Below are 72,089 nucleotides of genomic sequence, written 5' to 3'. Positions count from 1 at the left end.
TGATGGACATTTTTTCAATCCAACCTGCATTTTATTCTGAAAGTCCTGTACTAGAATGTAAATGGATTACCAGTTTGTTTAATGTATTTTGTTAACTGAGATCATCAGAGTTACAAAAGTCAGAACTCATGAACTTAGTCTACTCTGCTGCCAGTGACAAACATCATAGGGTGCAGTGGGTATTTTTCTCTGAATCATTCCTAACTTTGCACAGAATGATGTGAAATACAGTAGGATCATATTATAGAATAAGGACATGAGTTTAAAATCATATGCATAAGGAAAGGACTTGAAGCAGAAAAAGCTGCTGATATTTCTCATTTTAGATTTGGTTTTGGCTCTGTCCCCAGCTGTCTGCAAAGAGTCAGCCTCTGTGTGGCTACGGTAACATCCTGACCCTCTCTAGTGCCGGGGGTTGCTGTGGGGAGCCCTTGGAGAGTTGTTGCTCTCCAAGTCTTTCATATCCAGCCATGATCCTCTCTCTTTGGATGCAGGTGTCAATAAAATGCCTGAATCTAGAAGGGCTCTGGAGAATCAGCTGACCTGTGCATTAAGGGGGGGATTTGTGGGTGCCCATCAGCCAGCTCTTTATCTGGGGAATGATATCACACGATCATGCTGATGAGCAAGATCCCCTTCCCCTCTTCTCTGTGAATCAGACAACTGAATAGCTTGAAACACAGCAGTCCCTTTTCTGTCCTCTCTGCTCAAGGGATTCACCTTGTTTTTCCCCCATCACATGCTGTAAGTCCTTCAACTAACCAGTAAATTTAGTAGAGATACTGCCTTCTTTCATCCTGGGGTGAGGGGTTCCATGCCTATGGAGAGTGAGCTGTCATGCACAGCCCCTCTGCAAGTCTTTGCTGAATGCAGCCCCAGCACATACCCAGTACCAGTAGGGCTGTACAGGTCATATTCTGACTGCTTTAGCAGTGTGATCAGCAACAGCTTGGTGCAAGGTGCAGGGGGATGTGCATTAGCTTACAGTTAATACTGTAAAATCCCAAAAGATCCAAAAAGATAAGGCTGATGTCATTGATCAAACAGAATTTAATATGTGACTATGGATGAATTGCATGTGGTTTGTATCTATGAGGCTTTTGTGTGAGTCCAACAGCCTCTGTGTCAAAGTGTCTCCAATTAGTGTCAACGCCTGGTCAGTTGTGTCCAGGATGTGCCGTTTAAACTAATTTGGAGCAAATAATATTCTATTTATAGGTATTTCTTCAATTAAATATTGTCTTTTTTTCAAATATTATGGTTGTGGCATATCTCTTTCTTCTTCTATAGAGAGATGATATAGAAAACAATTGAAGTAAATAAATATGAATCTGAAATTACACATGGAAAACCATAATGAAAATGCATGTCCAACAAGAGCTGAATTAAATTAAAAATATCTTCCAGAGAATTATAACAAATATTCTTTCACTCATTATTTTTCCAGGAAATTAGCTTTATACACAAACTCTATACTACAGTTAAAAGGACTTTATTAAAGCTGGGATAGATTGTGTTTTTCATTTGGAGATAAAAGGTGTAAACTAAAAATACTGATTTTTCAAGCAAGAATCAAATAACATATTCAAACCCAAGACACAAAATGTTTTGCTTAGTTTAGATTTTTCATATGAATATATAGTATACTTATTTTCTAATTTTATTCTATGAGATGAAAGTCAAATGAAAATATTCTCAAAACAAGGGCTCAACATTTTATACTTGACAAGAATATTAAATTCTCCACAGTATTTTTCTAAAATAATACTGTTCGTATATTGTTGCATATTTTTACTTCACAAAATTCATATACAAGTTAATTTAGTTACAAAAGACAAAATTTTTGTTTGAGAAAATTCCTGACCCACCTGAACTCCTGTGAGCTCTGGAATGAGACATTACTTAGGCAAGTGTCTTAGCTGCCACTAAGTTGAGCTGATTGGCAATGAGGATTGTTTTGTGTTTTGTTTTTTTGGTTTGGGTTTTTTTGTTTGTTTTTTTGTTTGTCTGTTTGTTTTTTCTCTTTTCTGAACTTCTGGAATCACATCCTGTAAATTACCAGGATATCTTTAACAAAACACTTTTTCCATAGTAAAATATTTCAGGAGGAAGTGCCCTCAGCTTGATAAGCTTAAGAAAGAAAACAATTTGGAGAGCCAGGATTGATGATGTGCTGAATTCCTGATATGCTGGATTCCCAAACTCATCAGGAATAAGGCAGGGCTTTCTCACTTAGAGAAGATAGAGATTTCAACATGAGCCCCTACATTCTAGATGAACATATTGGCCACTTGGTTATTTGGATAGTTCTCATTTATGTTGTTTAATTTTAAAAATTTGAAAGCTCAAGGTTGTGGGTTGTTTCTTTTTCCCCAATGTAGAATGACGGCCAAATGCTTGAAATCATTTGCAAAACAGAATTCTTGTTTTACAGCCAATCTCACAGCTGACTTCACTGGAGCTATTTACGTGAATAGAGGAAGCAGATTTTGACCACAGTAGCTGTGTCTAGACTAGTAGATTTAAAAGAGCCAGGGAAATGCTTCCAGGCACTGGAATTTGATTGTCTACACTGTTAAATTGTTAGAAGAGTCCCTGACACACTCCTGGCTTTTCCCAGCTACAGCAGTTCCAAACAATTCAAAGGGACTTTTCCCTGTAGGTAGCATGAACACAAACACCCCTTGGACAGTGAGACAGTTTCATGGCATGGATATGTGCCAGTCTGCACCATATGCCAAAGAACAGTCATAAGAAAGTTTAATTTACTGATGTAGAAATAATCAGTATGAATCAAAAAAGAAAGTCAAAATTTTGACTTTCTTTTCATGAAAGGGAAGAAATGTGGAAAGTGGGGAAACAACAACTATCTAATTTAAATAACCAAATTTTTAAAAGTGATATCCCCTTCTCTCATCTTCTTAATGTTAGGAAAACCTGATATTCCTTCTGACCTTGTCCGTGCTAGTTTATTTTTATCTCATTTCTTCATTTCCCTGCTTTGTAGTTACATACAAATTAACTGAAAATGAAAAAATGCATAGGTTTAACTTATTAATTTCTCAAAAAAGTACATTAATTCTGAGCAGGTCCTTGTCCAATCTAAACATTCTATTGAATTTTACGTGCCAAAGGGCAAAAAAGGGGGCTCTTCAAATCCTTCTCCTCCAAATAACCCATGGCCAAGAAAAAGATGCTTTTGAATTACACGGATCAGCTCAGTCGGGGAACTAAAAGCTAATTGTGTCCATGTCTGCAGCGATACACAAGGGCAGAAGGGCACCTTCAGGCATTCAGTCTCTGTGCAGGGTCGAGCACAATTGCAGAGATTGTACTCATGGAATGACAGGACTCCACAGGGCTAAAGCTCCTAGAAATTATGTGTGAGAAGGGGTATGGCCTCTCATCCGCTTTACTGCACCATGGATATGGCTGGAATTAGAAAGCAGAGTTTTCTGGCACCGAAGTAATTCTTTTGCCTGTACTGGTTACATTCACCTTTAGGACTTCCAGGACTGCATTGACTGCAGCACTGTGGAAAGTGTCTGAACTCTCCACTGCCACTGCTGCTGTTCAGATTCTTTTCAAGGACCCTTCTAAAAAAGGCAGCGTGAGCTATCCTCTTAGAAACAGCCTCATTGAGGTGGGAAGGTCTGCTAAACTCAGTTTGAAGTGGCTACAGAATCAAGATCAAAGATTTGTTTTCCTTTTATCTTTCTTCTAACTGGAATGATGCAACACCCCAAGTAAATCCCCACTTCCAGTTTCCCATCTGTGCACTGCAATGTATCCCAAAGAACTGCTTTCCACCAGAGTTTGGGGATGAAAAACAGTAGACTGGTTAATATCTATCTTTTTCAAGAGTACAATACAGCCTGAGCGTTAAGGCTGTCTTAAACAAAGAAAGGTCACATGAATTAGTTGTTTTGAGGATTTCTCTAGCATTTCAGAGGGAATTTATTTCAAATCATGTATATTAATAAAGCAAAGCCCATGGTGTTTCCAAGCATGCTTGGTGACATGTGCAGAACTGCCAAATGGTCCATTATTTCTAAAAATTATGTGTCCCAAGGCAGTAGCAAACTTGTTTTCCAGACTGTGGGCATCAGTTTATGTGCTACATTTAGCATGTCCCTTTTTCTTGTGTTTTCCAAGGTAAGTTTGGTTTAAAAAATCCTGTTTTTTGAATAACATTTGGATTTTTTTCGAATACATCCTAAAATGTCTGCTTATTCTGTTTTGTCCACTAAACTTTAGTGCAATTCAAGATAGAGAACGAAAAAAGCAAAGTATGAGAATGAAAGATCTGGAATGTAATGGTACACAAGGTCTGTATCATGAGGAAAAACTAAGATATGGTTGCACTTTTATATACCCTATGTATTTATCATGTTAATTATCTGTTCATTAATACTGGTGAGAGCAATTATTTTCTTTAGGGGTACAGCATTCTGTATAAATCATGGTGCCTAAGGACTTTTAGAGGTTTTGCTTTTGGTTTTAGCATCTACTGGATTATTTTGTACTGTAGTGACAATGAGAAATTCAGAGACATTTCAGACCATCTACTTAGAGGAAAACAGAATTTTCTTGCACAAGAAAAAGCTTTTAAGGGAGTACATAGCATTTAATTCACTCAAAGCTTCCAGTAATGGTATCCTGCTAAAGACGAAAATACAGTTTACCAGAGGCAAATGCTTATCAGGATTTTAGACTGTATAAACAGAAGGAGAAAAAACCAGGTACAATAATGCAACAGGGCAAATTCACTCTTCTTTTCAGATCCAGGCGCTACTTGGGAGCATGTCAGTCATGTTAGCTATTAATGCAGAAACTAAAATATATGCATTTTCAATTTTAACAGGCCTGCACTTTTATGCAACAGACCTCTACCAGGTCAACCCAGTTATAAAGCACTTTTGCCCAAAGACTTAGTGCCACTGAAAATTTTGGATTCATGAAGAATCATAGAACAGATCTCAGCTGACCCTTCAGTCTAAAACCAAGAGTTCGGGGGAATGTATTTGATAAAAAAATTGACCAAATAGGGCATTGTCTTCAGCACAGTGTGATCTTTCCAGCTTTTAAATAGGTCACCATAGAGCACTGCCTGACACGGCAGAGGTGTCTGTGGCTTAATATCTGACTTCAGGGAAATCTGTCTGTTTATTTCTCAGCTTCTCTCATCTTCTGTCATATGCATGAACACACAGACATTAACTCTGCCTCAGTTTCTCCACTTTATAGGCAGAGATAATGCTAATGACCTATGAAAAGTTCTTTGGAAACTGCTGATGTGAAAGATTATGTATAAGTAAAGTGCTACTCATGTATAACTACCCCTCCTTTTCCCTTTCTGGAGATTAGCGTGCCTCAAAAAATTTAGAAAAATAAAACTTTTATATTCATAAAACAGTAAGTCTGTAGTAGAAGGATTGAATGCTTGGAGTTGATCAGTTCTGCCCTCACCAGCAGAGCTGATAATAATCAGTCACTTATACGCTATTTCACAGCTGATACCTCCTCCAAAAAAAATTAATTGCAAAAGTTTCACAGATGTCTGCAGCAGTTGACCAGAGCTCTTGGGTTATTTGCTTGTCAGACTATTAATGGGTTTGGCTAACCATGACAGTCATTACTTTCCCCTCCTGTGAGCTACTTTCTGTGTAATTTATGCATAGGTTTTGCCAAGATTTGACAACTTTCAGGATATTAACATAAAATTAGACTGAGCTGAACAATGGGTGGCATTAAAATTAGCAGCAGTGGAAACCAATCAAAGAGAATTGGTTTCTCTCTGCTTTGCTTTTAAGTTATATTTTTTAATTTATTTTATCTTATTTCATTATCATTTTAGAAGAAAGGGTAAAAGAATAATGCTAAAAACAGTTTTGTTTTTTGCTAGGTACCTCAGGAACCTTCAGAAAGTTGGAGAAATTTCAATTAGACAAAATGCCTGGCAGCATCTTAAACAACAGCTATCCTGAAATCAATCACAGAGGAAGAAAAGTTAGAAGTGTCTTTTTTTGAAAAAGGACTTTAAACAGAGAGAGTCTGCTCCACACAGATTGTTTAGTGAATGCCATTACAGAATGCGATGTGTGTGTAATAAGTAAGGACATCTGGTAACCAGCTTTTTTCTGATTCATTAACTGACTCTGCTTCTGTGGCCACAGGGCTTGATAGGGAAGGCTGCAAGACTTTTGCCCATAGTAAATGGAACTTCAGTGTATGCTTTGTTTCTTTGACCAATCATATCTTTCAAATTTTCTCTTATGCTTCCATTCCAAATATTTCACTTAGAAATCCTGGAGGAAACATTTAAAAGCTTGGAAGAATACATCCTCCTACTCAATTGTACATAACAAAAAGTCTTACTTAAGATTCCTTCACTGATCTACAATAATTCACTCTGTCAACACAAATCAGTAAGTGATGTTCTCTACTTCTCTACTTGTTAACATTTACCATGGCTATGTTTAAATACTAAGTTATTCTCCTGTTTCTCAATGTTTATACTCTTTCAAATATGATTCATTACAATGAATGGAATATTTCTGAAAAAGAATTTTGAAATTATTCCTTTTTGGGAAAGCCACAATTTCTGCCAACCCAGTAAGGTTGTTGGGGTTTTTAAACCCTCCATGAGATTAATGAGCCTGGACAGAGAAAGTAAAACCATCACACTGCTCATATCAAGTGCTGTTTTTCTTCATATAATGCAAGTGAAATAGCTCCAAATGCTCTAGAGAGATGATTGAGCAAAAGAAATCTAACTTGATAGTACATGTTGAGGGATGAAATGGACAATGAAGTTTCCATATGTTGTTTTACGCAGTAATTAGAAACTGTCACACACCGTTTCATTTTTAGTTTCCTTGGGCTTATTTGCATGTATGAGGCTTTCCTTAGAGCAGAATTGCAAGCATCAAACTGGCACCCAGTTGAAATCCGAGGCAGTGACACGGGGTTTCTTCCACCTCATGGACAAGAAGCCAGCGGCAGGTACTGTGACGGCCCAGAGCACAGCTCAGCAGCAGCAGCTGCAGCCTCGCTCACCTCTTTGCCTCTGCCAAATTTCTTTTCCAAGTTGAAGCAGGGGCCATTCCCATAGTGTGTATTCCATACAGTTCCCATACAGTATTCTATACACTCTTGGATATGTGGACTAGCCTTTGTTTCCAACCGAAATAAGGAATTTAACATATTAATATGCATGTATGTTCAACAGGAGTTTGGCTTCTTGTTCCCTAAGGTTCCTTTGAAAATCCTTACCCAGTTTCTCAGGGGTAAGACAGGCGAAGAGTGCTCTGGCTCTCAGTTTTCCTCATGAATACAGAGAATTGCCAATATGATTTTGACAATTTTTCCAGCTCTTTGGTAGTGACTCCTTTCTATATTTTGATAAACAACCTGCTCACTTAAAACATCTGAATCTGGCCTTCAGAATTGCGCCAGAGCAGAAAGACCAATAAAACTATTTGCATTTTCTCTTCGTTATCCTGATGGCAATGATGACTGAGGATTTGATTATTGAACTTTTTTCTAGAATAAGGGGGAGATATGTACGCTTTTAAGCTAAGAAACTGCCTGTTGTGTGTCTTGTGTAAGTGGGCTGTTTTCTGTCTCTGTTTTCCAAGTCTTTGTAAAATACCAGAAAGCTGGATGCATATCTCTCTTGTCCATGCAAGACAGATTAGCTCTCTGGATTGCTTAAATGATCTATAACCCCAACAGACAGGACTGCAAAAAATATCAAAGAACGTTGATTACATTCATAGTTACATGTGAGAGGTAGAATTCCAAGACCTACCATAAAACTACTTTTTTTTAAACACTGAACCAAATCCTTGATGTTACTGATATTCTTTTTTTCATTCTTTTTCATTCACTAAGGGAAAATTGGATCCTCATCTCCACACTCAATCTATAGATGGCTCCAATATAAATTTAATTCATCCTTGCAAATTAGCCTTTGAGGAGAATGGGTCATGCTTACTCACAGTCATTTAAAACTACGTACATTGATATTTGCTGAGTATTTTTATTTATACTATACACACAACAAAAACTTTCTTCTAAACATGGGGGTAAATGCTCAGAAAGCTATGAAGACAGGCTGTTGATTTATACCAGAAAAAAAAGTCAATATTATACTATAGAGAAACTTTAAAAGGCAGTTACAGTATCTTGCTTTATTTTTGCAATCAGAAAGATAATGAAAAAAATTAAGAAAGGAAAACACTTAAATGGAAAATGATGTAAAGCTAGTTTGAGAGATAGCAGAGATATTGGTCAACACAGTGGAAGGCATGTCATTGGTTATAGCACAGCTGCTGGAGGTGACTGCGTTGGTATCTGTAGCATGTTGATGTGTGAAGTGCAAAAATGAATCTTATTCCTCAGGAGAGTCCTGCATATGTCACGTATATTGTCTCATTAAGCCAATCCATTTATCAACCCACTGAATGCCAATTAAATTGCACAGGATGGTGCAGGTATATGGTGGGCTGATGGTGCCAAACTTTATTACAGCTGAGCTTTTCTGGCTCAGTACATTCCTGCATAGCAAAATGGCAGACATATCAAAGCCAAATTAAATGTTCTTGAAATAATGCCTTTAAAGAGGAAGAAATGCCCCAGTCTGGCAAAAGAGTATGAAATGTAATGTCACTTCTTAGTGTACTTTTAGTTCCAATGAAGATGTCACGGCTCAGATCCAGCCAGTGCCAAATGTCTTCACAGCGTGCAAATTAGATCAGTGTAATTTCATCAGGATGATGATCAGACTCTGTTGCAGTTCTGTGGCTGCATACACAACTTCTGCTGACTGCTGCAGTCAGACTGGCACAGCTGAGCTAATGCTGCCATCCTCAGAAAGAGACAGAAGTTGATTTTACAGCATTCTACTGATGCCAGAGTCCAAAGGATATTCCTAAGTCCTGGAAATATGTTGAATTAGTATTTACTCTGAAGTTTCAACTCAAAAACTCCCTTTTTTATGTCCAAAACCAGATCCTTTTTTATCTCCAACTGCAGTAACAAGAATACTTTCATTCAACATATTCTTGAAATATTATCAGATGGTCAGGTTTTGACCGAAATGTTTCAACTGCTTAATCATGAGCAACAATAACCTAGTCAAAAAATCCATTCTGCCCTCTGCTTCAAGGCAGTGGCTAGAGAAGGTCTGCCTTAGCTACTTAGGTCTAAAGCCTACCATGTGAACATAAACTTTCCCTCTTTGGCAGTATCATTAAGGGTCCTAACAAATGTACTGTTGGATATAGTATCAGTCATTTAAAACACTGTTTTTCTGACTGTCCATCTGATTCCTTTGCTGGAGGTTATGCCTGCATAGCAGAGGTGGAAGAAATGAACATTTCCCAGCTCCTTCAGTTCACAATTCATAATTCACCATTTTAGCTTGACTCGTTAGCACCTAACCCAGCGTCTCTGATCTGCTGAGCCTTTGGATATCAAACCCTCCCCTAGAATGGCTGGCGCACAAGCACACATTTTGTTCTGCTAAGGTGGTGTGGGGCCGGTCCCCCTCGTGCTGGGGAGGACAGACAGATGGGAAAAGTAATGGCTTAAAAAGACTCAGCCTGCTGCTGCCTTTTTTTGTGCCAGGTCTCCAGGTATGCAACATGAGCCTGGCTCTTCTCATAAATACCTTTGTTGTGCAGCAAGATTAAATCTGTTCAGTCAATGATTTGCTGATAAATGTTTTCAGAAGCAAGAACATGGTATTTAGTGCTAGATAACAGTCCCAGTGCCAAGGCATACTTACATATATGAAGGTTTGGGTTTGCTCTAGCTTTTTGCATAGAGAATTTTATAACATTAAAGTGTTAGATTTCGTGATTGTTCTTCTCCCTAAAGATTTGGAAGAGCAATACTTATTATAACAGCTAAAATCCCCAAACACCATGGAACCAGCCATTGAGGGGCAAGTTGCAAGTCTGTAGTTCAATGTAACCTTCATATATCCCCAAACTTGCGAAACACTATCAGAAGCCTATTATGTTCAAGCCTGAATCGTGGTGAGCACTTAGACAGTGAAGTGGAACAATACACTAGCAGGTGGGGATACAGATTGCTCATGTATTCAGGTTTGCAAAGCAGACTTGAGTAGCAGTCTCACCCAGACCAAAGTAGGGAGATGCAGAAACTTAAAAGCACGCAGCTATTTCAGGACCTTGCCACAGAGATCAAGCCCATATAGCATGTCCATCATGACCTATTGGGTTCAGACAGTAGCTACTGAAAGCGGGCTGAAGTTAAAGGGAAGGGAGCACAGCAAGATTTGGATATCCCATTAAATCTGTGAAGTAGCCACTGATTCCAGTAATAGCTCTATGTTCATCAGACATGCGTGCAAATGGGTTACTCTCTCTGGAGACTGAAACAGAGACTCTATGCATCCCAGATGTTCCTAAGCAGTTTACTTACCTCCCCTGTGTGCACTTAATTCTCAAGATGGATGGAGGTGGAGCAGAAATGGGAAATGAAATAAAAAGTCTGTTTTGGCTCTGAAATGAAAATGTTACTTATGGTCACACGGAAAATGTAAAGCTCCAATAAAGCAGATAAACACAGTTTTTATGTGGGGGCAGACAAAGGGCTGATGCCCAGCTGGTACAAACTGGCATAGCTTCACACTGAAGTTGATTAAGCATAGTGCAGCTTGTGCCAGCTGAAGCTCTGGCTTACAGTTACTGCTCAGTATCCTATTGTGTGGGTGAAATCCTATCTGTCTAGGACTGAATAGTGCATCCAGTGATAAATATCTCACATGCAAAGGCTGCGAGAACCTCATAAGATTCAACCCGAAAACTTACATAATTTTTAAACCTCATGAATGCCACTACAAATTACTAGAAATAAAGAAAAAAAACTACTACTCAGAGCCTGAAGTCCTGGGGAGAGGAAAAAAAAAAGCTTCTATCAATAGAAGAAAGGGAAATCATATTTAATAGATGTACATAATGTTATATTTAGTGAGAAATATTTAATCTGTGGCACTTTTACTCAAATATTTCACATTTGTGGTCTACAGGATCTGCATTCTGAAATAAATTAGATTTTTCAGCTGAGAAAAGACGCAGTTCACCCAGCCTTTATGTTTGTGCACCTACCCTTGTGAGGGGGGCAGCACCCCAGGCCGTTCCCGGGGCATGCCAGGACCCAGATGCCAAGCTTGGGAAGGCTCTAGCAGCAACATCTGGCTGCATGGTGAGGTCTAAAGGCAGTTGTGCTAACAGATCTAGAATAGCCTCTGGGTCTGGGCTCACTCACGCTCTCCTAGGACACATTTTCCTTCTGCTTACCTTTGTTTTGTCAAATGTGTGGGGTTTTCATTTATTACACACTAGAGTAATATGGTAAGCCTTTCTATCTGATCAGCAAGGATGTTTCCTACGCAGTACCTTTTATTCTCCCACAAATCCTTCCCTCAGTAACTGCAGCCTGTGTAAGTTCATGCCCCTTGATTTTTGCCTCCTTTGTTTTATCATGAAATGCTTTGTAAGATCAGATTGCTGACCGGAAACTTGTGACATGAATTTGTCATGTCATTTTTAAATAAAAAAAGATATTTTGAAAAATCAGTTTCCTAAAGCTGAAAAATGTCATGGTCGATCTTTTGATTACACTTATATTTTTGTACATGTTATAGGTAGAATTAAGCAAGATTGGTTGAATGTGCACTAGAATTTGCTCAAGTTGCTTCTGGTAATACAAAAATACCAAATAAAGGACATGAAGCTATGAAAGTTGCTACTACATTTAAGAAGTAAACCCTTTCATATTAATCTTATGTCTTTAAGCTCTGGTTGCATTGTATATGCAATGTAAAACTTAGAAAGAGACATATCCTTGCACCATTAATACAGAATAAAAAATTTAAGAACTTTTGAATTATGGTAATATTGTTCCTGTAATTGCTTAAAATGTACATATATGAGCTAAGGAAAATTATTCTAAGGGCGTGAATGCTGTTGCATCAACACTTGTACACTTCCAAAAATTGAAAGTTTCCTTCGTATCCTTTATTTTTAATAGATATGGAAAACATTTTAAAATAATATCAATTTGGTTTAAATGGATCGTGGCTTAGGAACTCACTAGGTGAAATAAATAATATCTTGCAATAGGGCACCAGCCTTTGGCCCTGAGCTAGAAAGAAATATGTCATCGCACATCTAACATTCACTAACATTTAATAAATGAATGTTTACAGTATGCAAATTTTTCCATGGCAGAGTGTAAAAAGAAATATTATGGGATAGCATATGCTAGTCGTAATGTTCTGTGTACTGCTAAATGTGTTCAACAAATTTTAATACAAGCCGAAAATTGTAATTAGAATTGCTACATAATATCTATTTGCTATAATCTAGCAAATAAAGAAATGTATGGTAGAAAAAAATGCTATAACCATTAGAGGTGTCTAATAGCAAATTTTTTTTTACTCTAGTTTTATGGGGACAAAATAACTATGACAGTTATAATTCTGTGGAGATCTTACTCTTCATGGATGAAAAAAATCTTAATACTTCATGTATTAAAAAAAAATTCAAGAAAGAATAAATCCTGAAAAATAATCCAAGGAAATCAAAAAGGACATGTGGATTAATATGGAGAAAAATTAACTGGAGCATTAATGTTAAGAAAGCATGAAATGGATAAACAAGAGATCTCTAACTTAACAGTTGCTTAGGGATTTGTGTGGCTCCGCTTAGCTACAGGCCAATTCATGGCTCTAGGCTCAGTTTCTCTTGAGTTTAGAGTTAAGCTTATGGCACCTTTAAGTACCCATATTAGGGTTACGTCACCTGTGAAGTGTCAGAGAGCTGCCTGAAACAGTACATTGAAAGAGTGTGGAGTTGGGGACAGCGATGGCGCAGTGATAGGCATTGCTGTGATATTGTACTGTATTTAAAACTGTCTCGTGGAAACTGGGTTGACCATGACAACCTCACTTATGCAGATTTGTAAATGAAAAATTAAAAATCATAACTGAGGTTATCACTAAAACTAACTCAGAAAAGAGCAAAGAAGAGTTCTGACAGTTTGTAAACCATATTTACACACACAAATTGGAATCTCAGTTGGGAAGGTACTTGCTAATAACCCAGTTAGTACAGATCCCCAACTACTGTTCCCTTGCATCACAAGGAGGAATGTAGCCTGCTGTTCACAGTCTCCTAGTACATCATATACTACTTTTCTAGTTTTTTCATGCATCTGTGGGTGGGTAGATGACTGAGAAAAGCCATTCCTTCTAAATGAATTCAAAATGACTGAAGCTAACTTCATAGGGAAATGAACTGTAGCAAAGAATGTTGTCATCAAAAAATAGTAGAGTATGTCTGACGATTTTTCTTTAATGTCCAAGAAGAGCTGAACTATAATAGGGTGGGCAATTAACTGTGATTAAGAGGTAATGTCATTAATTTTTTTAGCATATAGGAAAAAATACATTTACTCAATGCAAAGGAATTTATAACTGACTGTTATGCCTTGCCTGTCCTCTGCTACACAAAAAGCATCAAAATAACTCCAAAAGAGGAAGAATAATGATCAAGGCTTTACCCTGAAGGAGATTTCATGCTATTTTTCCTTGACAAGGGAAAGCTTACCCTCATAACATAACTTGCCTCTCTTCCAGGAAAAACAATGAAAACCATTAGTCTAATGTCCCTTCTGTGACATATTGAAGAAGCAGGGCACTAGCCCCAGAGGGCACGGGGGGCCAGCCCTAGGGAGACAAGAAGAGGCAGCCACATGCCCTTATGGATCAGCTAAGAGCGGTTAAGTCTGCTTCTTGTCATCAGTGACAATATCTAGGCAATTATTAGACAAGAGCTTTATGAAATAAAATCACCTTACTCTGTTCTTCATGTTGCTTTTCTTAAATACACTCCAGTGACAGGAATTTGCTCACATCTCTTCACAGAGTGGTGCCTCGTTGATGGTTTTTCCACAAGCCCTGAAAAAGCAAGTAGCATCATTTTCTTTATAGCAAATCAGGTATCAAACACATGTACATTATCTGGCCCATGGCTTTTCTTCTCCTTCTTCAGAGATTATATACCCAGCCCTACCTGGTGAGTAATAAGGGCAGGTAGGGAATCTAGGATCATCCTTAGATACAAGCATCTCGTATTCTTGAGAGATCAGTGGACTCTGAACTTCATCATAGGGCACACAACAAAGCCCTACTTCAACTTCAAGTATGCCTGGATCATTTAATTTCCCTTTTGAAAGTAAAGGTCACAGTAATGTATTTTCTAATCCCTTGCCTATTTTTATTTATAGTTGTTCTACCTCTCTCACTCCTCTGATATTGCTCCAAACAGCAGAATGAAGCCCATTCTTTTTAAGTTAAAAGTGTTTCAGCAGATCACAAGACTATTGAAGGCATGAGCACAGCCTGTCCCTGCAAACATGGATCCCACATTTCCAGCTTAGGTACACTGTGATTTACACGCTGGGCTAGCAGTGGTGCCTGCCCTTCGGGTCTCCTGGCATAAACTGCTCAGGGTGTCACCTGAGAGCACAATCCAGGTGACTTTGGAAGACACTTTCACAGAATCTTCCTTCTTTGCCACACATTTTCCTGAAAGTTACAGGAGTTCCAGATTTTATGATTTCTGTTCTTCCAACAAATGAAATAGTTAAGATTCTTTAAAAGCAGCAGACTATAACATTTACGTAGAAATTTTTTTTTATTAATGCATACTACAAATTAACTTAGTTCATTGACTGACATGCAAATTTGGTAACAAATCACTTATTAACAGTGTTGCATCTGCTAACAAGACTGGCCTCACTGATGTATCCAGCTCTTTATGATTGTTTTGTTACATGAGTACTCTTCAAACTGAAAATTAATATGAAATGTTGTATCACGTTCATCTTTTCTAAATTAACATTCTTCAGTATGCTCCTTTGGTTAATGCAAAGAAGACATGGATTACAGTCTTTCCCATTGGGTATAACAAGGGGAATACTCTGTCATAAAATACTAGTCTGGAATGTATCTGGCAGATTTATGGTGATGACTTTGGAAAATACCGGGTTAGAAAAGTAATTTCCAGCATTCTTTCAATTCAAGCAACTTGGCTGCTCTAGGGAATTTTCCTCTCGTTGGTAATGATATTGACTACATAAACTACAGGGAACTTGGGGCAAGTACTTGGATGTGCAAAAATGAGCTTTCACAAAGGCCATATAAAACAAACCATTGTCACCTTATGTTTGTAAGTAACAGCATCAGATCTGATATTTATTTAGGATGCTAGATCCAGGGGAACTTTTACTTAAAACCTCATTGTGCAGGGATAAGAGCTGTAGCATGGCTCTGCTCTGTCATAACCCTGAGGCTGATTTACAGGCTCTGTCCATGTCACAATTTATTCTAACTTGATGGCCAAGAAGATCAGTACTGAGACAGCAATAACATAGCTATCACTGCTAAAATGCCTTTTCCCCTTGGGCATTCAAGTCAGGGTAGGTGAGGAAACTTGAAGTGAAATGCTGACTTCATGACTTTCCAATTTCTTTGATCCAAGTCAGAAGGGAAACAGACTAGGTACAACAAGAATAGTATATCAGACAGTGATCCTCTTAAACAGAAGTGGCCATTTATGCCCACCCTGGGGCAGGTCTGCATGACTGAAAGAACCTGAACGTGCTGCAAAAGTTAAGAAGAGGACTCAAGGTTAAGTTTGAAACGTGTCATTGATACCTGAAATTGTTATTGAATCATGCAAATCAAAAGTATTTCATGGTTCTAACACTGCTGGAAACTAAAACTTGCCGTTGTTTGGAATTATCTAAATTAGTTTTGTTGTTTCTTTAAGTACTTTTATATCATTTATGGAGACTTAACTGTCATAATAGGTTACTGTAGCATTTGAGGACAATATGCAGATGTTTGCCACTGTAATTCTGTTTGGGGTTAACAGGAGTCTGCATGGTTAAATATCACTCATTGATTTGACATTATATAATGCTCTTAATTCTTTACACATAGATCAGATGTTGGTAGTGGAAAACATCTGTTTCTGCTCATATATTATAAGAAAAAAACCCAAAGATTAGAAATTGGTAGCAGAGTTGCAAAATTCTGGCTCAGAACAAAAGCAGTCAATATGTTAGCAGTCTCTTCTTTCCTGGTTGCCTGAGTTTTATATTTTCTTATATTTTAATACTAATCAATTATTAATTCTCGTTTTAACAGATACTCTTGTTAATACTGATAAATATATTACACAGTTGAACTCTCTGAAACTTTGAACATGAAAATAAGATGTTTGAAGGTTCGTTCAGTTGAATTTATGAATGTCAGCTTATTTCGATCTGTCATAGAGCATTAAGAAGCAGCAGCAGCAGGAACAGAACCACATCACTCAGTAGCACAAAATCTCCAATTTGTCTACTAAACAAAATATCTATAGAAGGTACATGGTGATTTCTGCTCTAAGACTTCTGTTCCATGACACCCACACACTCCCTGTAGAACAAACAACAGCCACGGCCTTGCCACAACACAAGAGAGCACAACGCTTGTTCCAACATGCAACACCTCCACATCCATCCAAACTTCCACACATAGTACTCCAACCTCTGGCTCAGAATTCTGGCATGGGTTGGACCTGAGGAGGTGTGCTCCCTGGTGAACTATTTGTCCAAAATTTATGATTTCTAAGTTGGATGGTCAGGTAAAAGCCATCAAAGGCCTTATTAACCCCTTTGGCTCACTGGCACAGTGATTAAAAGAGACTGGCAGGAATCTGTGGAGCAAGGATCTCAGGATGAGGTGACCTCATCGAGTGGGCCTTTGTCTCAGCAGGTCACCCAGCTCTGTGGTGTCCAGCTCTCCCACTCTGAAAGGCAGTAACTCTGCAGTGGCTGAAGTCCCCAGGGCACAGGGGAGACGAGCCTCTCCCAGGGCCAAGGTCTTTGAGGCAGTTCTGGCTCCCACGGCTCCGCTGTGTGATTGGGCAAGCATTCACAAATTCAGGGGAACCACATCTTTCTTTTTATTCTCCCCAGTGAAAATTATAATGAACATTAAAAATTTCAATCAGTCTGAGTGAACTAAAACTGCATTTCTCAACAGAAAAGGATTCGGACAGAAAATTCTGCACATATACAGTAATTCTGCTTGTGACTGAGATAGATTTTCTGTAGCTTTTCCATGTGACACATTCTTTTCAACATGTATGTCACGGATACTGATTACTAAATTAAGTTTTTTTCAAACTACAGTCATGTCCTTTTAAATTCAATGGGAAAAACTCTAGGGTCGTGCCTCTATCATTTATGTGAGTTGTTTAAACAACTTAAAATCACCATTACTACATAATATATGTTCTATTTATCATAAATGGTGTAATTTAATACAGTAGCTATGCAGTTTTATGTTTTTATAAATACTTAACAAGTAACTTCACAAAAATGTTCATGCTGGTCATTCTCATTAGTGTTTCATTATTGCAAAACTGTTCTTAACATAATAAAACAATTGTTGTAGCAAGAAAGAAACTAACATTTATAAAGGTTTTCTTCTATGAGTAAGCCAGCATTACTTGCCTAGATAAAAATTCATCTGCAGATGAATACATTCCTGTGTGTCCTTCATTCCTTTTTCCACCTTATTCTGCTGTATTGTACTTAGGTAAGAAAAAATTCCTAGCAATAATGGAGTAATACTATGTCAGCCTCACATTTTCTGGGGTATTTTTGTCTGTATCTGTTTCCTATTCAGTACTGAGTCATACTTACCGCAGATGTCACCTGAATATTTTTCATATAGGGTAAAAGCTATCATGTAGATAATCCCAACCAATGTTGCACATACCTCAAACTATTGGTTATATAATATCTTGTCTTCAGAGAGGAAATGGACCAGTGTATGCAACTGGGAACCATCTCTTGGATAAGGAGTTGCATTCTTTTATTGTAGTTCAAAACCAAAATGGCTTGCACAGTTTTAGATTTATTCCATATACTCATGAAAGCTGATGGCCTCCATATATTTTAGAGGTAATGGTACTGAAGCCTTTATCTTAAAACTACTTCCACCTAGTTCCCATTTCTAACTTGGGTGTATGTGACGTGCCCAGACATTGTGGTAAAATTGTTCCTGTTTCTTCAGACCATGTAACTTCATCTTAATTCTGTTGATAGCAACCATAGTTGTATCTACAACAATTCTGACACAAATCTCTGAAACACATCCAGAAAAAAATATTATATACCAGAGATACTGAACTTCTTCCTCTGCCCCATTCTCCCACACATTTCATTGTGTCTTTCAGAAATCAGCTGACGTTACCTCTTACATAAATTTTCTCTCTGTTCTTCATGACTTTCCTATATAACTTTAATTTATAAGCACTTCCTCTGCTCAGTAGTATCTAAAGGATTTACAGCCTTTTTCCCATAGTCAGCAAGAAATGATTCGGTAACAATTAAGAAAAATTCTCAGTATTTTTTATATTAAGTACTTTTATGTAGTGTTACTGGTCTTATCAAGACCAGTAAAAAGAGTATTGATTACATTTTCATTTATTTCTCTGTGATAAGAGAATATCCTTCAGATAGGCTTGGTAAAACTTTTCACAATGTTATGTTTCATGCTATAAAAAGTTTGCTAGCAAGTAGAAACATAGACAAGAGTATATTAAATTAAACCACACAAGATTTTCAAAAGTACTCAAGGTATATCAGGCTGCATCTCCAAAGGTTCACAAGAGCTATAGATTGTGTTGAACAATTAGTAGAAAATCTCACTGTATACATTAACTGGAAACTAATTGCTGTTATATAGGTGGGATATAGCATAGCAGAATTTCTCAAGTCATATGAAATGAATATATTAGTAATAAACATAATGGTTTTACCGAAATGCCCTAACCCTTTCCAGAAGTCTTCCTTTACCTGTCAGGATCCAACTATGTATGTAAATAGAGCCCTTGCAAGCTCTTCCTGTTTGGACTTTGTTTACATCAAGCTCTGGTTACCCAGAATCTCTATGGAACAGGTCTTGTGCAAAGCATGGCTGTTGGATTGTGAAAGAGCTCCGCAGCTGCATGAACTAAGACTCTAAGCAGTATATGTGGGAAAAATAAAGAGGAAAGAAGTATCTTGAATTTTTCCGCTCACATGAAATAGATTTTATAATTAAAATATTCTTGTGATTTTAGTAAGTCAACTAAAATAAATACGCAGCTGGATTTTGTACATTTTCAGCTCCTAGGCTCTTTTATCTTCCTGAGAATATAAATGAAACTAAAATCTAGAGAAAGTATTTATTCTGTAACAAACCATTCAGATGTATTGTTGTTTTCCTGTAATTAAAGTCTCTCTGTTACATCCAGGCTCCTTCACAAAATTTATCCCACTCTCAAGGTGTATAGGAATAAAATGCTCAGTCTTCCAAATCGCCGGGCCTTGTGGAAAAGTGGAATGATTTTTCGTTGATCTTTTCAAGAAGCACTCAGCTATGCACACTGTAGGGTAGCACAATTTAGGATTCTCTCAGGGTATAGTTTAAGGTAAGTCAGAAGACAGTAGGAACCAAAAAAATGCTAATAGGAAATGAGAAGCATCAGTAAAACTAATCTGAAAAAGGACATTCCTTCCCTTCTACTCTTTTCCCTAAGAAAATGTCACCAAAGCTGGAAATAGAAATTCTCTTATTTTTTTCAATTAAAACTTTCTAAAGAAGAGGGAAAATACATTGTATTCTCTGAAAACAGCAAATTCTGTTGCATAAGTATTGCTATACTCAAATATGAGTTTTGAATTTGGGCGCTTCACAATTCCCCTGCTTTGTCCAGGCTGAACTGCTGGTTTGCCTGTACCTTCCTTTGTGCCTTAATATCATTTAGTGTTCTCTCATCATGAAAGAAGTGTTTGCAAGACAGAAGCCTTTGTTCTGCCACATCACTGGGAAACATAAGCTATGCTTATTTGAGCATGAGGAGCTAGATGAAGTCAAGCCACTGTTTTGAGCAGGTCAGAAAGATTTATCCAAGTAGGAATAGCTCCTTTTAGCTACTGAGAATGTATTGTCCCTCATTACCCTCTGAGATGGTTAAAGTATTGCAAATTCATTTTACAGAAACTCCAGTGAAGATGAATTAGCTCCAGAATCTAAATCCTAGCAGTGAGCAAGCTTTATTTTTCCACATGCCCCCAGCAAAATTTCTCTTGCTTTAATCACTTTCAGGAAGACCTAAAAGAGCAAGAATATTTGGGCATTATGTCCTCCAGATGGATCTGGTTTGCTGAAGTTTAGAAATCAACTTAATTCAGTAAGTGCCTAGCTTTGTTTCTGTTGCTTCAAATATACTCTGCATGACAACAGATGAAAAATTGTACTGTAGCAACAGAAAATACAAGTTCATTTTCCTTTCTCCCCTGCTTCTGTAGTTTGATAGTACGAAAGCTAGAGACTAAGCTTAGATACAGAATTAAGATAATGTGTCCTTTCATATTTCTCATATTCATGTTACGTATTATTGTGGTTGACAAAAAAACCCAAATGCCGTGCCTTCCTGGTGTTGCTGTTTTATGTTATATGCTGTGAGAATGAGAGAATTGCAAACGTATTTCAGTGAGTAGGGAAAACATAAATTTGCAGTGAAGTGAAAAAATATACATCTAGAAAATAAATAAAGTGGAAACCTGCTTATCTTTTTTTATTTTATGCTGTACTTTCACATCAAGAACTTCCTAATCTGCATTGAAAGTAGATCCCGAAACTGAGGACTGTTTTAGTACAGATAACGCTTGACAAAAAACCCCCTAAGTAGCAGAAGTGGCCTTTTCTTCAGAGGAATTTTCCCAAATTCATTCAGCTTAAAAATTTATCTGCACAAAATTTACACTAGCGTATAAAAATCAGTAAATCCCCTTCATAGTCTATCCTGATAACTGAGATGCAACAGTGTGTAGCACCTCTCTTTCACAAGAAGATAAGAGAAATACCATTTCTCTGGGTTGCAGTTGACACTTCTAGTGTTGAAAGCTGCACCTATATGAAGAAAACCTGATTCTGCATGGATATCAGAGCACCCTTAATCTTGGCAGGTCATCCTGGAACAGGGTCCACAAAAGGACCACATAAATATCCCTACCATCTGCTATTTCTCTACACAAAATTATAAAAATGATTAAGCAAAGATTTGTCATGCAATCAACCTATAAGCCAAGGATGTCTGAAGAAGAGCAATTCAAAAGATGAAAGGGCAGGTTTGTGTAATATGGAAAAAAAAGACAAAAACATTACTAGTTATTGGCTAAATGTTGTATTCAGTACCCATAATAATTAAACAATTTTAACAAATAATTTACGTTACCGTACACCTCTCAGATTCTATGATTTTAGTTCTAAATTTCTGAAATTTCAGAAAGACACTACTTAAAGGATGTCAGATAATTTGGAGTGTTCTCCAGAGTACCTCACTCATGAAAACAAAGCCTTTAGGAGATGAAAACTAGAACTATATGAAATGGTCAAGAAAAGAAAATATAAAAATATACATCTGGCATTTTTGGATTCATGCTGTCACCAAAGAATGTTTTAATGTATGCACAGCTAGAGTTGCTCATGTTATAAGGAGTATGTTCTTAACTTGCTATCTATGCTTTATTTGCAGTACAGAAATCAATTGCTGAAAATGAGAATTGAAACCTTGTCATCTTTTCCCAAGAAACCTTTTAGCAAAATTGGATGCACCAAATGTCATTTTTCCTGTTAAAACTGAACCACAAACCAATAATGATCTTACACAATTTGCTTGTTATTCATCACTGTTCACTGACACTTGTCCAAATAAATTACTGCCTATGGATTATCTCAAATGTAAGGTTGTTATTTGCACATAATTATATGTGATAGATCACTCAAGTCACTTGCTATTTAGCTGTTAATTAGTTGATCTCTGTTTCATAAAAGTGAGCATACCTGAAAATCATTTACCTTTAGAATCTCTAAGTCATTAGACAGAGATCTAATTCCTGAGTTTGGGGGTGGGGTTTTTATTATTTTATTTTTAGAACTTTTTATTGTGTGTTGCAAGGGAAATCTGACTAACTAGAGACATCTTTCCTGGTAATATATAGAGACCTCAGATTTCAAAGCTCATTCTGGTTTGAGTAAGCTGCCTAAAAAAATTTTCATTTCCTTTTTCCTTGACATACAAGTCTGAAGCAATAGGAGAGACGTGCCTAATGCTGTCATATACACTGTCCACAGAGCCTGGTCTCACTTTAATTACCTATATGTGTATGCTGGAATTACTATATCCTTCCTCAATGGCACACCACTTTAGACACCTGTTTCATGCTTGGCTTGAAACTATCAGCCTTTGTATTAACTTGAAGAGTCATGCCTAATGTTGTTCTTTATTTGCTCATTTTCCATCTCAGTACACATGTCCTGAATAAAAAACCATACTTAGTGGCTACTAGTCCAATGGGTGTATCTCAGTAGTGGTTACTATACTAGTGGTTACTAGTTCGAAAGGCTGTAACCAAGAGTCCTGCTGGAACCCTGGGAATCCCAAAAGACACCCATACTCCTCTCTTCCTCCCAATGACAGAAGAAAGAGAAAACCTAGACAAATGTTAGCTTTGTGATTCTCTCTACAACAAAATAAGATCCCAAAACGTGCTTTTACTGACGAATGGCTGAAGATTTTTCAGTGCCTATTTATTTTTTTCTTTTCAGCACCTAATTATTTCTTCTTTTCAGCAATCACCTTGAGAATGGATTTTAACTTCAGATCTACTGCATGGATCTGAAAGGGTGCACATGATTTGTACTTGGAGTTCCTTACAGTTGTGGGACATTTTAATTATTTTAAAATTACTGTGTTCAGTCTGTTTGATCAGGCATTTTATCCTTCTCTCTCTGACTTTCTATTCAGGCAAAACATTCACTTCAGTCAATGATACTTCTGTGGAAGAAATAGAAGTATGAATCTAACACTTCCTTCTACTCTGATACAATGGTGTAGCTATATTCCAGACATAAATGAAACACAGTTTTCTTTCTTTTCAATATGAAGAAAATAGAAGCAATTTTTTAAGTTCCTTAACATAAAATTGTGCAGGCCATATACTAGTAATAGTTTAAGTAAATATACCATTTACATCTTTTATATGAAGGGTTGATTTGGTATTCAAAGTCTTCATAATACGATTTAAGTTAAAACTACCTTGACAAAAAGATTTCCATATATTTCTTTAAGTAAGTATCTTAAGTAAGTATTTTCTTTAGTATTCTCTATCTCTAATTCTTCTTTGTTAAAGAAAAGATTCAGTGGCTATATGCTGTGGCCATTTCCTCTGATTTTTCAGAGTAATTTCCAACGCTATATGATTGTTACATTTCTTTGAGATAGTGATTATAGTATAAGAGATTACTGAAATACAATTTTTTTTAGACTTCAGGGAGTTGTACTCTGTTCCTGACTGCATCTGTTAAGATTCTCTAAAAACTGAGCCAGATGCTGCATGGTATGCAAACACTCTGAGTTGCAGCGATCATATGTGTAAAGACTTCAAAAGTATTCTCTAAAGAGTAGCTGTGATTATGATCAACATGACAGGCAGCTAAGATTGAATTCTGTCCACTTAAATTGCATAATCCACACAAGTTTATGGGAAAACTTCAGCTGTCACTGAAACTGGTCCTACCTGTGGCCAAATTGCTCTCAAATATTTAATGTCAACAACCTTAGCTCAACAGAGGCAATTGGAGGAAAACATTTTAGAAAGATAAAAATACATAGTTACTGCTCAAGGAGTGATTGGAAATAATTCACCATGTCAGATTCTCAGCAGGTGTAAACCAGTCTAACTCCATTGACATCTCATCCCCAATCATCTCTCAGGCATATACTATTTAGCTCTGAGACATGGAATAAAAGTCTGCAGAATACCTAACAAACTGTATTGCTGCATCTTAAAGTTTCTAATATATGATCTGCATGATTTACTATGGTGTATTTCTACAAGTCGTGGTTCATTATAAGCTCTGCTGGTTGTTATAGCCTAAGATGGCAAACAGTTACTCATACACACGCATCTATTAAGTCAGACCTTGTGCTTAACTGATTAGATCCAGAGCTGTAGTTTTTATCCAAATACCAGAACTATGCATGACACTTCCTTTGTGCTTATGATTCTGTGCTTCAGATATCACCCCAGTTTTAAACAGGCCTTTCCCCACTAAGTATCACAGTGCTTGCTGCCTTCTCCCTTTACAGCGGCAACAACTCTCGTTGAAATACAGTTTGCCATGTTTAAAATGTAATTTTAAAAGATGCATAGGCTCCAGTTTAAACCCTTTTAAGGGATAGTTATTTTCTCTTTCGTGTGTGTACACATCTGTATCTATAGTAACATCTATATCTACATTCTACATCATCCTATATTTAAAGTTGGGGCCCCCAGGGATTGATATTTAGCACATTGCTCTTTAATATCTTCATAAATTATCTTGATGATGGGATCAAGTGTACCCTGATGAAATTTGCTGATGGTACCAAACTGAACAGGGAAGCAGACATTTTAAAAGGGAGAGCCACCCTACAGGAAGACCTGAATAAGCAGGAAGAGTGGACTAACAAGAACCTTACAAAGTTTTACAAGGACAAGTGTAAGGTCTTGCACCTGTGAAAACACAATCCAGGAGCACAGCACAAGCTGAGATCTACCTCTCTGGAGAGAAGCTCTGCGAAAGGGACCTGGGAGTCCTGGTGGACCAGCAGCTCAGAATGAGTGAACAGTGCTGCTATTGCTGCAGGGAAAGCCAACTGGGCTGTATCAACAAGGGCATCAGAAGCAGTGATAAAGAAGTCATCATCCCACATTATCCCAGCATTATCATTCACCTGGAAGGTGCTGCTTCCAGGCCACACTTGGAATACTGTGGTCAGTTTTGGTCCCCAAGATACAAGAAAGAAATGGACTGGCTGGAGAGGGTCCAGAGAAGGGCTGCAGAGATGGTCCAATGAGGAAGCCCACCATAGGAGGAACTGCTGAAAGGACTGTGTTTGTTCAGCCGTGGAAAAAGAAGGTTTAGGTGAGAACTTATCACCATGTGCCAGTATTTAAAGTGGCTACAAAGAGGATGGAGACTCCCCTTTCACAAAGACTCATACAGAAAAGACAAATGGTAACGGCTACAATTTATTCCTGGGCACATTCCAATTAGACACAAGAGAAAAATTTTTCAGAATGAGAACAATCAGCCATCGGAATAATCTTGCCAGGGAATTGATGGATTCCCCAACATTGGACACTTTTAAGATTCAGCTGCATAAGGTGCTTAGCCATCTTGCCTACACTGCACTTTTGCCAAGAAAGGTTGGACCAGATGATCCCTGAGGTCCCTTCCAAGCTGATACGCTACGATTCTGTGATTCTGTGACTCATTACAGTAACAGACCCCAGATAATTCATGTTGTAAGTGAAATATTTTTCTTTCCAGATTAATTTTTTTCCTCTGAAAGTTTAATGCCAATACTTCTTTTTGCTTTATCTTTTTTATAAATTAATATGCAAATGAAGGAAAAGCAAAATCCCTTGTAAATAATTACCTATTGCTTATACTAAACAGTTAGCAGACGCGAACAATGATTAATAAAAAAAAATTCCAATAAAACAAACTTCAAGGAACACTAATATTTGCACTGAAATTTCCATCAGTCAGCTTGTTCCTTTAAACATGAAGACATTTGAAAAGCTACAATTCTTTTCCCTAGTGGAAACCAGGCCCCTACTACCATTAACTTTTGGGATTGTTCTACTCTTCTCTGAAGAATAAGCCTGAAGTCCAACAGTCACTGCAGTTTCCTAATGATTTCAGAAGCACCAGATTTCCCTTTCTATGGAAAAGAGCAATTCCTTAAAAAATACCTAACTTTTTAGGGGCATATCAAACTGAGTGACCACGAACACTGGACCCAAGTATCTGTTTTGGAGCAGAATTGTACTACTGGACTGGCACATGTGACTTCCTTAATTTCAAAACTTTAGGCCCCCTGGAAACACACAAAACTAGAGTTATTTGATTTAACACTCTTCACAAACTACATCTAATAACAAGAGCTAAACCATGAAAGATGAAGAAGCAGCCAACCCAACCTGAATATTCAAAAACCTTATGAAAAGAGAGATGACACTAGTCTAGGTTCGGATTTTTAATTTCGAAAAAGCAGACATTTCTGGTTTTGAAAACTAGAGGTAAATAAAAGAATTAATCTAGACAACAAGAAAGATAGAGAAGCAATGCAGGTATCTTTACACATGATCCAGTTGGGTTCAGAAGGCTATTACTGTATTCATGAAGAGATACACCCATCTCAAGATTTCCAATATATAAAAATTTGGTTGATTGTCAGGTTTGCTTATGTAAGCCTTGTTTACTGGTTCAGATAAGCAATAACTTTGAAAATGACTAAGTAACAAAAGGGTCAAAATTGTCTGGAACATACAAAATTGCTACAAGAAAATTCATGCTTTCACTCTTTTTTTTTTTTTTTACTGATAACTACCTTGTTAACTCCATATTTTCGTAAAGTTTATGTTTGTAAAGACCTTTAATCTTAACTTTGAAAGATTTACTGTCAATACATGAAACACTGGGACATGAGGGGGGATGTTTAGTGACTTGTTCCTCAGAAACAAAGTTCATTCAGGAGGAGATGTAAAATATTACACTTCCTTCCACTTCAGAAGAAAAAATGTAACATCTTTTCTCAAAACAGAAGGCTGATGACATTGATACTGTGTAATAAAGACATTATAACACAATGTATCATTTGAAAATAGATCTTGGGAAAACATTTAACTAGAGAATCTATTTTTTATACATTTGCCAAGTATTTTTGTAATCATATTTTAAATAAATATACCTGAATTTTTGTGGGGGTTTTCATTAAATTTTCATCCCATAATTTTGTGAAGGTTTTAACTTAATCTTCATTAGCCAGAAAACCTAAAAAAAAAAAAAAAAAAAAAAAAAATCAGACTGCAAAGCACATTTATCTGATTCCTCCTCATTATTATGTTTCAGTTTTCACACAGTCCCAGACAAATACACAGATTGTGGTCTAGTTGAAAACAATGGAAAAACTCCATTAGCTATTAAAAGAGCTAGAATTTTAAACTGAGTCTAATCTTAAATAGTGAATAGTATGGGCAAATATCTGCTTTATTAAGTGAAATGCCAAACATCTTTTAGGGCTACTGAGGGTTAGAGGGACATGGCCCATTGCTAAAGATGTTCAGCATATGTTAGCTCTAGATCTGAATTTGTTTCTCTGTGAAACATACAATTTTGTCTTAGCTATACAAAATACATATTCAACATTTTATTTTTACCCATCTGTGATGACACTTAAATTCTGGTTTACTTTTCTCTGAACTGCCTTCTGTGATCTCAGTAAGCAGATTTTTTTTATTTTTCTTTTTTTTTAGATAAGCAACACTCATTTCTCAAAACAGATATTATGTTTTATTACCCCACAGGCATGTCTGTTGTGCAAACTGTATGCTCATTTATGGTCAGTTTGTGTACATTAAATAATCTTGACTGTGAGAATAAAGAGAAAACTGTGGTTCAGATATGTCACAAGAAAGAAAATGGATGAGTTACTTTTATTCTTTTCCTACGTGGTCGGTTGATACTCATGTCGGTTTCCATATCAAATTTTAAGTGCTATCACATGATTTATAATGATGTTTAAATATAAATGTGGATTTGTTATTAGTGATCTTTTCCCTTGCTCTAAAATCATGACCATAAAGTACTTTGCTTAAAACAAGAAAATCTTTTGTTCTTGAAATTACGATGTATTTTCATACCTCTAAAATACTTTGCTGTAGATTCCTCACTCACCTTATCTAAAACTGATACAAATTCACATATATAGGACAAGATCCTCAACCATTTTTAAATTCTGCAACCCTCTGTACAGCCCCAGGAAGGATTCTCACGGGGAAGACACGGTAGGGGAAGAGTTATCAGAGGTGAGACCACAAGGTATAATACTGAGCTTGTAATAGCTGTAAACCTCAGAGAGATATTTGTATAACCAATATAACCAAGAGCTGGAGCCTTTGCTTATACATCATATAAGAAATTTCACATCACTTTAAAGTCTGTAAAAATCAAAAATGTGGTTTCTTACTATTTAGTTATGAAGAACTAGCTTGCCTCTTCTGCAGGTTCTTGACCTTGATTAAGCCTTCTTTTATCATTATTCTCATGGTAAGCTGCACACGCATGCACACAAACAAGAAGTTTTAAAATTTCAAATTACATGAAAATGCTACAGATTCTATCTTGTTTCTGCAAGCCAACAAAAATTCGTAATGTTTAAAATGTGAGGGTCTAAACTTTTATTGGACCTGATTACTATGAAATCACAGATAAAGAGCTAGCAAATAACTACTTATGAAGGCAATTCCAGTACCAAGGACATTTTAAGTCAACATTTTAACAACTAGAGCTCAGATAGCTTGCCAGACAGTTTTCGCTTTCCTTAACTTTTAAAGAGGTTAATAAATCCAAGAAGACACATTATGGGGAATGGATGGTTTTGGGATCATACTAGGACCTTTCATGGAAGGAGTGCTAGAACAATATTAATACGCATACATTAAATACCTAACAATGTAGAAAAATCTTTTATTTTCATCTCATCTAAAAAATTCCAGAAGTCTGACATTCTGCATACAGCTATACAAAATCAATCAATTTTCACTGTCTTCTAGCTTAATTACTTCTTATCATATTTTTCTCCTGGGTTTAGCTATGCCTTGTCTTAGGCTTCTCTGCAACTGTCTTGACATCTCAGGGTTGGCTCCTGGTATGAGATGCCTGCTTCCATCCTCACATAGATTAGGAGTTTGTGAAGTAATCATTTTGTGCATATCTAGGATTTCATGCTAGCATCAGAGAAATTACCAATTGATAAAAAATATTTCTAATATTCTCCCTCAGGAAGTGGAATTAGACATAATGACTACCATGCTTCATAAAGGTGGCCTGGAGTCCATATTCAAAGGTATGATCTCCTTGTGATGTTGTCTGATGAAGCACAGTATCACATCCTGGAGAATGTATGTTATGGTATCCTGAAGACAAGATTGAAATTGGACTGGCATTTCCTCCAGATGTTTCCTTTCAACAGTTCTCTTCTAACACTGTTTCAGTTTGGGTTTTGTTGTTCAGCTTTTTTTTCAAGAAATAAGGGGCTCTTGTGAGGTTTTCCTATCTGAAAACATAGCCCTCATCACTGCTGAAAGAACACGGTCCACGCACAACCAAAATCTTCATAATTTGGTGGCTGTTTTCATAGTGTTTACTTTTCCTATGGAGCCAAATGCTTTCAGTCTCAGCATCATTTGACCCACAGTTTCTAAACTATTAATTGCCCAACTTGCACCTTTACCATGCATATTTTTTGTCAAAAATTATTATAAAAAAAATAAAAATAAATAGCAGACAGTGATATCCTCTCACAGTATTCAGTCATTTAAGTAGCGTTGTATGGACATCTTTGGAAAATAACAACTATTAAGGCAGTCCTCTACAACATAACAGTGCCATTATACTGACATATGCACATACTCAAAGACTGATACAAATTGAAACTATCATATGTGTGTAAAATATTGTAAGTGATTTTGATCTAGTGATAGTAAGTTCTTTATAAATTCGTACTTAAGTACAGAACTGATCCTTCTTGTCAGCAAAACTAATATCTGCTTTGGTCTACCTTGGTTAAATAACCAAAGCTTTTGCTTTTGCCTTGTCCTCTGGTTTATCTTGTCTAGAGGATGCAACAGACCAATGTTTAACTTCAACTTGCTTTGCAGCTAAGAAATAAATCTAGGCAAAATTGTTACAGATTCTGTTCCAATTCCCATTGCACCCAATCTCATCAGCAGGCATGTGGAACCTACAGAAGAATAGAAATATGAAAACAACTAGAAACTCATAATATCAAGAGATGATAGGGGATTTTTTTTTCTGTGGAGAGATGAATATGTCGAAATGAAAATGAATTATGAGAAAGAGTTGATTTAAAGAAATTATTAATTTTGGAAAAACAGGGAAAACTAGATAATTTTTTAATGTTGAAATTCTCTGAGGGTACATATTTGCTTTTCATGTCAAAGTACCTACGTCAAGCTAAAATATTTGTTTTAAAAGGTGAAAATAATGAAAAGAATATACAGTTGTGCTGATCCAGACTTCTGCAATGGAAGACGCAGAGACAGTACATGAAAACACTCTTCATTTGGATTTCAGATGGGAAAGTTTCAAATGATCAGCAATTCCCTTGAGATGGGAAAGGAGGACTTATTGCCCAACTTCAATCTAAAGTAGTTATTTAATTGCATCTGATTCTACGGAATTTCTGATTCTAAGTTGCATTTTGATTCTAAGGAAGAAAAAAATTATGCAATGCATTAATCACACATACATATATCATGATTAATTTCCGGTCTTACCAATCTGTAAATCAAAATGCAGTTCTTAGTTAAGCAGTTGTTAAATATAATGATCTATTGTTTGCATTTCTTAGGCAGGTTGCCATAGTCATTGCCTGTATGACACTATTGTATGTTTAAATATTGGAAAGCTCCTTTGGGAAGTCTGTCTTTACTTCAGCAGCACAAGTGTTCACGGGAGGAAAAAACTTCTTGAAAATATTTCCTAAGAAGACATCACATGACCGTAACGATATGTGCTGATTAAACTAGAAGCTTGTTCCTCTTTAACTGATCCTAAATGAAATTCAGATTTCTAAAAAGAACATATGCAAAATGATAAAATTAGGAGCCTCGCTCACATTTGCTGCTTTTTGGTGCCTCAGACATCTGTGCTTAATTATACTTGTCAGTGGACAATATATCCTCTTCATGCAAGCTCATACAGCAGAAAGAAGATGACATTTCTTGAAGAGAACCTTAGGGGTAAGTGTAAAAGTGTATTTGCCTTCTATAATTTCTCAGATGACAGCATATGAATAATAGACTTAATGGTCCACTGCCATTGTTGCGGGGTGTCCAGAGGGAAGCTTACAGGAAAAACAAGACATAGTTATGGTCTGACCAAAACCCTGGATTTCCCATGTTTTGGTAAATCACAAAGGTTTAGAAATTTGAAATTTAAAATGCCTGTATTTAAGTTTTTAGACAATTTAAAAATAAAACTTTCAACTCTTTCTAATTAGGAACAGGAACACATCCACTGATTGTTTTTATTTCTAATTGAGAGTAGATTTGGAGGCAGTCTTTCATAAGCAGCAGTGGGCTTACATGACAAACAGGAGACCAAGGACAGACACAGCTGAAAGCGGGCATATCCATGAAGATTTTTAGGATAATGTGCTTTCATGTGTTTGCAACAGAGCAAAAGCAGTCATGTGATCAGTTACTCAACACCAGCCCACACACAGGATCTAATTTAATACAAATGCCTTCCAAATTAGGGAATCAAAATGGGAGTAGTATAGATTCCACAGAAGAAAGCTAATGACAGACTTTCGGAATCGTTATGTTCTTCCTACAGTGATTTTCTCTCCCTTCTTCTCACCAGCAAGGGCATGTATTAGAGGTAAGCAATGTTGACAGAGTGATTAAAGACCCAAATCACTGCTTTTCCCAAACCGAACAGCTATGGGGAAAGCAAATTTTTTATTTGTTATGTTTTCCCAGCAACTTTCTCTCATACTCCTCCCAAATGCAAAAACTAACAAATCAAAATCTCAGTCGTAGTTACCACCTCATAATTGCATTTGAAATATTAAATCTTGAAGGACCGTATATGATCTTTCATAGGTGACCAAGGTATGGTTACCTTATTCACATGATGTTGTATGTTGACATTTATGGACCAGTAATTCCATTTTACTCTAATATAGTTTTTTTTAAGTTGGACCCCTTAGGACTGAGGCAGAAGAGTATTTGGACAAAGGTCCTTGAGCTCCAGTGATCCTTGAGAGCAATGCTGGGGAAATTGGATTTCTGCTCCACTTTAAGGTAGATGCGTAGGTTTTAATTTTGCAGACTCTTGCTACTTCTAGAAAGTTAAGGCTGCTGCCTGAGAAAGCTCCTGAAGCTGCAGTATTGGTTTAAACCACCCTGCTAATACAACCAATACAACTGGCCAGCCACACATACAAGCTACAAATCTGACCTAGGTTTGGGGTTTTTTGCTGGATTATTTTTAACCCAGATCACTTCTCTGATCTGGTTCACCGCTCTGGTACTGAACAGGATGAGGGTAACAGAGGCAGCAGTATGATTCAAGAATGAGCAGTCAGAGATGAGGGCAGTCAGACGAAGCGCACGCATGGGCTATAAAACTGCTGCTGAACTGTGGACCAATATGCTTAATTCCAGTGGCTCCTCTGAAATTGCCTTAGATGGTGAACCAATGACAATCACCAGAGCAAGTCACTGTAATATTTTGCTTCTAGTGCTATTAATTCACAGACAACTGTGGGAGATGTGCTGTTCTGATTGTATAGTGGCAAGATGTTTTGGGAAGATTTTCTTTTTATTATTTCAGGGTAACTTTATATATATATATATATATATTTTATTATTTGTAAATATAGGTACCTGGCTGCCAGTGCTGGTTCCACCTTTTTCGCAAGTTCTCCTAATCCCTAGTAAAACCCAAGTTTTGTCTCTATTACTCCATATTGTCAGTTTGCATTGATTTTGCTCTCTGACTGGTCCTCCACCTGCACGTGCATCTGAGGTACTAAAAACCTCAGATATTTCTCAAAATATAGATTTCTCACTCTCCAATAGATTCATCTTCCAATTATTTTATTGATGCCTGGTGGATCTTGATAACATTCACTCTAGCAAAGTCTAGGAGACAACGGAACTGTTTCATCCTGACAGGTGGGGTACAAAACAATTCTCAACTTCGTATCATAGCTGATAATCAGCTATTTACGTGTCAATAACTGAATCCCATAAGCTACCTTTTTCCTGTCAGCTAGGAGCCCTGCCACCATCTCAACACCCTCTTGAGCAGTCCAGGAGCCACTAGACTGGAGGTTCTACAAAGTCCCTACAACTTTCAGCAGTGTCTTTCTTTTCCTAAACTCTCCCAGTAGTATGGATCTCAAGAAGCTGTAATTTCTCTGAGTGCCATAGCCAGCTTGCACACATTTTACCCCTCACCTATACCATACTCATTGATAAGCTACAACACCAAGTGTGAGAAACAAGTCATCTAATTGAGGTTTAGGGTGGGTTCACCCAAATGCTTAGAAATGCAAAGAGATCCCTTAAACTTCGTTGCATGGTTCCTGCATCAGTTTTTTGTAAAGTGATAGATTTAAGACTGGTCTTGAGAAAGAGCAGAAAGAGCAGAGCTGTTTAAGACATAAACTTGCAAGGAAAAAGGAGTCTGGAAAACTGTTCCCTTGTCTGTCATTCAAGGCATAGAGCTTTTTGTCCATTTTTGTTATTAATTAAGAAACAAATCCAAGAACTGTAACAATCTCTTGCAGAAAAGCCTGTAAGTCACTCAGAACTGGCTAAATTGTTGGGGTGGTGGTGCAACCACGTTACAATTTCTCACCAACTAAACCACAATTTAGCATTTCAGTTTTGAATCATGCTTGTTTTGCTGCTTTGAAAATGAGGGTGAAAACTTCAGTGGTAGAAATGCAGATTCACAGCTGCTGTTGATTGTTTTAACTCCTTTGATGTCAGTAGTTGGAAGGAAGATGAATAGCAGCTGAGAAGCTGTTTGACTCCTTTACATGAAACAGTCATTGCTCCACATCAGTGTCATCCAGGGAAGCCTTCTGATGGCTCTACAGATGAGGACTTGGAAAAAGATACACTGCTGACTGACTGACTGACTGACTGACTGTCAGATCTTGCAGTGTGCTGATCTCATTCCAGGAGCTACACATCTGCATGCACTTAGGAAGACAAGATGTCTCACTCCTGCATTGGTTCGGTGCATTGGCTGCAATGGCTCTGGTAGTTGCTCAGCATTTTGCAGAAGTGTTGAACTTTCCACACTTCTACCAACTGAATGGAAATGAAAGGGGGGAGGGGTTTAATTCCAAGCAGCTTAAAATGGCATGTTCTGAATTTCCATTAGAGGATGGTAGTCTGCCATCTCCCAGTTAATTTCTATTGTGTATAATATTCAATAGTTGCAATCATACTGGATTTTATTCCAGATACAATAAGAACTCTTTGTAACTAAACTTTCATTTTGAAGAAGTACTTCCATTCTTGTTCCTTAGGTTCAAAATACCATTATACATATGGATAGGTTATCCATATACAGGGATTATAGCAACAGGAAGCCCTGGTATTCAAAGGACTTCAATGAAGCAAGGTTTGTACGTAGAAGTAACAGACTCGATATCAGGATGCACACACTTCAGTGTGAGCTAAATCAAGAGTCAGTGACTGATCTGATGAAAACATGCACAGTAGAGCTCCTCACTAAGACCAAGGGAGCCCTTCCAAGGCCTGCTAAATACCAGATCTCTTCCACAGTGCTCATTTTCCTTTGTTCCCATGCTGTCTTAAGACATGGCTGGTAACTTTGTCAGCAACTGAAGAGCTGAACAGGAACGTGAAAAAGTTACTCTAAAACACAAAAGAAGCAATGGGGGGTTGTTCTGATTTCATCCCGTCCAGAAGGAAGGAGCCATCAGCAGTGAGCAGTCTTGTGCAATATGAGTGAGCAAGGCTGACTGTATTCTGCTGCTGTGGCACTGGTTTCAGAATAACCCCCACCGGGGGAGGGCAAGAAAGACCCCCTCAGCACGGCGACAGTGGAGGGAGGCTTAGAGTTCAGGGGTATTGGAATTTTTTCCTAAATCTGATAGGAAAACTCAATCCTCTCCACAGTTCCGTTCCGAGAAAACGGTCCTGTCCTTGGGGGGAGCTGCCTGGCCGGCGTGCGGAGGGAGATTTCAGGACAAGCTTTCCGGCTCTCCCTTCCCCTCCGCCGGCCTGGCACACGGGCAGGTGTGTCGAGGTGAAGCGAGAGAAGCCGCCCCCGTCTCTGTCCCGCCGGGGTCGGGATGCCAGCGTCCCACGGGGCCGTGCTCTGCCCGAGGACGCGGGGTCCCGGGAGCCGTGCCCCTTCCGCTGCGCCCACCTTGGGCGCAGACGGGGCGGGGAGAAACCCGACCCCCGCCGCCTGGGGAGGGAGAGGGGCTGCGGCAGCGCGGGAGGAGGCGGCGGCGCGGCCGTGCGACTCCCCCATCCGGAGGGGACACCCCCACCCCGAGCAGCGGGGAGGGCGCCCCGGCCACCGCGGCAGCAGAGGCAGCGCAGGCAGCGCGGGGCGTCCCGGGGCAGGGCAGGGGCAAGGCAGGGCGGGGCGCGGCGCTGCCCTCTCGCCGAGCGAGGAGCGGAGAGAAGAGGGAGCCGGCGCCGGGCGCCCGTGTGCCGCTAGCCGGCCAGAGCCATGCGGAGCTGCGGGAGGGCGCGGGGGGCTGTGGGCTGGGCCGCCCCGCTGCTCCTGCTGTGGCAGTGCCTGCCGACGGCGCGGCCCTACAACTTGGACACCCGGCACGCGCTGCTCTTCCGCGGGGGCAACGGGACCCTCTTCGGCTACTCGGTTCTCCTGCACCGCCACGGCGAGGAGAGATGGTGAGTCCCCGGCCGGGCCGCCCCCGCGGAGGCCCGTCGCGCTCTTTGGCGGCCGTGGCTCCTAACGCTGCCATCTCTACCCCGCAGGCTGGTGGCGGGCGCGCCCCGGGCCACCTGGTCCGCCAACACCTCGGTGGTCAACCCCGGGGCCATTTTTCGGTGCCGGATCGGCGGGAACCCCCACGGGCAGTGCGAGCAGCTCCAGCTGGGTGAGTCGTGGGCGGGGAGCCCCCGGCCGGCGCGGGGCGGGCAGCAGGGCTGATCCCGCTGCCGGCGGGACGGGACGGGACGGGACGGGACGGGGAGGGTCGGTGCCCGCCGCCCTGCGCGCTCCGCGGCTCCTCCGCCGCTGCCTTGCGGACGGGTTGTGCCGGGTCCTCCCCGGGTTAAACTGGGGTTTACCTCTCGCTAAAGCGCTATTGCCGAAGGGCAGTAACGGCGGCATCAAGACAGAAAACATGCAGCAGAACTCACTTGGGAGAAGCTGGGTGTGACAGCGCCCGTTCCCACAGCCGTGTTTCGCACCTTTGAGCGCGCGGGTCAAAAGTGCCGTGAGAGGCTCGGTCCGAGTCCCGCACTGCTCGAGAGAGCTAGTGCAACTTTCGGAGCAGGGGCCGGATGCAATTAGCTCAGGAATGGAGGAGTAGAAGTATGTACCTGAATCATCTTTTCTTCTGCAAAGCCTTCCCTTCATAGAAGTCACCCTAAAGTAACCCTGAACCACAGTTGTCTTGCCAGATGGGTTCTCCCTGCTTACAGATTTGTTGAAAAACTGAGTTTCAGGGGAACAAAGCTAATATTTACCAAATCAGTTTTTCTAGCTACTGCATTTAACCTAACTCCTCTCCACCTCGGCAGCCTCCATAGTTTGGAGATGTAACTGGATGCACTTATCCAACTTCCAAGTGTTTAATACTTGTTAAAAAGGAGAAGACTTTGCAATGGGTTAACATGAACATGTGTGAGTTACTTTAGGCTCTCTTCCTGTCACCCTTGCATACAGTGCTATTCATTCTGTCCTTCTGCTATGCATAGAAAGTTTCCTGAACTTCCTGTCCTGCTGTGACTGAGACCATTGGATCCGTTAGAACTATGACTGTGCCGCCCAATAAGGATAAGAAGCGTGAGAAGGAGCTTTCAAATTGTGCGCCATGACCTGATGGGCCTTCAGGGCAGAACGCAGCGTTCCATGACAAAAATGTTAAACCAGTTATTTCTCTACATGTCTGTGCATAAAGCTTAGAACTGATAGGTTCTACCTATTTTATTTTACTACAAATAGAAGTTATTTTTTGTAGCGGAGCTACAAAAACCTAAGATACGTCAGTGGTGCTTCTCTTGTAGTCACATGAAGAAAAGACAAGCAGTTGTTACTAGGAAGAACAGAAATTAAGCTTCCACCAGCCCAAATAGTTGTGGGGGTTTTTCTGAGTAATTTCATTCCAATATTAGATCAATTGAAAGTTATATATAACAAAGAGCTTTTTTTCTCCAACTGCTTGTTTGTAAGAGGAGGCTTGCAAAAAGGCAAAGTGGTGAAATAGCATGTACTAGGAGGCAATAAACCCCTACTCCTGGATTGGAAGTAAAAATAGTCCTTCACAGTGTGGGGGAAGGAAAGGAAGGATTGAAAGTTTCAGGTTCTTTCAAAACTACATACATCTGCTGTACTTCTCAACTTACTCAATTTAGCCAGTGGAGAAACAAAAGCTCTAAAGAAGTAATTTGATGGGTTTTTCCTCAATAGCTTAGGGGATTCTAAATGAAATGATGCAACAGATGTATGAAAATGTTTATGTGGTTCCAATTTAACATGGCCTCTATTTCCAACTTTAGAGGCTGCAGTTTACACAATGTAGTTTACTGTTCTATCCTGCACTTCTTTAAAAACTGGTGGTACCGCACCAGATTTTTCCAAATTGTAGGTTTCCATTAGTACTAGATGACATCTTTACATTGCCAAGTTTCATCTATAGTGTTTCTGAGATAAATAGATACTGAAAAGAAGTGCTGTATTGTAAAACAGGTCAGTGAGGTCAAGGAAGAAGCCAAAGGCAGCTGTGGTGCATGGGATGTAAATGAAGTGGGCTAGTATCTGAGGTTGGTTAAGCCTCTGCCATCCTGCTGAGCAGTCACAAAAATACAGAAGGGAACTTACAATTACAAAGCTGAACTTAATTATCACTTGTCTGACTCATTCAGGCTGTCAACAAGTTTTGGATATAATGATTTTATCAATGCTGACTCTTTAAGTCAGTGACCTCCCCAGTTTTTCTGCTTGGATTTTTGCTAGTGCCAAGTTTGGGTTTTGATCTTATAAAACAGGGTAATTTTCTTTGAAAAATATGTGGGGACATTGCTGGATGGGTGCACTGAGAACTGCTTCTCTCTTTCTCTTAAATACTTGCATTCACATTTCTTTCTAGGAAAAGAATCTTTGAGATAGTACATTTCTAATTATAAGTCATAGAAATGTAGAGGTGACAACAGACAATAGAAGTGGCTTTCCAAATGTTGGGCCTCTGTAATGAATAGATGTGAATTACTTAGAGACATAAATGTGTTAAACCACTTTGTTGCTACATTTTACTAAAGTAGCCTTGAAACTGGCATAACTAATTAATGTAGGATACATGCAAAATTACAAAGCCTCTGATCACACAAAACTGCTGTTGTATTTTTTAATGTCACATGTTTCTATCTGCTTTCTTAGTAGCAAAAGAGTTGCTGGAAATAGACTTATGCTGCAGTCATCACAGCATCTGGGGTAACTCATCCATACTTCAGAGCATTTTCATGTTGTTCAAGGTGTTGCAGGGGCCTGAGCTGGTTTAAGAGCCAAAAGGAGCCATGAAATATACCGCCATGAGATAACTAGCAAGTCTTTGTCTTTCCAGCCCCTCATTGACACTTTTAAATCTCTCTCTGACTGATAAATAGAGGAGTTTTGAGAGTTTCTTTTCCAATTCTAGTACTTCTGGCTAGGGTGTCAAGTGTTCTATTCTGCAGATTATTTGCTTTCGTAGTATTTTTAAATAATGGCTTATGTTAGATGCAGAGACTTGTAATCAAACCCTAGGCACAAGTACAAAATACAGTGCTTCAAGTTCAGTTTATTACTTGGAGCACTTACTGTCTATCTTCTAGTCTTGAATTTTGAGTCCTTGCCCATATTAGTTTGGGGTAGTCACGGGTTACTGCAGAGGAATTTACACAAAATTCTTTAGATGTTTTGACCTATTGCATTTTGGACTTACAAAACATTACAGAACTTTTTCAACAACATTGCTCTCAGATTTGTAACAGTGTAATTTGCTGGCTAAAATATATAGAAAACAATTTATGCAATTTGCCACCCAGTCTAAAAAAAATAGTTTTAACTACAAATGTATACAGTCAATTCAGTGCATGCAGTTTAACATAAGGCCAGAAAGCTCTGCCTGCAGCTTCAGTCTTGCACCCCTCCTTTAAGGCTCTGCTGTAATTAACCTATGAACAAATTGCCCTCTAGCTCCCCCAGCTGAATCATTACAAGGGAAAAGCGAACAGTTAATGGTTTTCCCCAAAGGGCTGACCTGTGTTTGTTCAATATTGATTTTAGTAAGTTTGGCTTTTGATAACTTGGCTTCTTTATCTCACTTGCATTGCTCATACCCTGCCAGTGATCTCCTTTCAAAGAGCCATACTGTTCCAAGGAACATGGGACCTTCTGGACCTAAGTCTGATGCAGAGGTATAGAAACTGGTGTCACTTAAAAATATTTTGGGTAAAGGTCATTTGAGAGATGTAAGAGAAATAAGACCTATCAGATCTATGAAAAGAGAGAGAATTTCCCTGGGCAAGTGAAAGAGAGACTGATGAGGCCCTGACATCTCAGAGCAGGATATCAGAAGGCTTACTGTCTTTGCAGTAGACTTCACAGTTTTCATCAGTTAGCAATAGGACCAGAGGAGTTATTGGAGGATAAAAAGGATCATGGGAAGCTGTTGGGCATGGAAAACATTGGAGGAAGTTAGATAAAACTGGTTTCTCAGATGACATTGCAAACATCTGTACTGTAGTCCTTGAGGCCAAAGCTAGAAGTGGCTTTATAAGTTGTGACCTTATTTATATGTAACTGTAGTGTTTCTGTGGATGCGTTTACTGGGGATTATAACAGAAGTGTATCATCCAGCTGTGTGATGTACATAGGCTGAGCAATTACTTATTTCTCAGTGACTTTATGACAGCACATGTTCCTTTTCCCTGAGGCAACCAAGCTGCTATGTCCTCTTGAGCTTATGCAGTACTGCTCTGTTGCTTGTGCAGAATACTGAATTTTTTCATTTGATAAAGCTTTTATAATGTCATACCCTGAGCAGGGACTCATCATGGTGTCTGGGATGTCAAGCTCACATTTCTCTCTCCCACAAAGGCCTGTAGTTTTCAAGGTGGTTGAATACTTGCCAGTCAGAGAAAGAAAGGAGACATAAGGCAGCAGGTCAGCAGAAGGGCAAAGTGATCCTGAATCAACTTACACTGGAGCCAGGGAAAGGGGGAATACAATCCAATGAGCATGAATGGTGGTGATTTTTCTCATTACAAACCTCTGAAACAGGAAAAGGACTGAAGTACTGAGACAAGCCAAACTTCCTCATCTCTCAGTCATCCTTGTCTGCTTCTATTTGATTTAATGATAAAAAGTCTCAGAAAGCCTCTTGAGGTTTAAATTTATTACCCTGGTCTTCTCTACTTCTTCCATCTCCTGCAAATGCGCATATGAAGTAAGTCCCAGGAAAGTCATTGTCATAAGAGGATAGAACACATTGCTAGAAGGGATTCACAGAAGTACCTTTTGTGATTTAAAGGAGGATGGGACGTTACACATGGGAGTGTAATGGAGTTTTGTTTTCCGAGGAGGTTTCAATCAGATTAACATGCTCTATAATTCATGCAAACTATGGAAATGTCTCCCATAGGAAGTGAAAAGTTCTACATGACATAGCTCCAAAATAAAATTCCAAAACTAAATTCCAAAATTGTTTTGAAAAGTGGTATTCAGTACATGGAAGTTCACTGACATTAGCCAAGAAGGATAATTTGGAAGTTTATCACTTAATCCTCAGTAATAGAGAACCTGCAGAAAAATCAACTTCTTTTTAGTAGATTTTAAAAGTGGATTTTAATTTGTGCTTGTCTTGGAAGGACTCCACATGTTAATTCCCTAGGTGACCTAGAGGAATTATTAAATTATGGTAATATAAAATCTCTTAGCCCAAAGACAATTGAATTTGATGTTATTGTGAGTACTAGGGTCGTTTCCTGTTTACTTGGATTTTGCATACTATTTCCTTGATGTCTTAGGGCAAGGCACATGCTGGAGGAAGTAGTAAAGAAGAGATGAAGGAGAGGGTCGGGTACCTCTTGACCCTGTGAAGAGTGTTGTTTTTGGAAGAAGGTAGAATACAGTTGTATGCAGGGTATGTCATCCTTTCTGCAGTGTCGTGAGGTGTTCTGGGCTGCACTACTGGTCTCCCTATCCAAGCAGGGAGAAAGTGTGATGTTTAGAAAAAGTGGAGGGGTAGTATGGGAGTAGGAGAAAGCAAGGCTCCAGCACATTCTTCAGAAAAATGTCAATGGCTAGGCCTGTCATAGAACAGTAGGGAACAAGCTCTGAGATAAGGATGGTTGTTAGGTCTTACTCCTACAAATGCTTGATGAAGAATTATCTCGATTCCATTAACCTGATATTTTCTATCAAAAAGTCCATGACATCCTAAGTATAAAATCATTTAAGTCAGTGTTGGCTATAAGAATACATGTAGCAAAGCCCACAGTCTCTCATCTTTCTCCTTACTGAATAGATTAGGTGTATCCCTTTATTCTGTTTCCATACTTAATCAATATTGTCCAGGTTTGTGTCCTGTAAAATGAACAAGTCCACTAAATTAGGAGTGTATTCATATAAACTCTCTAATGCATTGGACAGTAATAAATTTCAGCTCTACTGTGAGCACAGTTGTTTTGTTTGGTTTTTTTGTTTGTTTTTTCTTTGGTTGGTTGGTTGTTTTTTTGTGGAGAGGGAGGCTGATTTAAGGGGTTTTTTTCCCACGAAAACAGTGTACCCATCAACATTGGTAGGCCTCTTCTGGGTAAACCCCTTAAACCTCAAAAGTTTTGAGTTCAGTAGTAACTGAATTGAATCTGGGAAAGTCTTAAAAATTATACAATGAGCTTGTTCACATGACATAATATGCTTCCTTATTTTATAGGAAGGTTTTTTCATAAACTGTCATGTTGATGCATGGAGAATACCAATTCAATAATTTGATTAATGCTTATTTATGCAAACATCTTACAAAAGAAAAGCTTTGTATAACTTAGAATAAATGTGTAGCTTCTCTTTATCATGGGTACCACTACTGCTTTCCAGAAGAAAGAAAATATTTGCTAACTTGGCAATACTATAGCCCTTTGGGGAGGGAAGGAGGAGAAGGTGGAGTTAGAAGAAATTTCAGTATGTTCTCTAACATTTTAAAAAACTACTCTCCTTAAGAACAAACACAAAGAGCTGGTGCTAAGTAATTGCAACAGTGCAAGAAGTACACAGGACATACATATGTAATGATCTGACATCCCCAGTAGACACTGCAGTTATACACCCTTTATTTGACAGCCTTTAGCAGTAAAGATTGTTTTAAGGTCTGCTTCCAATAGAAACATGGTTGGATAGATGCTTGCTTTAGGCTAGATTTTAGGTAACACTCATGGGTATTACGTGTGTTTCTTATGAATTTTTGGGCTGAAGAACACTTACAAACCAGCCCTTTACCAAAATTTAATGTCACTTTCTATCTTCATAGTGATCCTCACTGCCAACCTATCTTGTTCAGAACCAGTATGATCCCTCTGGCTATGTACAATTGTACCTTTGTTCAAGAAGAAAGTAAAAAGTCTACATGGCCTATGTAAGACAGAGACAAAAGATCACATCTACCAAATCCAAATTATCTCAATGTCCCCATGGAGTTCTCATACTTACCACATGGCTCTTCACCTTGTCCCTCTGCTCAGAGCATTGGTCTTTGTATCCTAGGCGACCCCAGAGGAGAACCCTGTGGGAAGACTTGTTTGGAAGAGCGTGATAATCAGTGGCTGGGTGTCAGCTTGTCAAGGCAGCCAAAAGAAAATGGATCTATCGTTGTATGTATTCACCACTGGATCTGCGTGTCTGTCGGACTGCATTCACCTTCCTTATGCTTCCGTGTCAAATGTCATGTTTGTTTTATATCCATAGGCTTGTGGACATAGATGGAAAAATGTATTTTACGTGAAAAATGAACACAAGCTCCCGCACGGTATTTGTTTTGCCATCTCTTCTGACTTTCGAACTGAACTGAGCAGAAGAATATGCCCCTGCTATATCGGTAAGCAGAATGCTTGGATCCTTTCATGGGGAAGGGTGAGATGTATAATTGGATGATGCGGAGTTTGTGAAGAGCACGTGTTGCTCTGAGCAGGCATTCTGCAGCAAATGTTTGAAGATTGAGTTCTGATGATATGAGCCCAGCTTATGATGCAAATTTATTAGCAAGGTGTTTATCACTTCAAGAAAAACTGCTTTCAACAGGCAAAAAATTAGTTGAAGCAGGGCGTCGGAATACTTGCTCCCTGGACTGATCACTGAAGGACATGCCCGTCTCAAAAACAGGCCAGTAGAGGTCATCCTCCCTTCCTTTACTCTCATCATTTGTGTTCTCTGCTCAGGAGAGTCACACAGCAGAGCAGCAGAAATATCTGCAAGCGATTGTTGCCATCTGCTCCTTAGCCTTTGATACAAAGATGCTGTGGTGCCTCCTCACAGTGCATGTCCCTGTTCCTTGCTTGCCTTCTGGTGAGGATGCTGCTGTGGCATGAGACCTTCCGTGGTCCTTCCTCTAAGAGTCAAGACCTGAAGATATCAAGTGACTCCATCCATGCCTTCCCTTTCTCTACCTCTCATCCAGGAGAACAATCTCATGACCCTGTGCCTTGCCAATGCAAGGATCAGCTGACAATCAGGGCTTTCTGTGCAGACAGAGTAATGCCATCAAATGTCCCACTGCTGGCTTTGGAGACTGTTACATGCATTGGTGAAATCATGCTTTTATCTTTGGAGACTTTAAGTGTACAAATCCATGCAGGAGATGAAGGGAACCCTGATGGAAGGCAGGTAGCAAAGAATTGCAGGAAAACAGAACTGGGAGAGAGTGTTGGATGTAAACAGAACTGCTAAGGATGATAGATACCAATATGTCTAAGACAGCCATAACACAAGCCCTTCATGTCACTAGGGGAGCATCAGGGCAACTCCTATGAAGATACATAAGCCTGTGAGTCAGATTACACCTATATTACAGAGTGGAAGAGTTCAGTTTATCCAGATGTGGTGCTCAAACTATTAGTGCTGTTTCATTCAATTTTAAAAGAAAGGTATAGTCTTTAAAGTCACAGTATTTCAAAGGCAGGTGTGGTCAAGTGCTACATAGTGCTTTGAGTTTGCTACAATACTATGTTGCAGCTAAAGGCTATAGTGGAAACTAGTGGCTTTAGTTTTCTTATGCAATTGAAAACCAACTTCTTTTTTTTTCTTTTTTTGCGGGAGGGAGCGGGGGAGGTTTTTGTTTTCTAAGTTGTCTCAAACTCTGTTGAAGACCTGGTAAAAAGGTCTGAAACTACATGCTTCTCATCCTTTTTAATATTTCTTGCCCATTCACAGATTTTGCACGAAAGTTTGGAGAGAACTATGGGTCATGCCAGGCTGGAATTTCTAGTTTTTATATTGAGGTGTGTGCTAAAGATACCAAACTTCTCTCTATTTATATATTTATTTATCTGTATACATATATTCAAGTGTACATGTAAATGCAAACATCAACACTGTCTCTTATTGTGGGAGGGAAATATCATGTTTCTAATTTCTTTTAAATTGAACATTAAGATTTGTAAATAAAACCTTTACTTTTTATTCCCAAGAATACTTTTATGTCGTACTAAATCCTAAGTTACTTTTCATCTGGAAAAAGAGCATGTGTATAGCAGAGCATGAAGTTTTATTATTCTCTTTAATCTGTTTGACGTAATATTAACACTCAATGCTTACATTCTTGCTTTACAGAGTCATGTTCTATATTATTTAATCTCCATTCCACCCTAAGATTATAATTTTGAAAAAACTCTGTTGAGAAGAGAATATCCTGTTTGTTGCTCTGTTTTGTTGTCACAGCTCAAAGCTTTTAATAACTGTATTTTTAGAAAGTCTGGAAAATATTGTCTGTAATCTAGTGGTGAACCCCAGCACTGAGCCAGATGCATCTCCAAAGGAGATCTAAAGAGAAGCATTTGATTTGTTTTGCTTATTTTCCTGAATATTTAAATGTCAATAACATGGCTTTGTTTTACTTTTCTTTTAGGACTTAATTATAATGGGAGCCCCTGGATCCTTTTATTGGACTGGTTCTGTTTTTGTATACAATACAACTGCGAATACAATCCATGCTTATACAGATTCAAATAACCAAGTGAAATTTGGCAGTTATCTAGGTACTTAAAATAGCTTATATTTTTGTAAAGTATAACATAAATTACTGGTCTTGAAGTGAGTGCACAGTGATTTTCAGTGCTTTCATTATTAATCCCAGGAGTGACAGTTCTAAAAATGTGTCCTGATTTTGTTAAATGTTATTTTATTATAAGACTTCCTCTCTGTTCTTTTTACAAGGAAATTCTCAAACATTAGATTTCTGCTATTATCATCTCTCCACTGAATTGTAATCATTTCTTGATTTAGAAGGTAAAGATGTGCTTCTGCTTAGCAATGGTTTGCACTTCACTCTTACGTCTGAAATGCTGCCACGGACTTTCATGGAAAAAGACAATGATTTCACATATACCAGAAATATGGCAAGTTTGTTACAGTGAAAGCTGCAAGCAAGCCTTAATTGCATTGTCAGTAAGGGGAAATATGCTATGATCTTTAGAGACAAACTTGCCTGCAATTGTGATTTTTTTTCTTTTTTGTTCCAACTCTATCTTGGTCTGGATATGTGGGAAGGCAAACCTTATCTATGAATGTCTGCAAAGGCCATGGGGTGCCTACTCATGTATCTATATCCAAGTAATTAACTGAATTTAGTGCTACCATTTGGAAAGGTTTATGCCAAAAACCATCAGCAGCTTCAGTCTTCTCACTAGACACACTAAGAAAAGCTCGTCTGTCCTTCCTAAACTCCTGAGCAATGGTATTTTTGCTTGTGACCATTGCACTTTCCCATTCATAGATCCGGTTCTCATGAATATTTCCTGTTTCTAATTCCACTCCTTAGACAATAGGAAGTAGGCATATGTTATGAAATAGCTATTATGAAATATAAAATTGCTAACTAACACTTCAGAATTCAGTACTGGGCCTTGCAAAGGCTGCAGATGGACTCTGCAGAAAAGTCAAATGAAAGAGATGCTGGGTGGTCAAAGGTAATCAGACACGCAGATCACCAGGGTCGACCAGTAGCATTTCTAACCTTTCATAGGACAAACAAAAAACTTCAGAGAACACTTGCTTCAGCTTTCCAGTAAGAGCAAAAAAATTACTGCACCTGTTAGGGGAAAAGAAGCTCATTCCAGATTTCTGCTACTACAAGTATAAGAATGAGAATTTCTGTAAGGAATGAGTCAAATCATTGATAGCCAGAAGCCAGATACAGGCAAATGGGTATAGGCTTGTATAAGGACTGTGCTGGGGAGAGTGTAGCGAAGGCCTTTGTGCTCATCTATGGTCTCTCCTAGGTTCCTTGGCTATCCAGGATCTGAAATCAGCTGGAGTTTGTTTCACTAATACTTCTCTAGTGACCTAGTACATGTTGGCTCAGCAGAGCCCTGTGCCTTTTAAACTTTTACTTTCTACATGAAAGTGAAGAAAGGGGCCATTAGCTCATCTGTGTGTGTCTAGAGCAGCAGCTGTGATAAACCTTAAATTCTGCATTGTTTCATGCTACTTCAGCCACTGCTTTGTTCCCTCATAATAATACATAATGTGGTTTAAAGAACATGAAGGTACATTCCTTTCTCTCCCTCAGGTTTTGTTCTGTTCCATCTTTGTAATTATTGAAGGCAAAAATCTCTTCAGGGCTAATTCTGTTACCAAAATTATTTTTTTTTTAAATCTGAGTTTACTTCTACCTTAAATAGTGAATAAAAATATCCCTACCAAGTGGTGGAAGTATGTAATGTAATTCAAGCACATGACTAGACATAATTATCTACTTATTCTATCCTTCTTTTGGCAAGGACTGAGAAGCTTGGCATCTTTATTTACATGTTTTCATTAAACTATCAAAAAATAATAATTAAGAAACTAGAGACTGCAGGAAGTGCAAAAACATCATAACATTTTCCATAAGTTGTTTATGTACCAGACAAGTGAAAAAAGAAGGAAGTTAGAAAGAGAAGCTGGTAATACATTACTCTTGGTAGTACTTCCTTGACTACTTCAGAGTATCTTGGAGATTAATAACTGATGTCTTTAAAAGGAATTATGTAAGTCAGTCAGTCTTATAAATTAGCTGAACTTGATGAAAGTGTAATCTTAGGCACTTAACAAACTGCCTTAAAGAAATCACAAAGTAAAAGACAGTTTCTTTTAGGAATCTGAGAATGGCAAATGACATTACCATTACTAAGTTTGCCAGTTTTCTGAAAAGAGGAGAGAATTTTGGAGTTGTAAATAAAATTTCATTTTTCTGTGCTTTTAAATGGTCAATTATGTGATTTTTGCCTGCCCCCCACCAAACATTTTAATACCATTAAATAAAAGTGAGGACTATGTGAATACTGTAATTTTTTTGTCTCTTTGGTGCTTTTTTTTTTTAAGTTCTTAAGAATTACCAGTGTTTACACTTCAGCAGAACCAAAATAACTAGAAAATAAATGTCAGAGGAGGTAAATTAAGGTTCATCCACTTAAGCTTAATTTTTTGTTAAATAAATAAAAACTAGATGCTGACCTTTAAATGATAAATTGCTTTGTTCACCTCTTTTAGCTTAAAATATGAAAAGAAAAAGATCTCTTAATGAGAACTTGAATTCTATACAGTTATCTTCACAGATGAAGATTCAAGGCTTGTTCTTATCCGATCCAAGATGATTTTTCTAGTTTCTCTGCATGCTGTGAAAATCAGCAGTCATTCAGTAAATGCAAGAGTAGCAGAATATGTTAACTGTCTTACCAGTTTCAACTTATCTGTAATGTATTCTGGAAAGAGTAAGGATAACTTGGGCAGCTACAGGTTGAGGCTTTAGCCTTCCTTTTGCAATTCCACGTCTGGATGTCTACACCAAAATATGGTCCTGTTTAGGATCTGTCTACACATACAGTGATGCTTTGTTACGTAGATTCATTTACAAAAGCTGATGTAATGTTTTCTTAATATATAATCAGGCTTTTGCTCCACTTTATTCCTGACATTTTCATGTGTATGTCTACAGTGCTCTGTGTGTGTGTACGTGCACATGCGTATGAGCAGCACTGCATTTAATTTTGCTGCAGTCCAGTTACGATAGTCAGAGTAACAATTGAATCAAGTGTTTCTACAATGCAGTGAATGGTTGATTGTTTTTATTTGTATTACAATATGGACTCACTGAACAATTGCAGAATACACATTACCAGAAGGTGTTTGCAATTTACTGGCTTTTAAAGTATGGCAGATAATTGGGTTCCTGAGGAAAAAAATAAGTGTTTCTGGCACTTGTTTCTGCTTGCTGAAACTTAATGTTTGTATTAACCTTTTGCTTTTGTTTCAAAAACTTTCTTTTCTGTTTTCGTTGCTAATTTACATGAGGTCTGAATGTCAGATTCACAATAATCGGTGGTGTTGACAGCTTTTATGTGGCGTGCTCCCACTTTTTTTTCTCTACATAGCATTTCCAGTACTGAAGTGTATTTTTTAATTTACAGGATATGCTGTTGGAGCTGGACATTTTCTGACACCAGACAGTACAGAAGTAATTGGAGGGGCTCCCCAACAGGAGCAGACTGGTAAAGTAAGGGATTGTCTATACTATTGGTTTGAAGAATATAGCCCCACAAAACCACACATGATTTTCCAACTTGGATTAATATATTAAAGACAAGTATCCAATAGATTTGACTTCTCACTGGGAGAAAAGTTAAAGAGGGAATTAGGGTAAACAATTTAGATAACAATGATGTGAACTATGGTGTTAAAGAAAGGTACAGATAGGAAATAGTAAATAGCTGTAGCTTGTGATATTGTGTGTTGCTTTGCTGATTCTCTAGCACGTGCTGTAGAGAAAGCAGAGGGAAATACTTCAGATTATAGTTTTCTGAACTCCACTTGTATTTTCTTTTCATTTTAGGCCTACATTTTTAGCATTGAGAGGCAACTAAACATTCTATTTGAACTAAGAGGTAAAAAGGTAAATATTTCCTATTACTTTTCTGCACCTTATAACTTCTAGCACGTCTTCATCAAAATTCAAAAATAGTAATGATTTCTTGCTTGCACACAGCTTGGTTCTTACTTTGGAGCTGCAGTTTGTGCTGTGGACCTGAATTCAGATGGCCTCTCAGACTTGCTAGTTGGTGCTCCAATGCAAAGTACTGTCAGAGAAGAAGGAAGAGTTTATGTCTATATGAATTCAGGTTCTGTAAGTATTTTGTCTTAGAAACACATGGCAACACAGCCATTTTAATATAACAGGCTAAGAAGAGATTTCCTCTCTATTATCATACAATATTTCAAGATACAGGAAAAACAACTGTAGAACTGTGATGACAACCCCAGCAGGAGTGTGTAGCCTACCTGCAAAGGCCAGCGGTGTCAGCTGTAACGCAGTTACTTAAGGTAGTGTTAGAACTGAATACAGGCTGGGTTTGTTTCCCAGAAGCTTCAGGGGGTGACAGCCTATCCCTGCAGCCCCTTTGCAAGCTCTCCTCCATTACTGTGCTTCCACTGAACTGGCATGTGAAGGGCAACTTTTTAAGTACTTTAGAAACAAACAAGGAATGAAAAATTTGCATGCAGTTTCTGGTACCAGTCAGGAAAGAGAGTGGTAGTCCTCTGTTTTGCACATGAAGTAACTGGACAGATCATGCATTAGAATTAGCTTCTTTTTAGTCTTTCTAAGAGTTCAGAAGTGACAGTGTAAACACTATTTTTGTGTGCTTTTGAATTTGTCTGGCTTTCCAAATTTTATCTTCATGTCTTATTTCCCTTCCTTTTCACACTAATACGTATTTATTCTCTTATGCTTGCTATTAACTTTTTCTTAACCTTTTCTTACAGGGTCACTAGAGGATACCTAAAACTCACTAAGGCACATATAATGGCTCTGAAGCAGCTACTGTTTACTACCTTTTTAGCACTCGCAGTTTTCTCAGAGCAGTAAGGCTCTGTAGTTTGATATAAGCTTGCTGCTGTTAACAGCACCTGTTAAGAGGTGTTTGCTGTGGGAACACATTGGTGTTCTCTTTCTTAAAGGGCAACTTACTCTTTATTATTCTTACACTAAATACTGTGAAATATCTTTGATAATGCTTGCTTCTACACCAAGGCGTTTGGTAGGATGATACATTGGGAACCAAGGCAGTTTTAACATTTTGAGTAATGTTCCAGGTCACCTGGAAGATGCTCTGTAATGTGCCATTGACTCTGTTTTCCTTCAGGAAGCAAAGATGGTTGAACTGAACATAGAGCTCAGTGGGAGTGACTCATACGCAGCGAGGTTTGGAGAGTCCATAGCCAACCTAGGAGACATAGATAATGATGGTTTTGAAGGTAAGAATACAAAGAAAACCCCTTGGGTTTCATTCTCTTAGATCAGTGGACTGTCATGATAGACAGGAGGATTTTGGAAGTCTCAAAATAATTTAAGTTTGGGGCTTGACCTTTTTTTTCTGACTTGAAATATAGCTGCTTCACAGTCAATGATGTGTAATACCAAGAATTAGATTCTGTCTCTTTAATGAAGAGCATGAGTATAAAGTGATAACAGTCTCTAATTTTTGGTGCTGGACCTCAAAACTAATCCTGTTTTAGATATCTGAGACAAAGGTTAGGGAACAATTTGGCAATTTTGTAACATCATAAATAAAAATTACACATTGAGTCTAGATCTGCTTCTGTGTCACCAATAAGAAGTACTAAATATATGGGGATATTGAAAACAACCTTCGAGCTGGGAGACTATTGTGGAACTACTTCCCAGTTAGGGCCTCAGGTGACTCATGAATTGCCTAGTATGTGCTCCCAGAGAACTGAAAACAAAGGGAACGACATCAATAGCCATGCCCCAATACTGAAATCATAGTCTTATACACAAGTTTCAGGTTTTGTCCCAAAACATTTGCGTTCTGCAAAAGAAAACTGAATCCCTATATAGGGCTGGAGAACAGAGAAGTAAGATCAAATTAGTAGCAGCATAGCAAAGTAGATATATGACACAGAATATAACATAAAATGGGCATCCTAAAACTGCAGGGGAGGCGGAGCAAACAAGTCAATTAGGTTTTGAAGGGAGCAAAGCCATTGAAAATAAAAAGTGGACATAATGTTGAGAGTGGCAGTAGCAAAAGAAATTTTGTAAGAAAAAAAGATGGAAGCAAAATATATAGGGAAATTGGGTGCTAGAAACCAATTTTATGTAGTAAGTAATACAAAAGAACAGCAGAGTGAACTTCTGAATGATCTAAATCATCAGTATCAGCCCTGTGAAGACAATGGGATGTGTTGCTGTAGAATCTGACCTCCTCAAGAACATGTATGTTATTTTAATAGGCACAAGTTGACTGTACTAGTTTCATCACAACAGTAGAGAGACATAACATATTTTGTGTGTTGTAGTCACCACAGTACAGATTCAGTCAAAGAAGTGTTCAATAAAACCAAATAGTCAGAGCTTTGCTTTTCTTGTGATTTTGGTTTGGTGCAGTATACGGTATTTCTGATTTGCAGATAGTTCAGTTTTGCTTATTTGTAAATGCAAGTTCACAGTTATTAATAGTGACTTTCAAGATGGTATAATTCATCTACCCCTCCCTCCACTATTTGGTCAACAACCTCTGGCTCTTTGAACCATGGGAGTTTTTGGTAAGGGCTGTTGAGGTGGATTGGTGGGTCGGTAGGTTCATTCAGTTTGTTGCGAATTGCCACACCCCTCTGGGATTAAATCATCCAGACATAAAACAGACAAGCTACCTTCACTTTCTCCCTAAATGCCTTTCCAAGCCTGTTATCTACTGTTATGGACATTTCATGAAAAAATGAAGGGTTCATTTCAGGCAGCATAATAAAAGTACTTCTTGTGTTTTAGTGATTTAATCCATGTGGGACGAGCAAGAAAGTCATCACAGTTCCATGAATACAAGGCGCTTTTTTCCTTTTTTTTTTTTTTTTTAAAGACCATTATAATTTCAGCTATTTTCATGGTAGCCTTTACACTTTTTAAAGGGTCAAAATAAGTATTGCTAGAACAAGACTTTGTCTTGAACAAAATAGCTGTATTTGACCCTTGTTTTCCAGAAAAATAGCAATTCAGGTAGAGTCAGACTACTGAGCTGCTCTGTATTGTTTTTGTTTTCTTTGTATATATGTTCAGCACTATTTTTGAATTCAGTCAAGTAAATTTGGTCTGGCATTGCATGCATCATGATTTGCATTCCTTTAACCATTCCTTGTTCATATTTCCTACTCAGCTGATCATTGCTAAATTGTTTTTCCACAGATGTAGCAATTGGGGCTCCACATGAAGATAATCTAAAAGGGGCTATTTATATTTACAATGGCAGGGAAGATGGAATAACACCATCGTTTTCACAGGTATACTTTTTCAATGAAAAATAATCAATCCAGAAAAAAAGTAAGTTTAAATCCGAGAGGGTTTTCCCTTCATTTAACACTGTGACCACCTGAAGTACTGATAAAGACTTCAGAAAATTTTTACATAATCTGTGATTTCCAGATAATATAACCTGTACTTTAAGAGAGAAATAAATTGGGTTTGGGGCTTTAGACAGGGTTTATGGGACTTAACATTTGTAGGAATTGAGGAAGCACATAATTGCCTTCAGCAGTTGGGATAACATTGTAGCTCAGAGATTAGCTTTCCAAGAATAATTTTGTCTTTTACCTTTTCCTCCTCAGAGAATACAAGGACATCAAGTCAGTAATTCTTTAAGCATGTTTGGACAATCCATAGCAAGTGGCATTGATGCAGATAACAATGGATATCAAGGTAAATTAAACAATGTTCTTTATTTTTCATTTTTAAAAGAGTAGAGATTCATAGGGAACAACACTACTGTGCTACTTGATACTTTTAACAGAATCAAGATCTGTTATTAAGACGACATGTCACATCTTGTATTTTGGAAAGAAAAAAGAAGAGGTAAAACTGAGGCCAAGCAGTCAATTTTCACGGTCATCTAACTATTATTTAAGGACTGAGAACAATGCAATAGTAAGATTGTAGTGCACAAGAGGAAGAAAAACATAGTTTTTATTTTTAAAGCAGCTATCTCATCTGCTAATGTCACAATGAGCTGGTTTGGGCACTGGAAGCATATTTCTTGAGCAGATTAGTGTGCCAACCTAAGTGTATTACTGGCCTTCACATAGTCTGGATTTTTCCAGGAGTGATGAGCTCCTTGACTGTGTGAACAACACGTTAACCCCTCTTAGGGCTCATGGCATTGAATAAGACCCTTGTGGAGTTGTTGTGGGCACAACATGGTAGTGTTAATTTGGTGTAAAACAAGTTAGCTGTTTCCAAGCATACATTAATTGCTTTATACATATCATCAAAATATTTTAACATTTCGCAGATTAGCGTTGTGTCAGGTCAAGTATGTCTGTCCTGCCCCTGTGGATGTAAAAGTGCAAAGTTACCATGAACTGCATGGTGCATGCTCTGGCTCTGCCCACAGAAATGTTACCCAGGTTAATTTGTAGTGCTGGGCTAAAAGATAGTTTACAAGTAGTCTGCTCTCAGGTCACCTGTTGTTTACTGATTTGCAAGTCATATCCTCAGACCCTTGTATTGTTTAGAGTCATCTGACAATTCACTTTTGGTACCTCATTTGATAGGTGTGTATATATACCATGTATATTTCTTTCCTTGTCGCATTAATAGGTTTCAGGTAGTTTGGAATAAATTAAATAATTTTTTCTCTTTCTCTCTATGTATAATTTCATGCATATAATATACATAAGCAATTCTTTTTTTATACATATATAACTATATGTGTGTGTGTGTGTGTATAGCAATATTGAATATCTGGATTAGAAAGAAGGCAAGTGCCTCCTATTTAGCTGAATTGTCCTTCAGTATCAGCCATTTATACATGGAATAGAAATCAAATCATAACATTATCAATATCTGGAAGTCCAGTAAATGAGCATGCAGTGTTAATGGACAGTGGACAAGTATTTCAGGAATCATTGTCTGGACCTTTGAATATCAGCATATCCCTTCTTATAAATAAAGGGCAAATGGTGTTTTAATGCTGACCAAAAGGTGAAAATGCTATAAAATGCTTGTACCTGAGAAGTAATTCTTGTTGACAAATTATGCTTATTGATACATTTTTTTTTGTACAGATGTAGCAGTTGGTGCATTTTTCTCCGATTCTGCTGTGGTGCTGAGGTGAGATCACTACGTTTCAGTGCCTTTGAAGACCATACAATTTAACTCTGTTTTTTAGTGTAGTTTAGTAAAACTCAGTAGTATAATTTAACCTCATCATATTCTTATTGATGTCTTGAACTTCAGTCATTAGGCTCTAGAATGCTCTACAAATCAAACATTTAAGTAAACACCTTGAAGAAAATGAAAATATCATTCTGAAACTTCTTGAGGCAACAAATAATGCGCATAGAACTATTTGAAGCTATCTAAAAAATGCAGATAGCTTAAAAATGATGATTGTAAAATATAAAAATAGATTGTCAAAAATGGTTAGTTTTGCACAGATTGTGTAAGCTATTTCTGAACATTATTTGTGAGCATTTACTCTTTTCTGTTCTTAGAACAAAACCAGTGATAATTGTTGAAGCTTCTTTAAAACATCCTAATTCAATAAATCGAACTAATTTAAACTGCATGGAAAATGACCAGCCTGCCACCTGTATGAATTTGAAGATATGCTTTACCTATAGAGGACGAGAGGTACCTGGTTATATTGGTAAGCTACTGGGTAAAAAAACCAGTTTATGTATTCAATATAAATGCACCTATTTACAGAATAACGCTACTGGTATTTAGTAGACCATTAATCTGAGTTCAAAATAAAATGAAAAGTTGAGATGTCCTCTAAAAGCAGCCCTCCCAGGCATGGACCAAACCATATGGGACTGCTGTGGGATGCAGACTTCCACTTAGCAATAGAGAGAAGACAGTTCCTTCCTAAAGTAGCTCAAGCACCTGATCGTACCATCGTGGAATATTATATGAAAGAGAGGGAGTCCCACCAAAATTACTGAAAAATATATCTTGTATTATCTTTTATATAATACCTGTTTTGCTTTTGACAGAAAACAGTATTGCTTGAAGCAATATCCATCAGAAGAATATTCATGGTGAATTAATTTAAGATAATTTACAGTCTAAATTTGACTATTGCCTGGGTACTTTTAACCTACTTGTCATGTGCTATTTGTAAACTGCAAACAGCCCTGCAAATACATGGTATATAAAATTAAATTGTTTAACTCTTCTGGGTGAGAACATAAAATATCCTTTAGGAACATGTTACAGAGAACACATTGCAATGATGAACTGTAGAGTTACAAGTCCAGATCTTTTGATATTCATATTCATTTTGAAAGATGAGCAGTCAGACTGGATCACACTTGCTGGACTTGGACATGAGACTCTTCAACTTCAATAAAAAAACTAGCAGAAATTGTAGATAATCTAACTCAACTTTTGGCAAAGATTAAGTAAAAGATCAGCAATGCTCTGCAACTTATTTGCAATTTGCTATCATAGCAATTTGTGCTAACTTAGAAAAAACTGTGAAGTTCAACAATATTTGTCAGTGTTTGTTTACCTACCAGTTTGTTGTAATTTGTCAGGTAACTGAAGTGAGTTTTCTTTAAATAGATTCTGGTAGAAAACTATAAATATAACCTGATAAAACTATCCCTGATGTAAAAGCATGTACCAGGGAACAGTCATGAAGCAATCAATTTTCAGAGTATGAGAAGCTTTCATTAGGTATGGATTTATGTCAGAGCATTTTTAAGCAGAGCGTTTTAAAATGGATGTTACAGAACATACTTGAGGCAGTGAGTCAGAAGATGTAATTTCTATCATAAATTCATGAAAATCAGAACACCTAAAGATTTTACAACCTTTATTTTCCCTGGGTTTTATTTTGCAGTATTGCTTTATAATCTGAGTGTTGATGTGACCAGAAAAGAGGATACACAAGCAAGGTTCTATTTTTCTTCCAACGGAACATCTGATACAATCTCAGGAAAAGTAAAGATTTATAGCAAGAATACTGCCTGCAAAGATCATCCAGCATTTATGAGGGTAATGTAATTTTTAGTGTGTATTGTCCTGTAAATCCTTTGGTCTCCTTTGAAAAGCATACCTGCTGCAAAGAACCTTATTTTGTTTACAATTGCATCACATAATTTTGAAAGTAAAATATTTGTGTTCATAACTTCCACATTTATTGTATACTAATTCTGATGCTTTCTCAGCTTTCTGTAGAGAAGTCAGAGAGTCTGCCATCTCTTATGTTGGTGAGACCGTGCAGAATAATGATAATCACAGTGATGAAGTAGGACATGAGCATTCTTGACATTTTTCACCATTTTTTATGAATGACAGATGATAGAGTGAGGCTGTTTTGGAGCAACCAAGAAGATACAGTGTAACATGCATGTTTTGAATGTTTCTGATGGAACTTTCCAATGAACTCCTTAGTGCAAAATCTTAAAACTTGTGATTTTTGTTATGTTTTGTCATTTATAACTATTTCAAAGAACGCATGTATGGTCTTGCTCCCATTTTTAATGTGAGAAGTTAAGGTAGACTCAGCTAATAACAAAAGAACCTATCCCTGATCCATAGGAAGTAAAATGAAGGCAATTGCTAGAAAACAGTCTATAGTTCAAGGTTTATAATGTGTTCTGTTTTGTGAATTGGTTGCAAGGAGTCGAAGGCTAGCTGGGTGTGAAGAAGAGCACTTGCTTGGGATTGTTTGGTTGGGGTTTTTTTTCCTCCAAGGGATGCAACACTCACCAAGGGGAATATTCATATAAGCTAAAGATGGAAAAGGGCAGGAAGAGCACTCGTGATAGTTTCAATAATGAATTTAGATCTGAACAATATGGAGAATGTGCACTGTGCTGAAAAAATGATCTCTCTACTCCTCTGCTTACAAATGTGAAGCCTGCACAGATACGTCTTTCTCCTGCATGAGTTTTGTAGTGAACACGGTTACAGTTCTCCGTCTGCGAAGATGTAGAGGCAACTTTGTTGTAGAAGAAATCTACTGGTAGAAGTGCTTCAGAAGAGAAGCCACTGAGGTAGAAGTGCTGCCAGAGCTCTGGGCGTTCAGCAGGAGGCTGTTGGAGACCTGCAGGGTGTCAGCTGGCCAGGGAGGCCTGTACTCACACCAGTAACAGAGATGGCACCAGCTGCTGAGCAACAGGAAGCTGGCTCTTGGTTTCAGAAGTAGAGTTCCATCCAACAGCAACCATCCTTTCAAACTGAGTATGATAGTGACTTAGAAATAAGTTATTAAGAATCTAGTCAGTAAGATCTTGACTGCAAAGTAGTCCCAAAGTCACTGTTGCCCTGGAGGGATTGAACTGTCATTGTCATGCTTGATGTATCCCTCTGAAAGATGAATGAGGGACTTGTCTTGAAAGTGGAAAAAAACCCTGAAATCAGGACAAGGATGTAATATTTTTAAGGCCATTCAATGGAGAAGGAAGAGTAAAAGTGATTAATTCTGTCAAACATCTTAGAAGCTTGTGTATTCCAACAAAATTTTGGAGGATAAATGGGAAAAACTTGGAAATCCTAAATCACAACAAACAATAAAAACCAAGGGGCAAAAAGGAACCACATTTCATTAAACTTAGAAAAAAATAGACTTATTTCCTCTAAGACCTTATCTAAGGGGGGAAAGAATTCTTTAAAGAAATACTAAGGACAGGGATTATTTAGATGTAAGGGGAAACAAGGGTAATAAAATAATAGACTAGTTTGCCTAGCCTTTTCTTTAAAATCCTCAAGGTAGCAATTCTGTGACCTTTTGAAACAAACATCTCTCAGGGTGACTGATGCAGTTGATCCTGCACAGAGCCTGGAAAATAGACTTAATTTTCTCCAGCTACAAAAAAACCTGCAGGGAAAAATCCTTCCATGTATTTTTCTTCTTTCTTCCTTTCACTTACTTTTTGTTTATGACACCATTAGAAGCCAATTCTTTACGACAAAGCTTCTGGGTAGAAAGGAAAGGTTATGTTGTCTACTGGAAAATTGCCCAGATGCATCTCAACTGGTAGTTGCACCTAAGTGAATGTTTCTCACAGGAGCAGTGGAAAATTGCCACTTACTTACAAGAGTTTTGTAAACTAAGAGAGATATGATTGACAGCCAACCTTGTACAGATTGCTGTACCAGCATCAGAGGCATTTGTGTAGGAGGAAGGAATTGATTTGGCTCATCACTTCCTATAGTCTATCATCAGTATTTTTTCCTCCGTAGAATTCAATTTTCTTCTTAGTTCTTAATTAATAGCATTATAAGCATCTCCTTCCACCCACTGAAGCTCCTAAAGTTAAGTAAGTGTGAATGTCTGTCAAGTACAGTCCTTGCAAGAGACAATACAAATTTTATGTATTTTGAGTAAAGGCTAATTAATAGCTAATTAGTATAATGGAAGTAATATAAAGCAGATGCAGAGAAGACCTTGTGGAAAATTATTATGAATTAGATAATATGCAGTTTTGCTAACACAAGCTTGCAGCTAAGAATTAAAGTAGTGCCCATGTGGAGGGACAATCAGTGTCTATCTATCCCCTACACTTAGGGAATAATTTAATCAGGTTTGCTATTGCTAGTACTTGGTGCTTCAAGCTGTTCAGTTTTCACAAGTAGGTAGTTTGAACTCTGATCTGCAACATTCCTATGCAGCCAAGGCTTCATTTACAAAACAGTCATTTATTGAGGGGTTCGATCTTTTTTAACACAGAATGAGAAATAAAGAGGCATTAAAATAAAATTCAGTCAAGCCCTGATTCAGTGGTACCGTTGGAGAACTCCTTTTGATTTCACACAGAAATACCCACAGGTTTTGTCTGGCATTATCCCACTGCTTGGCTTTCTCCGTTTTAGCCAACTCTTCCCTATTTTTCTGCTTGGGCAGTACAGCATTTCATAGGTGTGTAAGGCAGTTTTATTGACAGAAGTAGGCTCACTATTCAATAAGATTTCTCATAACAGAAGAATCTTCCATTCTGAAATGCCTGATGCTGTCATTGAACAGATTATGCTTTTCTGTGTTTCTGATTACCTCCTTCAGCAACAGAGATGTCTGGAAAAGTATATGAGCCATATGGAATTATTTTACATGTGAAAAAAAAGTGTTGCTGTTTTAGTTAGTTCTAGGCAACCTTATAACTTTAAAACATAAGCATACATGTCTTGTCTTATATGATTAACTCATTAGGTTTCCAATTTTCATAGAAAGATGTAAGGGATATCTTGACTCCTGTATATGTTGAAGCAAGTTATCGTCTGGGGCATCATATTCTACAGAAAAGAAATGCTCAAGAATTTTCACCACTTCAACCTGTTCTTCAACGGAGGAAGGAAAAAGATATTATAAAAAGCAAGGTTAGTGTATGAGTTCTCTTTTTTTTCTATGTAGTAAGTAAATATTGGTGTTTTAGTCTTCAATTAAAAATGCTTCACAGATCCATGGCATGCATTTTCCAGGAATGTATTTTCCAGACTAAAATGCCTAATTTTTTGCTTAGAAAATGGTTACAGAACTTGTATACAATCTGTATTATGATTTAAAAATAAATAAAAGGTATGTGCCGAGAAGTTGCCTGAATATATAATACTGTATACCTCAGATCACACATGTATGAAATTCACTCTTTGAAATATGCATTCTTTTACAGCTACACTGTATGAGTCACTTTCCAGTATAAAACAGTTCTTTCAAATTAATTGTGTTAAATACACAGTATCATCTTGGTATTAATCTTGAAGTCTTTTGACCATGTTGCTGAAATATTAGTTCTTTGAAGGTATTGCAAGTTTTCAGACACAGTCTGAGGGGGGAACAAATTAACTTTTCCCCCCCCAAAGAAACTTATTAAGTGTTAATAGACTTTGACTTTAGCAAAAACCAGAATGCACTGAATTTTCAACTACCAAATGGTCATAAACACATTATGACTTTTCACAAATAGTAACCTTCATGTAATTAAGATACAGTTGACCATCAGAACTTTTGAGAGATGTGAAAGCTTCTTTTATATGGCACGCTTTACCTTTTCATCTTCATTCAAAATTTTATTTTAGTAACCTCAGAATTATAGAGAATAAAGAGGGTGTTGTTGAATATAGTGACATAAACATGCTCTATAGCAGCACACTGATAACCAAGGCACAGACACATGCAACTTATGGTGTCTCTACTCTTATCAAACCATTCTGACAATATGATAAGTAAAGGTTGTGTAAAGAAAATCTTACGTTGAAGGAGAGACTGCAGAGACATCAGTTCTGGATCTTTTAAAATGCTCTGCTCTCTTTATGTACTACTTTTAAAAATTTGTCTGAACGTTCACCCACTGGTTTTACTGTGAGAGACTGAGTCTGGAAAGCCTCTCTCTCCACTGTTACTCTGGATGCACAGAATGGTAAATCATAAACTCATGGAATTGCTTTTTAGGAGTAAGAGCTATCAGACACCTCCAAATACTTAGTTACTAGATGATAGGTTTCTTTCTGTTAAATACTCTTAGTGAATAATACACTGAAGTGCCTTTTTTTTTTTTTTAATTTGGCTTTTACAGTTTATTTTTGCACGACATTGCTCCCAAGAAAATTGCTCTGCTGACTTAAGAGTTTCTGGAAAAGTTGTTTTTCCAAAGTAAGTATAATGTAGCTTTCATTGTTTTGAGAATGATTCAGTAAGATTTTATCTACATTATTCCTTAGTCTTTTATATATAAATAACATGAATTTGCAAAAGTAGACTGTGGGCTCCCTGAGAAAATACAAGGATTAGAACTGTGTTTAGTTGAAGAATATTTTTAAATCATAAATCTTCCAGGAAATGTAACAGAAATCTATATAACTGAAGAACTGTTACTACATATTTAGAAGATTTTACAGCTCAACATACATCTTCTTCCCAAAAACATAGATAACTGGGCTAAGATACACTGCACAAAGCACACTCAATATGCAGAGATCATAACTACTGTTAAATTGACAAACTATTGGTTATTTCTGCTGATCTTCTGAAGATATTGTATTTGCACTGTACAAAGTCTCAATCAGTATAAAACTGAAGATGTAATATTCTTAAATAAATGAGGAAAAAGAGCCACTTAATTATTTTAAGTTATATTTTATCATCACAACGTTTTTCTTTACTGACTATTGTATTTCAAAGTAAGAAATGTGGGGGTTTGGTGTGCAAAAAGAGAAATTGTACCTGTTGTGAATCTCAGCTAATTAGGTGTTTGTTTCTTGTGTAATTTATCACTTTTAAAGTTGATTCTACTTCAATCGAAATACTAGGTCGAACAACCTAAAATGACACTGAAAGATGATGACAATCATATAATGCTGATTAATCTCACCTGTGTGATCCTGAGCACAAGCCTTTTCATATTCATAGATTTCAGAGTAAGATAAGTATCTCTCTGCCTACTTTAACACATGGCTCGTAGCATGAGTCATAAGCCCTTTCATTTTCTTAGGCTGGATGGTTATTTTATTTGAATGCTCATAAACTTTTCAGAAAGAAAGATTGTGCAGCATTTTCGTTCATGAAATTAGCATTGCAGTTTTGTAAGTACTTCAAAACTCAAAGAAAGGAAAACGGATTACAACAAACCTACTTGACATTAGGTACTAGTAGCGGATTTGCAGTGTAAATAAATAGTCTAAATATCTTGATAAAGTGTGAAGTATCACCTTAAATTACCTTGTGCCCCTAGAATCTCGATTAAAAACTAGTTAGCTGTGAAGCATTAATTTATTTTGTCTAGACAGAATGCATTCATTATCATTGAAGAGCAGAGCAAACACTTCTGGTTTTAAAAGAATGACATCAAATAGGAGTGGCAATGTAATGCTTTACTTACTGAGTTATGAGTCTTCATGTATACACTATCATGTTTTGTTTAAATTGCTTAGATTTTGGCCTGGTCTGTAAATTTCTAGTCTGCATCATGCATTTTTTAATGAAGAATGAAATATGATTACCAGGGAAAAGCTCTAGTTCAGCTTTGTTGTAGTCCCAGATGTGCACCTGGTGCTTTTGTGTGCTTGTGTGTTAAGCTGGGAGGCATCTTTGTGACAGCATATTGTTAATGAGCTTGGCTTTAACACATATAAGAGGACCGAATGGTAGGCATATAACTAGTAAAACAATGTTAAAATTTAACCTAAACTTGACAAGCTACCGAAATGTTAACATTGTGTTTTTCTTCAATTCGCTTTTGTCTTGGAACCTATCTGCTTGTGCAGTGCTTTTGCCTTCTGTTGCTTTTCTCAGTGCCAGCTTCTTTCCCAAAGGTGTTCAGTGACTAATGCTTTGGTTTCAAGCCAGAATATCTGATAAATGTCTATTTCTAGGCAGCCTTTCTACAAGTCTTAATTAAACTTTAATGTCAAGCTGAAGTTTACTTTTGGCCCCCCATAGGATGTCTGTACTTGTAACATGATTATAGAACATCACATAGATCATGAGCTAGGCATGTTCACTTGCCCTCTTTGTGATGAGTTTCATATTAACTGAATCCTATATCTTGAGTGCAAAGAGTGAATTATGAAATAATGTCTGAAAATACTGTAGCAGTGGTACATTGCTATTCTGGTCTGTAAAGGGAAGGACTGATCTTGTAAAGGCCAGAGGCACAACTGGGCTGATAACAATTTTCTTGCTCTCGCATTAACCACTTTAAAAGGTACAGCACTGGGGTTGACCATCTTATAACTGGTGTTGTACCCTCAGTTACAGGAGAGTAAAACTTTTCTTTACATCTCCAACAGAGCTTTGCCAGAACCAGCTGAAAGTAATTAAAAGGGCAGCAAAGGAAAATTTTTGCAAACAAGCTGTATATAGAATTACTTTTCATTTATATGATGATAATTATTTTTCAGGCCTCATGATAAGAAAACATATCTTGTTGTTGGAAGTATGAAGACTTTATTGTTGAACGTTTCTCTGCTTAATGTTGGAGATGATGCATATGAAACTATCCTCCACATTCAAATCCCCAAAGGTCTTTATTTCATTCGAGTTTTAGAATTGGTAAGAAAAAAAATCCCTCAAAGAGTAATCCTTTGGTATTTTTCTTTCTCAGTTAGGCATTTTTCAAATTATGTTTATGGATTGTTGAGCTTTTTTAGATACTGACAACCCACACACACATCCCCTCCTGCCAAAAAAAGCTGACAAAACACCAGTTTTTAAGTTCTCAGACTTGTAGCTACCTAAATCAAGTGCAGTTTAATTAATTCAGTGACTTAAATAATTTCAGTAACAACTTGAATAATAAAAAAGATGTTTATAAATGTATTTCAGGATGTTATGGCTTCTTTTTGTCTGATGATCATGTTTTCACTGATCACAAAGATCTCATTGAATCTGTCCTCTTCACAAATACACAGGCTTGTAAAAGGTCACAAAACTAACTGTACTCTTTCTGCCTTTTAAAAATAACTGTTTTCTTTGTAGAATCCCCCTGATCCACCTTTCTGAGGCTGGCTTTTAACATGAGCCTTAGCTTCACTACAAGCAAGCAGCAGACAAAGTAACCAGATACAGTGATCCATATAAAATGTTATGTTAAAGTGGTTGTGAATGATATGAATGTCCTGTATATTTGCATCAGTGAAATAACAAATATGTAGTTCAGGAAAATATAAAGCACCCAATTTCAGTGTGCGCATGTAATTTTAAATGTCTGGGAAAAAACCTGGTTTTTTTTTAATGACTAATCATTTGTCCTTTATTTTAGGAAGAAAAACAGATACATTGTGATGTGTTAGATAAAGAAATTCATGCAGTAAAACTTGAGTGCAGTGTTGGTTATTTATACGTAGATCAAAAATCAAAGGTAAGCAATGTGTGAAATTCCTAGCTTTAGAAACAACCTAAATATGTTATGAGGATTTATGATGGAGGAAAAAAACCCCTTGTTTTTCAGAATCTCTTCTTCATTCTCAACTAACATCTTTTATCATGTTGCTGTCTGTATCTCTCCTGTTACTTTTAAAATTATTTGCTTAAACCGTTGCTGGAATAATTCATTAAGGGACAACAATGTATTATGTATCAACCGATTGTGCTTGGGTTCTAGACAAGTGAGCTGACTAAGGCTACAGACATACATGTTAGATCAATAGAAAGAGAGTAGAAGACACAAAAATCTAGTGTTTCTTAGTTCTGAATTTTTTTAGAGGAGGAAATTATAAATTAGTTTAATAAAATACTTTTATTTAAACTGTCTTATGATACATAAGCAAAATTTTGTTTGTTCTACAGCTGGATTATAGTTTCCTCTTGGATGCAAGCTCCTTTACCAGAGCAGAGGAGGACCTCAACATCATCATTAATGCTACCTGGTAAAGTCTAATAAAAATTGCTCAATGAAAAATACTACTAGCTTTGGAAAACAGACTAGGGAACACTGGAAAGACTTAACAAAGCACAATTGCAATACAGTACAGTGGTTGCATATCTGTAGAGCAAGAGAAATTATCCAAAAAGCCAGGTAATAGATATTTAAATAATGAGCAGCTTTCTGCCTGTATAAAATGTGGGGATTTTTGTCTGACATGCTGTTAGCAATAAAATATTTTGGGTTTTATAAGCTGCAATGTCTCTTTAGTATTAGTCTACAGAAATAATGCATAGCATATGATGATGCCTTCAATACAGATTTTTCTCTCATTGTATTTTTATAGTAAAAATGAAGATGGGAACATGTTGCTGGATAACTCGCTAACTTTAGCTATACCTCTAAAATATGAGATTGAGTTAAATACTCATGGGTAAGTCAGCTGTTGGCATACCTGCACATCCGTAGAACTGTTGTCTTGTTACTGTTCTAAATTCACAAAGTTTTTAAGCAGAAGGTGATGTAGCTGAAAAATCCTGGGAATGACATGGCACAGCTATCCTGGGGTCTGACCCATATACTTCTAAGATTTTGTTTCCACAATTCTGAGATGAGACCCCCTTGGTATCTATGGTGCTTCAAACTTGTCTCTTAACAGACTAATATTTTTTAAAAAGAGGGTTTGGGTTTTTTTATATAAAGAGATATTTAATAAGAGCATAGCAGATCCTCAGCTTCCTTGCTTAACATGGACCATATTCTGGGTTTGTTGTGGGGCATTCATGGAGCATAGTGTTGGGATTTTGGGATTTATGAATTTTTCTGATTCATCTGCCTTTTTAAGAGGGAAGAGTAAAAATGCAGAAAATTTTTACTCCAAAGGTAGAGGATTTCTCCTCTGTGTTCCTAGCTTTACTCAAATGAAAACTTGGGTATTTTCTTTGAACCAGTCTTACTGGAGGTAACATGGAACAGGAGGTTATGCTAAGGATATACAGCAATTCCATTAATTAACAACTTCTAAACCGTTGTAGGTTTGTGTCACCAGCTGTGTTTGTTTATGGAACAGAAGAGAAAGATTCACCAGTTACATGTATGAAGGAGAATATCAACTTCACTTTCCATGTAAGAATTTTCCTTTGTAAATCTTGTCATCCTTGTTTTGAAGGTTAATGCTTAGTGTATCTAGTGACAGTCTGGGCAGTCTGTAAAGGAACTTTTTAAGAGTACAAGGGCACAGTAAGTAACTTGTGCATTGGAGGTGGGAAGCTGCTGTTAATCCCCCTTAGAACACTTTTTTTTAGCCTGGAAAATCTTCCACTGAATGATCAGAACAAAAATTCTTAGCACAAGCAGGATTGAAAGTGGTAGAGCAGTTTTGACTTGCCACTTTTTCTATTAAGAAACACTTAAAAAGGAATTATCTTACAGTAAGAAAAAGGAACTAGGAGCTTCTTATAAGAGGATCTGTAGGTATCAAATTTGTCTCCAGTGGATTAAAAGCAGGAGTTTAGACATAAATCTCCCCTAGTTCCTTTTCCATATTCTCCTGGAACAGGCTGTATGACCTCAGGGTAGCCATCACAGCTTAGCACTACTTACTCATTGGCTTCGGAGGAGTGAAGGGTTCAGTAAGCCTTCAGAAATAATGAAACTAGATGTTAGAACTCCCAGCAGAATCCACTTTCATGACAGCATAACAGCACAGGTGCTACCCTATTCTGTGAAGTTCTTTTTGTATTTATATATATATATATTTGTTACTTGAGTAGCTACCATTGAAGCTTTAACTGTATAACACTTTTTCCCCACAAGGTTATCAGTGCAGGACCAAGCATGTCTCCAAACACTAACTTAGAGATAATGATACCAAATGCTTTTCCACCCAGGGACTTCAAATTATTCAACACCTTGAATATCAAGGTAAGCACAGGTTCAACGTATATTATTAGCTATATGAATTCTATGAAAAAGAGAAGCAGAGCATAGCCAACTAGATATGAGTTTGATTTGCTAGCTGTGGTGAAGCAGAGTGAACAGGAACAGGATTATCTTCAGCCCCAAATGTTTCAGAATTCTGAAAATAAAATTTATATTTCTTTTGAACCTTTCAGAAATCTGTATTCTGATTATGATCTGATATTTAAATTCTAAAAGTAATGATGTTATATTTATTTCCAGACAACAGTTGGACAGTGCTACTATAATAAATATTCCAGAAACTGTACTGCAGCAGAAAAAAATGAAAATATATTAAAGGATGTCATCACTTTCTTTTCAAAGCCTACTAAGAGACAATTGGTAAGGTCTGTCTTTTAGCATCAGTGGGTAATAAATGACTGTATGAATAAGCCTTAAGACAACAGTACATCTTATATAATGAGGTCAACAGAGCAGTCTTCCAAGGATTTGTGGTGAGACCTGTGGTAAGTTCAGTGTAGTCATAAGTGACTTTAGTGAAAGAGGTGAGAACTGAAATGAGAAAGTTGATTAATGACACGTTGCTGAAGTCAGTGGATGACAGTCACCTAAAAAGAACTGCCAAAGGGATGTGTAACTGAAGGAGCAGGCAAACAGAGTAGCAGAGGACATTCAATAACAAATAGAAAATGATGCATGAGGCAAAATCAGGCTTTATCTTAATTACATGAAGTATGCAGATCAAATACTGTCTTTTCCACACCAAAAAAGGAGTTAGGTAAGAAAACGCCAAAAGTAGTACTCATGGTTGAAGTTCTTCCTTGAGGGTGTTATGGATGCTAAAAATAAGTGAATTCCAAGAAAGACACTGCAAGTTAATGGGACTGAAAGTCCATAAGAATTACGAAATATATGGAAATCATGTTTGGCTGGGAAGTTCTTATTAAAAATGTTTGGGAGGTTGTGAAGAATGTCATATGTGCCTGGCCTGTTCCAGCTCATCCCTCTGTACCTGCTCAGGGACACTGCTGGAGATCAGATGCTTGACTGTGCTGTCCAAATCAGAATTGTTATTTTAGTGTTGCCCTGCTAAGGATTTGTTCTCACAGAAATCTGCATCCTGCAACTTGTGTTTGATAAAGTACAGTGTTTTTTAATCTTTCATCTTAAAAAAAAAAAAGCTGAACATTTTTTAAATGCTAGTTTGGGACTTTTAAGTGAGCACGTTACAAGGTATACCAGTTCAGGGATTCAGAGACAGCCTGCACTAGAATATCAAATCAGTAGTTCGGCATTGTACTGCTGGATAAAGAATATAATGATGTACAAGCTTGTGGTTTTGTCTTCTCCAAAGCTGAGTGAAGTGGTGCCAGTTGTCAGTGTACAAGTGTAAGAGTCAACTAATTTTACTGTTTGTACTGGATAGCATAGAGTTACTGTCATTTTTCATTATTGAAAAAAGCTAATTTGAAATAACAGTGCAAAAAAACTCCCAACCAAACATATAAACAAATTATGAAAATCGTTCTTTTTCAGTCTACAAAAACTTGAATTTTTTAGAAAAATATGTCTTTTTTAACAATTGGGTTGGTCCCTTATTACTGTACCTTTACACCTATGGACTGACAGTGATGGATGACAACCTGGAGTTACACCCTCAGTTTTCAAGAACAAACATAGATCTTTTTATTTTACTCAGTTCCTGAGTGTCTTTAATACTAAGATTATAAAGTTGATGACTTTAGTTTTAATCTTTCCCTCCCTTCTACAGTACTGCATGAAAAATGACAGCCTTTGCTTACAAGTACATTGCAATCTTGGCAACATGGAAAGTGGAAAAGAAGCGACTGTTCAGTTGCATCTGGAGGCTACTCCTTCACTTTTAGAAATGGTAACACATAAATTTTTCATAGTTGATGGGAATATTTCAGGGCATATTTGCAGTATTCTCATTATACAAATTCTAGTTATTAATCTATTTTTGCAAACAGTATGATTAAATATAAAGCTTTGGGGTTTTAACCTATTTTATGTTTTCAATGCTAAGGCTCAAGGTGATGTATGAAAAATGAAAACCACTGAAAAATATGTATTTTAGTTTATCACTTTATTTATGGTATGTATTGCTTTACCTATTCTGGCTGGGTTATGTGGGATTGGGATTTAATTTCAATTCATAATTGTACTTTTCTAAGAAAAGCAGCGAGGATGTGGACTCAAGTAAAATCCAACCTGGCTTCATTCCAGCTTCTGGTCTAATTTCTTTTGTGATCAGAAAAAGGCACCATTGTGTGTTTTTATGAGATTCTCTTTCTGTGAGCAGCTGTGTTACTGTTTCTGATGGGCAGGAATCAACATGTTGAAGGTATTTTTTAAAAGACAGAATTATTTTTTTTAATCAGGATGATGCATCAGCACTGAAGTTTGAAGTAAGAGCAACAGCCTGGCCAGAAAAAAATGCAAAAGTTATTGAACTACATAAGGACAAGCAAGTTGCATATGTAAGGATTCTCTTAATGAATTTGGGATAAACTTGTTAAAGTAGAAAAACCAACAGCAATTAAAATTGTGGAATTCTTTGCATATCCATACACAGGCAATGAATATACTATTAATTACTTGAGAATGTAACTATTTTTCCTAGTTTGTTTTAGTATCGTTTAGGGGCAAAAAAATTAGCACTAAACTTATTTTCTGTTTTTCAGGTCTATTTGGAAGGAATGCACCACCTAAAGCCAAAATACCATGTTACTGTGCTAATTATTGCCATAGGCTTAATAATTGGTGTTACCTTGTTTTTGCTTCTTTCATTTATATTATGGAAGGTAGGTTTTCAGTATTTCTTAGTTGTTCTCAAGTCAGGAATTCACACTGTTGGAGGATTTTTGGATCTGTTAATGCAGGTTAAAGGATAAATAACATTTTATTATGATCTGTCCTTTCTAAAGAAAGATAAATTCCTCCTGTAACCTGTGTTTTTTCAAAAGTACTTCTCCATTTTATCTTCTGCATATTCTACATTTTCTGTTATTCAACACCACAAATCCTTTTACAGTGTCTTATATGACATCTCATGTTTGCAAATTATTTGCATAATTTAATGGATCATTTTTGTGGGATGGTGCTCCACATTTACTGTCACTTGACATGTGATGACTAATAATCTACAACATAGTTTCATACCAGAATAAAATGTTCAAGATTTCAAACTGCAATATAAATACTAAAAAAATTCTGTGCATAAGTAAAAGAGAAAACTATGAGAGATGCAGCTTCTCTGACAAGCCATTAAGAGATTGTTCACTTCTTTACTTATGTGGAGATTTTCTTCATCCATCATTTTTTCGTGGAAGTGTAGAAATTAAATATAACAGGAAAGTTTCATTACTGTTTCACATTTTTAAATATATTGGATTCGGTGGACTGTTACAATTCACAAGCCCCTATGTCCTTACTTCTTGCAGAAGAGCATTAGCCTCCCAAAAAGTAAAAAAAGAAAAAGCAAACCTACTTTTTTGATTGATGAGTAACACTTGATTACTTTGTATGACAGAGCAATGGCAAATACCATAATACATAAATGCCATACATATGTATTTTTATTTTCATTCATCTTTTATGATGATTTAGATTTGATAACCAAGAGTTGCTGACAACAGATTCCAAAATTATGTATTTCAGATTGGCTTTTTCAAAAGGCAGTACAAACCAGTCCCTCAAGACACGAACAGAAGAGGCAGCTGGAGTTTTACAACTGGGAACAAAGATGACTAAGATGGCAAATAAACATTTGATTTTAAAATGAAGAAATTAAGATTCAGGTTAATTCACAGAAGAAACATCAGCAACAAGAAAACTAGGCCTTGAGTGCACTCGCTCTTACAAACACACTTTATTTCCTTGAACTGTATGGAGGACTACACCTTACAGTACTGTTGTTCTAATATGAAAGTGGAAAAACAGTTGGTTCTGAAGTCTCATAGTAGTATTTGAAATGCTATATATATATACATGTGGTTTCAAGCAGACAGAAGAACACTAAAGAGAAGAAAAATTACTTATTGGAAAGAAGAATTTTGAGAAAGTAATAATTTTTGGCCAATCCTGGAAAGTCAGATTTCAAACACATTAGCATGAGTTATTCTAGTAATTTTGAAGTTTCAATAATATTTGGATTAGACATTCAAGAAGAAATCCTCTCTCATCTTGCTTTGGCAGTTTAACAAGGGTAAATTAGCTTAAACCAATAGAAGGACTGTAAGTAGAGCACATGGATGTAGAAAAGGGCTGTCAGAAGCTCTCTCAGACTTCTGAAGGTAACCTCATAAGCTTTGGCTTCACAGGCACAGCCACATCATTGAAGAGACTTAGACACCCAGGCAAGCCAGAACCAGGAAGGTCAAGGGTGGATTCAGAGCAGGGAATTATGTGGGGTAGCCTGGATATGCAGCTGTAGAGAGTAAAGTATTGTAAATCATAATTTGTTGCCATCTTTAACATGGTACTTGCAAACATGACAGAACTATTTGTTTCATCCTTTCTTCAGATAGTGCTGCCATGATGTTCAGGACTTTTCCAATTAATTATTTCTATGTGGGTTTTTTTTAAAGCAAGTATTTATTTTTATTTATTTAAAGATTTTTCTATAGTACTTATCCTAGTAGTATTTAGTGCTGGCATTCTTCCAGAACCTGAAAAAAAAAGACAGGCTTCACCTGACAAAACAGAGACATGCATACCCAAGAGACACCAACTGCCAACCTCAATGGGCCAAATTTTATCTTTAGATGTGCCAACCTTAACCTGAAAGTACTTAATAAGGAAGTCAATTGGAGAGCTAGCTTGGGTTCTTGTGAAGCTGTCAGATAAATACTCTCCAAACAGGCACCCTCAGCAGCCATGCAGTGGGAAGGCAAATGTCTGAACAGAAACATGGATCAAACCACTGCTCTGCTACTGCAGGAAGTTTCTTCAGCTAGCTAAGTTCACACTGCCACCTAGCTTTGGTGAAATAGTACAATCCAGGGAAGAAAACGTTACTTTGCTCCCCAGTACAACTGGAGAACGTACAACTCCTTCCATCAGTTATTCCAGCAGCAACGTGCAGCGTGGCCTTTCTGGCCCGGCCTTTGATGTCTTTCTGAACTGTAAGGAGAACTGTCTGTCATCTGTACATACACTTTGAAGCTGCACCATCATATAGGAATTAGCCTGACAATCAAAAGCTACAGAGTGCCTTCAGCAAGCGCTTCTGCTAATGGAGTGCTTGGTGCCATAAAAGCCACGTTGTCCACAGATTCTAAAGGTAGTGGGGACCATTTTCTAATTTCCTTTCACTGCATTTGATGCCAAAGATATGGATCACTCCAAAGTATGTTTTCCTCTAAAACCTTCTACAGTGCAAGGACAAATGAATATGCATATATTTTTTTTAAAAGTCAAAATAAAGTATGTCAAGAATGAAATATATTCTTGCAAGTCTGAAAATGTATATGAAATGCTTATCTTCCATATGGCTTTAGTGAATTTTTGCACTTTAACCAAAGAACCTTTGAAAAGAAATTAGTTTGACGTTACTGTGAAA

The 72,089-nt window shown here is 37.5% G+C and overlaps 1 protein-coding gene across 1 annotated transcript; it reads left to right on the top strand.

Moving 5' to 3' along the window:
- The first annotated feature begins 35,521 nt into the window (after positions 1-35,521).
- ITGA4 (integrin subunit alpha 4) lies at positions 35,522-71,273 on the top strand. Its single transcript, XM_032693601.1, has 28 exons — positions 35,522-35,706; positions 35,794-35,915; positions 42,782-42,888; positions 42,983-43,112; positions 44,444-44,511; positions 45,138-45,267; positions 48,679-48,764; positions 49,101-49,160; positions 49,254-49,391; positions 50,410-50,521; positions 52,467-52,561; positions 52,886-52,976; positions 54,341-54,386; positions 54,770-54,924; positions 56,125-56,279; positions 59,454-59,603; positions 60,800-60,876; positions 63,123-63,273; positions 63,983-64,081; positions 64,510-64,589; positions 64,932-65,018; positions 65,620-65,710; positions 66,401-66,508; positions 66,767-66,886; positions 68,277-68,396; positions 68,908-69,006; positions 69,211-69,330; positions 70,187-71,273. Exons 1-28 carry the CDS (start codon positions 35,522-35,524, stop codon positions 70,277-70,279), a joined length of 3,075 nt encoding a protein of 1,024 aa, XP_032549492.1. The 3' UTR covers positions 70,280-71,273.
- Positions 71,274-72,089: the final 816 nt, after the last annotated feature.

This window comes from Chiroxiphia lanceolata, chromosome 7 (assembly GCF_009829145.1).
Source record: "Chiroxiphia lanceolata isolate bChiLan1 chromosome 7, bChiLan1.pri, whole genome shotgun sequence".
Lineage (NCBI taxonomy): Eukaryota > Metazoa > Chordata > Aves > Passeriformes > Pipridae > Chiroxiphia > Chiroxiphia lanceolata.
This window is presented reverse-complemented; position numbering and strand designations above follow the sequence as displayed.

Coding starts and splice junctions, on each gene's coding strand:
- ITGA4 (XM_032693601.1), top strand. CDS start 35,522: ATGCGGAGCTGCGGGAGGGCGCGGGGGGCTGTGGGCTGGGCCGCCCCG. Junction 35,707..35,793: donor CGCCACGGCGAGGAGAGATG/GTGAGTCCCCGG, acceptor TCTACCCCGCAG/GCTGGTGGCGGGCGCGCCCC. Junction 65,019..65,619: donor ATTGAGTTAAATACTCATGG/GTAAGTCAGCTG, acceptor AAACCGTTGTAG/GTTTGTGTCACCAGCTGTGT.